The sequence below is a fragment of the Amborella trichopoda genome, chromosome 9 (genome assembly GCF_054954075.1).
Source record: "Amborella trichopoda isolate Santa Cruz 75 chromosome 9, AtrichopodaSantaCruz75HAP2 v2.0, whole genome shotgun sequence".
NCBI classification, from domain to species: Eukaryota; Viridiplantae; Streptophyta; class Magnoliopsida; order Amborellales; family Amborellaceae; genus Amborella; species Amborella trichopoda.
In genome coordinates, this window is record NC_142344.1 from 8,651,515 (window position 1) to 8,723,603 (window position 72,089).

At 36.5% G+C, this 72,089-nt stretch overlaps 4 protein-coding genes and 1 non-coding gene across 20 annotated transcripts; 3 read left to right on the forward strand and 2 right to left on the reverse strand.

Annotated features, from left to right (window-relative positions):
* Window positions 1-4,535: 4,535 nt before the first annotated feature.
* Window positions 4,536-38,035, reverse strand: LOC18424167 (protein MICRORCHIDIA 2). 11 transcript variants are annotated; one of them, XM_088847697.1, is made up of 21 exons: window positions 37,914-38,035; window positions 36,633-36,732; window positions 36,115-36,393; window positions 35,767-35,841; window positions 34,165-34,199; window positions 33,688-33,766; window positions 33,496-33,585; window positions 27,880-27,955; window positions 24,693-24,771; window positions 24,472-24,600; window positions 23,173-23,268; window positions 16,927-17,028; window positions 16,651-16,797; window positions 15,129-15,227; window positions 14,838-14,889; window positions 14,647-14,758; window positions 8,434-8,606; window positions 8,211-8,272; window positions 6,605-6,690; window positions 5,370-5,412; window positions 4,536-4,830 (listed from the first exon to the last, which is right to left on the reverse strand). In XM_088847697.1, exons 2-21 carry the CDS (start codon window positions 36,712-36,714, stop codon window positions 4,735-4,737), a joined length of 1,992 nt encoding a protein of 663 aa, XP_088703823.1. In that variant the 5' UTR covers window positions 36,715-36,732; window positions 37,914-38,035; the 3' UTR covers window positions 4,536-4,734. The 11 variants fall into 11 exon arrangements, 9 of the variants coding, with proteins under 9 accessions (XP_088703823.1, XP_088703821.1, XP_020517250.1 ...); XM_088847695.1 differs by having other exon boundaries at window positions 8,211-8,344; XM_020661591.2 differs by having other exon boundaries at window positions 36,115-36,732.
* Window positions 38,036-42,925: 4,890 nt separating this feature from the next.
* Window positions 42,926-49,245, reverse strand: LOC18424168 (RNA-binding (RRM/RBD/RNP motifs) family protein). 5 transcript variants are annotated; one of them, XM_088847702.1, is made up of 8 exons: window positions 49,165-49,245; window positions 49,047-49,066; window positions 46,830-46,971; window positions 45,924-46,022; window positions 45,726-45,840; window positions 45,197-45,346; window positions 44,440-44,509; window positions 42,926-43,533 (listed from the first exon to the last, which is right to left on the reverse strand). In XM_088847702.1, exons 4-8 carry the CDS (start codon window positions 45,977-45,979, stop codon window positions 43,304-43,306), a joined length of 621 nt encoding a protein of 206 aa, XP_088703828.1. In that variant the 5' UTR covers window positions 45,980-46,022; window positions 46,830-46,971; window positions 49,047-49,066; window positions 49,165-49,245; the 3' UTR covers window positions 42,926-43,303. The 5 variants fall into 5 exon arrangements, with proteins under 5 accessions (XP_088703828.1, XP_006828824.1, XP_088703831.1 ...); XM_006828761.4 differs by lacking the exon at window positions 46,830-46,971; XM_088847705.1 differs by lacking the exon at window positions 46,830-46,971 and having other exon boundaries at window positions 45,197-45,368.
* Window positions 49,246-55,760: 6,515 nt separating this feature from the next.
* LOC18424169 (uncharacterized) lies at window positions 55,761-63,877 on the forward strand. Of its 2 annotated transcripts, XM_006828762.4 has the most exons (5): window positions 55,761-56,190; window positions 60,973-61,224; window positions 61,678-61,821; window positions 61,921-62,595; window positions 63,516-63,877. In XM_006828762.4, the coding sequence occupies exons 1-5, from the start codon at window positions 56,074-56,076 to the stop codon at window positions 63,792-63,794; spliced, it is 1,467 nt and encodes a 488-aa protein (XP_006828825.1). In that variant the 5' UTR covers window positions 55,761-56,073; the 3' UTR covers window positions 63,795-63,877. The 2 variants fall into 2 exon arrangements, with proteins under 2 accessions (XP_006828825.1, XP_088703832.1); XM_088847706.1 differs by lacking the exon at window positions 61,921-62,595.
* A 610-nt stretch (window positions 63,878-64,487) lies between these two features.
* LOC18424170 (putative pentatricopeptide repeat-containing protein At3g11460, mitochondrial) lies at window positions 64,488-65,372 on the forward strand. Its single transcript, XM_011630764.1, has 2 exons — window positions 64,488-64,806; window positions 64,978-65,372. The coding sequence occupies exons 1-2, from the start codon at window positions 64,488-64,490 to the stop codon at window positions 65,370-65,372; spliced, it is 714 nt and encodes a 237-aa protein (XP_011629066.1).
* A 2,062-nt stretch (window positions 65,373-67,434) lies between these two features.
* Window positions 67,435-67,506, forward strand: TRNAD-GUC (transfer RNA aspartic acid (anticodon GUC)). Its single transcript has one exon. It is a non-coding gene; the product is annotated as a tRNA-Asp (tRNA).
* The last annotated feature ends 4,583 nt before the right edge of the window (window positions 67,507-72,089 follow it).

Here is a 72,089-nt window from a genome sequence, read left to right on the forward strand (position 1 = left end):
TTTGGATGGTAATTAATTTTATCACTAATATATTATAATTTGGTTTATTTTGTGGAATATTACTTAGTTATTTCGTAGGTATCTAGTTACACTTTTCAATACGACTAGTTGAAGTCGTGCTTTAAAAAATCAGCATCTATAGATTCTATGAAATTTCTTCTATTATTTTGTGTGTATCCTATGTAGACATATATAGAAGTCTGGGATCCTTGTTTTCTCAACATATAAAAGGGTGCAATCTATATAGGGATGCAACATTATTAGTAGAAGTCAGGTTGAGGTATCATATATTGTTTATTTTTGTTGGACGATATAGATTTGATATATTTTTTTAAGGCAGTGTCAAAAAGTGTCGTATGAGACAATGTTGAATCTAAACCGTTCAAATAAAATAAACGGTGTAGTTAATGCAACCTTACATCTTCTTCAAGTAAGGTTGCATCCTTAAATGAACTTTTCTCCTATACAAAATCCTAATACACAATTAGCGGCTCCAAACTTCAATAAGTTATAATATAATTTTCTATTATACCGAAGTTCATGTGGAGTTTCATTTATGTACTTATAAGTTACTATGTAATAAAGCTTCGGCCCATAATGATGGAGGCAAACTAGTATTTACAATCATCGTGGTAACAATTTCTGCTAAAGATCTCCTTTTTTCCTTGGCAATATTATTTTTTTGAGGGGTATAAGGGGTGTTACTTGAGTTATATCACTATGTTCACCAAAATTTGAAACCCCATTGATAAATATCGTTCACCCCTATCACTTTCTACAATTTTAATTTTTATATCAAGGTGGTTTTCAACTTCAGCTTTATGAACCTGAAGGTTTTCTAAAGCTTCATCTTCATGCCTTAACAAATCGACACAGTTGTAGTGAGAGAAAGATCCCTCTGCTTAAAACATTGTTCAAATCACAGAAAATATTATGTACAAGCCCTAGATATTCTGAATTCCTTTCAATTGTACAAAAAGGTTTTGAATAATTTTGGCTTGTACACACATTTCTTTTGAAATTTCACCCGAGTCTGAATTAATCAAAATTTAACCATAGACTTGTTAAGTAAAATTTAAATATCCTAATCTAGCATGCCTCAAAAAAAGAAACTCATAACATAAACAGAATAGGTCATTTCGTTTATAAGATCAAGTAGAACATCTAATTACCGGAGTAACCCTTCCCAAGAAATATATCATTCTAGGTTAATATGATCTTACCGATTTGATAATCATCTTAAAACTGTGCTCATTGAGAAGGTCGATGGTCACCAAGTTCTTTCTCATATATTGTACATAGTACACATTCTCGGATTGCAGGATTCGTGTAGCAAACTCGAACTAATTGGAAAGAGACTATGATGACGATGATGATGAAACATGCTCAGATAGGATAAAACAATAATCTCCATTTGAACATGGTCATTTAAACATATACAACAGCTTTAAAGTTCACTTACAATAATTTGTAATTCATATACTTCACTAAATGGAGACCTTTGTTAGGTATTGTGTTTCTATTAATTCCCGTATTTGTCTTGCCAAAGTGACTAAAGTGTACATCATTCCATTGTATAAAACCTCAAGGGTTTAAATGCATGAATATCTCAATACAAAACCATAATACATATATTCCAGCCTACAAATATGGTTTATATACATTTGAATAATAATAATCAACCCTAATAGGTCCCTTACAAATCCCTTACTAAAAAATTCAATTAAACTGAATACAATATTCAAATATGCACATTGTATATCTCTACAACATATTGCATGACTTGTACTCGCAATTCCTCATTATATCAAAATTATATGATAATTTCATTTTCATTCTTCATCATCATCATATATCATAATATTTCATACACATCATACACTTGATCATAATAATTCAATAAGATTTCAATTCGCATAAACAATAATAAATAGCATTAAAGCTCATACCGCAAGATTAAAAAACAATCTCAATATTTACACAACATAATCAATTTAACCAATCATGAATCCATTTAATAATTGTAAATACATCAAATTAACATGTAAATATACAAGAGGAAACTATGGTTCGAACCCCTTGTGCCCGGGCTACGAAAGGGGCTTTTGAGAACTTAAATTTGTCCTATTGTCTAAGGCACGGGTGATAATAATAACTCAAAGAGATCAATCAAATGGGAAGCAAATGATCACATTTATTTCACTTAATGGGGGATCAAATCATGAGAGAGACATGTATCAAAATAGCCCTTCAAAGTTTGAGAGAGATACCATACAAAATAAGGAAGTTACGATGAAACTACACTATGTGGTCTATAAGGGACCACACGAACTTTTCAACATTAAAAAGGGAACTCAATAGACTATTTCTTATGCTCAAATATGATGAAATAAACCTTTCATCAGTTGTATATTCTCCGTAAAAATTTCAGAAAACTAAGATCAAGAAATCAAGTTGAAACTACTCAAGATCATGGAGTTAGCAAGTTAGTTTACACATACTATGTGTATGGACTACACTATTGTTTTAGGACTCTTCAAATATCAAGTTTTCATGATAAAAAATAAAGAAAACTACTGTAAATTAAGAATTACAACAAGCTTTGATAATGCAAATGAAGTAAAAATTAAAAATATGAGAAGAAAAATCAATACCTTAATAAAGCAATAGTATGGGCTTGATCACATAAATAATGGACTACTCAATAGAAAAGTTTCAAATGAAAGCTCAAAGAAGAAGATAGTCTCATAAATTGAATACATGAGAATACTTTGAATCATCTTTTGCAACAATCACCTACAATCCAGTTTTAATGTGTTTGAGCGTGCTTGAGTGATTGTCCTTCAATGGGTGGTGGGACATAGGCCGTCTTGAGAATACTAGTAAAGAGGAACACCTTTTAATACCAGCATTTGAAGTTTATATCATTTAATCTTCCAAGTCTTATCAAATTTTGAATCATTTCTTTGATAGAAGTATAGCGAGCCACACTAAGAACACTAGAGTAGTTTTATTCAAGTTTAGATGTATAAAACATAAATAAGAGAGAAAAAAAAGAGTGAATTCAAGTTTTTTTAGAATTGAGTCCCCATAGCCTTGTATAGTGTTTGTGAGGGTTCATCTCAGTGGTGTGACTGTTTGATAGTGGCTCGTTAGAGAAGGAGCATGCCTTCTTCTCACACAGTAACTTCCTTTTGGTGAACAATTATTAATTCGTACACGGGGAGTCATTAACTGCCTTGGCAATTTGATGAATGTTATCTTTGAATTGAACAAATAAAGAAATCGGTCCAATAGAAACCTATTTCCAAGTTTTTGCAGGCTCTTGCCCTTGGCCTTTTATTGGGCCAAATTGATAGAGCTGTCTATAAAAAACGGGTGCATGCTGTCTCAGCACCGTCCAGGCAAAAAAGAGTATAGGGCACAAACTGTGGCCCGGGGCCAATGCCGGCCCGGCCTTTTCCTTTTTGTTTTTTCTTTTATTTTTTTTACATTTTTTTTTGGCCCAGTGCCATCGAAGAACCAATCATTTGAAAAAGGCTCTTGAAAATTCCCAAAAATGAGATTAGCACATTCAGTTTGTTTGGGTTTATGTGATTCAGCCCAAATACACCTTCAAACCTATTTGTGAGCTTATATAACCTATGACTGAAAATCTTCCTCTAGTAGCCTCAAATTTACGGAGCCAATTAGTTCACTTCAAATTTTCAAACATCCATCAACACGCTTATCTGGTCATTTTATCAAGCATTTCGAGCTTCCTCTTCACCATGTTCAAAATGTAATAACAATGGCACACTATCTATTCTCTCTCTTCTTCTTTTACTCCGCCCTCTACCTTCCAAAATTTGTGTGGGATTGGATTGAGGGATACTGCTAACATGAAGGAGCCACATGTTGCGGCCACTAAATCATGGGATCAAAGCCATCTAATAAAAACAAAATGACAATAAAAGCCATCTTAAAAATTCATTCACAAACAATTTATCGATCTTATTTCTGGGCCCTCATGATGATTATGGATGTTATGAGAGAGAGAGAGGTGTTTATATTCGACCTTCAGATCTAAAAGCTTCTCTTTTTTTGACAAGCCTTTGGACATAAAAGTACGAAATCTCTTTGTTGACTTACCAGAGAGTTGAAAGCGTTTAGAAAAAGAAAATATAGATGGATGGCCGTTTGATATGAGCAGTGTGACCTAGACACCCTGTATTAGTGTGACCTAGATACCCTCTATTCTCTGTTGGATCGTGTGATGACATGGGTGGACACACGACACTCCTACTGCACACGTTGGGCATTTACAAACTTGATTAATACGTGAAAAATTGTTTCATGCGGGCTGGACTGCATGACTACATATGCGGTCCAAAAAGTGTAAAGCAACCATCTTAAAGATGGATGTAAGTAGGTGTTCCATCCAAAAACAATAGAAATTAACAATCTAAATGTTTTCTTACTAGAATTGTTATTTGGAGTTTTTAAAATTTACTTATTTTTTCATATTCATGATGTCCATCACATGTCCTTAAAAATTAGCTCCAAAAGTCCATCTCAAAAAATATATATATTAATAGACTTGCATTTCTACATATGCGGGCTTTGGCAGCATAAAAACCGGGTCCTTAATACATCTCTCTCTTTCTCTCTCTCTCTAAAGTGCAATTAGAAGCTATTCACAAATGTGTACTTCAATAGTAAGTGACTGACTATAGCAAAACTACTTGGACGCAGCTACTTTGGATTTTGTTTCCGATGTGATTCTATCTTTGCAGCAAGCTCAGCACATTTCTTCTTTCCTTCCTCGAGCTCATTTCGCAGTTTCTCAATCTGTTCAAGATTTCACAGGAGGGAATCCTAATTCAGATGACTTGGATGTGATGAGTTTTTTTTTTTTCTGAAGTGATGAAAAAAAAAAAAAAAACACAAAAAAAAATTAAAATTAAGAAAGATTTTCTTGTTTTTATATGGTCATCATGTTATGCTATTATATTGTAGTTGCACAGTGAAACGATCTTTTAGCAACTAAGTTACAAAATCTTTGGATAAAACAAATTTTTTGGGATGACTTTCAAAACCTTGGTTTCTCTCAAAAACATTGAAAATTCTTTCGAAACTTCCAATTACAGGGATGGAAAATCTAAGATTAAAAGCCTATAGAAAGAAGAAAATCGTTCATTTTTCCTTAGGTTTTCCTTTAACAAAATTTTAAGTTTATACACAAGCAGATTGCAAGATAAAAATTTGAAAGGAAAGGGAAAAAGCATCACAATACATGAAATTTATTCTTCTCAGAAATTTTTAAATGAAAAAGGTTCTCACAATATTGAGAGAAACAACAAAGCTATTTCATTCAAAATATGATTTACCTTCTTCTTCAGTTCGGCTTCGTTTTGTCTATGGTGCTCACACCTGTAAAATCATTCAATTACTACGCGTCAGTTTCAGATGCAAAGTATGGTTACAAATATCTTGTGTCCAATCTTAATTTCAGAGAAAAGAATCCACTAACCAAGGGGATACTATATTATAATCCAATGGATAGGAAAAACCATGGTTCCCATTTCACTGGCAGGTAACAGAGGGTGGAGACAACTGACTTGTACATGGTCCATAAGACTATAGGATACTTGTTTTTTGACTTCATTCGTGAGTTACAGAGGTTCTTAAATCAAATCCATTATTGATTGATCATTGTCCACTTTGACTTTTAAGTGCAAATTATGCTTAAACACAGTTGAAAGGACCCTGACAGAGGAATCAAGTTTCAACACAAATACAAGGTATCAAGCAAGGCCATTTAAACTAGGCGTGTCAGACACCGAAAAGGACAGAGGTGTCACTTCCAAGAATCGACAAAAATACTAGTGTCTAAAAATAAGAAACATGTAGACATATGTTAAAATGAGACACTTGTCTATCGTAGACACTCTAGTCTGATATTTTTTATTTTGACATACTTATTAGCATACAAAAATTTATTGTCGCTTGCTAATTAGACAAGTAGTGAAAATATGAAAAGAAGCAAAATTCGAAAATATAGTATAATATACTAATATTATTATAAAAATCTACAAATGAAACGTAAGATGTCTTACAACTTAGCCACACGGATCTCATGACTAAGGCATGTGTGTCTAACAACTGAGACGGACATGTCTTATGACTTAGACACCGTATCCTACAACCAAGACATAAGCGTCTTTCACAAAGATGCTACATTGGAAAGAATGATTAATAAAAGAAATTTCTGAAACTGCTCAAAAACATGATCTGTGTTCCATACCATGTCTGGCATATCAAGACGCATGTCCAATACCATGTCTGTGTGTAACATTCAGAAACGTATCGGACACTCTTTTGGTGCTTAAATAGCTTTCGTAAAATTCAGAGGTTGCAATAATAAAAGACACGGTCTCAGTAAGAAATATAAAAGTCATAATGAGCGTAATATAGTGCTATCTACAAGACAGAGATCATTAATTAAATCTAAGAAGGGCAACAATGGCTAGGACAATTACATCTTTAATCCATAAACTAAAACAAATTCAGGAATCTAGTGTTGCAAAAACACATTTTCTTATATCAAAAGATATTACATTACCTATTAAACAACTGTATGTTTTCTTCGCATATCCTTTCAACAAATTTTCTTGTTGAATCAACAGGTACATCTTCGCCAACGGTATTCTGAGAGCAAACAAAACCCAAACCAAACAAAATACCATCAAATGAGGAATTGGTTTTATTTAAGGAAAAAATAGGACACTCATTGCCTTCTCAAGACAAATGAAAAATAATGAAAAAAGGAGATCTTGAAATTAAAAAAAGAAAGAGACACGGCATAAAATAAATTACCATGGTAACATGAGACATGCTAGATGCTGATTTCAGTCAAAGATATAGAATGCTTTATGATACCAAAGCATACCCATAATAAATAAAGATAAAAAAAGACAAAATGACACAGGACCATCACTATACAACCATTTTGCATGAGTAAGGTTTGAACATTGATGAACAACAAATAAACAAAAAGAGTAGGCCAGCACAAGCATCAAACCAAGAACCAAGCCAAGAATAGAGTTGTGAGAAGAGTCATCCCAAGCATTACAAAATGGAATTGGATATGGAGGTAAGCTAGAAATTTGATATCCTGAACTTTTAATAGGTGCAGCATGAAAGTTCCTGAGCAGCAAGAGAATCTCCTAGAAATGTAGTGAAGTTGGATGCCTCACCATTGTCTTCGACCTTAAGAGTATTCCCACTAAGATCTGATACCCGTAAGCATTTTGCATTTCGTGTCTCAATCGTTCAAACACAAGATTTCCACCTCAACTTCATCCAGTTCAAATAATAAGAAAGATTGGTGGAATGAAAGAATCAATCTATAGCCTTTTCAAGAAACATTGTCTCTCTGTTTCCTATATACACACCAGTACTCAGCCTGTACAGTGCACAAGGGGGGGAGGGGAGTCTGTCTTAAATTACTGAAAAAGATGGAATTTAGAAGGTTAAGTTTAGGAAATACATATTAGCCTAAATAGATTTGAAAAGAAAATCTGAAAGAGGTCAAGTTTAGCAGTTTGTTTATATAGATGGAAATTTGAATTAGGTTTTTTTTTTTTTTGGGTAATTCAGTGGGGAAGACGGGCCTCTACCTGTTTTTTCAAGTAGATTAGGAGTTAGCTTTTTGAAGGTGTTAGTGGGGTGGTGTTAGTGGTGGGAATGGAAACCACAATGTGGTGACTAGGATGAGGGGTGCAACCACCACGACCCCAGCCCCTTCCCAAATTTGAATTAGGTTTACGAATAGAGAAATGAGGGAGAAATGCTATTCCTTATTTGTTGAGAGTTTTCCTTTTTTGTTTTGAGAATTGTGATTCCTTTGAAGAAAATCAAAGGTGCTGATTATCTTTGGCTATGCAAGGACAAAAATACTTACCACAATTAATACCATAGCATGCATATGACTCCACAGGCACATGCGTGCACACCCAAACACCACACACACACGTAAACACACATGCACACACACAAATACATACATAAATTATATACAAACATACACGCACACACACACATACATACATGTGTGTCAGTAAAGGCCCCTAAATCTTAACAATGCTCGGTATGAATGTGGCCCTGTCATCATGAACAAATTGGAAGGAAACTAAAATGTTGTGAACAGAAATTGATCAAGTAATCACCTGGGCACCTTCAGACATTCTCGGTTCCGGTTGCTGAACAAGAATTCCAACATTGGGTCTATCTGTAGGTAATTGAGTCCTTTGGTGATGATTTGTATATTTATAGACGTTACTTTCTAAAGGAACACCAAAACCTGGTGCATAAGTTGCAATTAGGTGTTTCACTAACTGTACTGAATCAAAATACCATTTCTTTCCCATATGCATGATGATTTCACCGTACCAAATTGAGCAGGAGACTGTGTTGCTGGGACTGAGTATGTTGTTTGTTGTGAACTCACTGCACTAACAGCTGCAAGCCCGACTATAGTTTGCTTTGGAAAATTATCTAGTTGCTGATTTATTACCAGTGTGTTTTTCCCAAACTGGTAACCAATTAAGTGGCAATGGCTTTTCCTGCATGACAAAGTAGAAACAGTGCCTCATAAAAGGTTTGTTAAGAACTGGCTAACCATTACTGAATATAGGAGTCCATTATAGGCATATGCTTTATGGTGTTGAATCATTTATTCAGAAAATAGAACACAGAATTTAGAAGGGGCCAGAAATTGGCTTGTCATAATCATATCGAACTGTCAAGAGTCATTTTTAAGCTGTTGAGCACCTAATAAGGCATGGTTGTAAAGATTGTTTGAGATTTTTGTTGTATAGGGGGCACGCAACTTCCTGTGTAGCCTACTTTTTGTAATACGATACCTCTTGTAATACCCCTTTACTTTATATAAAATGCAGTCAAACAGTTTCAGAAAAAAAAAAAACTGGCAAGAGTAAGCAAATATTCCGGGTTGAACTGTTAAACATGAGTACACTTGAAGATGAACAGAGGGATGAATAATAAACAGAAGTGTAAGCCAAGGGTGATCAAAACAGCATTTAGGAAGCACCAAGATAACTTAAAATCAGTGAATTTGACACATACTTAGCCAACCAAAATTAATGCTTAGAGAGCTAACCCAGTGGAAGAGGAGCTATATGCATCCCAACATCTTGTATCAAAACACCACACAGTTACAACATTTATATTCAATATCATGAGATATAGAGACGATTCAGCATCAAAGTATATAGATGACTTATAAGATAATGGTGTACTGCTTCTAAAGCATCAATAATCATCTCATGGCTTGAATGCAGGTTGCACATACGTATTTCATTATAGTAGGATACTCTTTATTATTTCAACTTCAGAGCACAGTTGCATCTCTTTCAGAATATCTACAGAGATTATATTTGCTAACATCAAGAATTGAATGACCAACAAGATTATGAGTAGACAGACATAAATAGCCGTCAAGCTTTCCTTCTGTGAGTCTTGTGCGGTCACCCTCCAAAATCTATCTCAAAGATGGATTTTCGATCCAAAATTTTAGGGTTTGCTAATCTCATCCATGATGATAATCATGAATCTTGATTTCTTTTTCTTGTAAATTATGAAGTGTTTTTTTAATTTCTTTTTTCCACTGTCCTTTTTAACTTTTATTGGATGCACCATTTTTGACGTCCATCTTAGAGATGGACGTTTGATGCATAAGGGACCACAAAACAATAGGTGAGTCGGCTGACTCACTAAAACCGTGTCCTAAACATAAATTATTCACTAACATGAAAGGATACATGGGATACCCATAGCTCTATGTCATTTGGAAGTCTTGGTGGGATTCGATACCTAGCAACATCTATGCATCGAATCCCACCAAGGCTCCCAAATGATAAGATGTTATTTAGAATGAGCTGGGGCCACCAATGAGCAAGGGCCCTGGCAGTAGTACCAAGGAGCCCTATGATGAAGTCTCTTCGTCCATTCTCACCAAAAGGGTAGAGGCCCAAAAAATCCCCACTGACTGTACCCTTTTTTGTTTACAAAAAGAAAAAAAAGAAAAAAAAAGGGTGAAGAGAATACTGCAGCTTGAGAAGAGTGTCAGAAAGACATGTCATGACACTCGAGGAAGTCACGTTTGCACTAAGGGAACCATGCGAGATAGACACATGCTTATAAGCTACATGCTCAGAAACTGAATGAACCCTCGACTAACGTGATGTTAATGCCTTCAATTAAGGATTATAGAAAAGGTTGGGAGGTTTGTCCAGTTGACATGCAATGGTATACTCTAAAGAAACCTCGGAAAAATTGTCACAAAACAGGCTGTGACCTGTGTGGTCAGTAAGGCTCAAGGGACAGCCTGAAACACTCAACAAAGCCAGATAGACTAAGAGCTCATTCGGCATGATAACATGTTGGGACGACATGTTATCGCTAGCATTCCCATTATTGGTTGACCTAGCTTCGTTATAGAATATGTAGTCCTTAAGAGGCCACCTCTTGACCCCAAACAATACCCAATAATGTATGACAGGATGATCTTTGATATGGCAGTCATAAACCCTGTGAGCAGGGTTAGTCAATTTGGTGCAGGTAGTTGTATACAAGATTGACAAGTACACATATTCTAATATTGAATTGTTTTATTTTAAATATTGAGTTTGTTCATTTCTCCAAGTAAGTTACATATAATGTCTTCCTTTTTCTGAGACAACTTACATATCATTTATCAGCAAACATATCATTAGGTATTGTTGCTACTTTCTTGGCAACTGAAAATTTACTCATATTTACCTTTATTTCGGTCCTTTTCTTTAGGAAGCTGGCTCATCTGTTATGGCCCAGATCTATTAGTAACCTTTTAACGAGGTAATTTCTTTCCAACTTCATTTCTGCCCCAAATCAAGTAGCAACATTTTAGTTAAGTGACACCTTTCCAAAACTTACATTACATTTAATTTATTCCTTTATTATTTTAAGCATTGATTAGTGTGGGCCCGTTTCATAGGGAAATGATGGTGTACTCCCCTACAAGCACCCCTCGGTGCTTACACCACCATAAAACCATTTTGGATTTATGCACAAGGAAAACTCCAAACCAGTGTTACCGGAATTAGAAAGTCTTCAATCCAGATTCTCTGAGTGGTTTGAAAAGTCATCAAACCAGTTAAGACTGGGTCAAAAACTCTGGGTCAAAAACTAAAATCTCTTCAAAATTTGCATAAGTTCATATTAAAAATCAATCTGGAATATTCAAAATATCATTTTGACATAACCAAACCAGTTTGGGGTCCAGTCAGCAGTCAAATAGGTCAGACTAGCTGGTCTGGTCCAGTTCTGAATTCTATTAAAGCTAAGTACCATCCAAAGCATTGTCTCTAAATAAATATTTGATTTACAATTCCATAAAATGCTCCAAACCTCTGGATTTCATCCCAATGGATGGTCTAGATCGCATTTTCGGGTGATGCGGAGTTGGAGCATTTCTCACAACTTCAAAAATGGTTGTTGAGGTGAGAAAAGCACCAATGGTTATGCTCCAAGGGGAGAAAAATATCACTTCCCTTTCTTATATATAACCCCCTCAGTTATGGCGTGTTTGAATCTTGGAATACGTAGTTCTGGAAACTACATCTTCCAAGGAGGTGGATACCGCAGGCCTAGGTAGGTTATATGGTCACCCATCAATGTTATTTTAAATCTAAGAGGAAACTGCGGGTTCCAAATTTTGCATAGAACTTCCAGTTATCAAACAGGGAAATGCTACAGTGTCTTGAAGAAATGGCTCTGGAAGCCACCGCTTCCAAATATCAAACGTGCCACTAGAGTCTAAGGCTATGGATCATGATTACATGTTAAGTGAGATGATGATCCCATGTCAAGATCGCCCCGAACAAGAAGGATGTGCTCCTTGTAACTACCATTAGGGTGTAAATCCAAGACCAACTATGAGATTGAGGTACTAAGTAACCAAAATGGAACTTTAAAGCGGTTTTACTACTAGGCTACTAGCTAATGGGAAATAGCACACCGACCACTAGAAGAAGCTCACCTTCAGAGCTGTCATTGAAATTGCACATGCCCGTAGTAGGATTTATAGAAACATCTGAATATATACTCCGAGAAAAGGGAATCAGGCAAGAGGGTAGCACATGCCAGTGCTATTCCTTTGAAGGATTGGCTGCACAGGACGATCAAGGTTGGTGGAGCTAAGTTCCAGGGTTTGCTTGTATGTCACACTGTAGGGGCAAGGCCTATTGAAGGGAAATTTTGGCCAATAACTGCATCAAATCTCATTAGTGGGCACTTTAGTGACCTTTCATCCTTAGTTTTACAAAAGGACGAACAAAGAAACTTTTGGTTTCGTATGAAAAACTTTGCATGTTTTATCCTTCTCCCAATAGTAGCTTAGACTCCCCAGTTAAGACCATTCCTCCATCACAGAATGCCACGGTCTTAAGATAAAAATCCTTTCTTTAGATTAAGACACGTAATTTCTCTATTACAATGGCAGAGAACTTCAGCTAAAAATCTTTGGCATAAGGCACACAATCACATATCCTTTTGAAAGCCACAGTCAGCTGGTGGTTTCATTCCATTTATAACGAGGTTTCACATGCTTATATGGAGGGGCATAGGGGAAAATGCATCTCAATATATGGTGTAACATAATATCATCAAAATATTTATAGAACTTGTTAGCATGTAAAATGATTATATCAAACAAGGTACTCAAGAGAGATCACTATCTTTATTGATGTAAGTGGTGAGTATCTTGTGGCCGGTTTTCCAAGCACATGATGGCCGCCCATGTTATGAAGGCACAAATACAAGTGACGGTATCTGACATAAACAAAAAGTATTGGCAATAAAAACTCAAAAATTCTGTAGCAGACACCACTTCAGTACAGTATGGAAATGCCCGCTTGTATGCTTGTATGAGTGTGACCGTATAAATATTCATGCCTGCATGTCTTAATATAACGAAGAAATAGGGTTTAAATAAGAGAGGAAGATAGTTCACAGGAAAAATTTTGGGGCGGGGGAGGCGGGGGGGATTCTTTCTACATCAAAACAGAGTGATTTTAGGGGAAAAAGAAAAGAGAAATATATACAGAAACAAAAAGGAGAGAAATGCTGAGGAAATATGAATTTTGACGGCTGCTCCCTATCTGACTTCCTTAACAGCTGGCATGACTTTTTGACCTTGAGGCCAACACATGTCCCCCGGTCCTCCCTTTGGAGGTCCCCCAGAAGATAGCCAAAGATGGTTGCTTCCTAGGCAACCCCAGAGCCCAGCAGGTTCTGGAGGTCTCTTTCGAGACCATGTGCACTCCTCTCAAACTCGGGTCGCATTGCTTTCACCGATTCCACCTAGGTAGCGGCCATAGCCCTCTTAGAAGACATCAAGAAATTTGATTGAGAATGGGAAGACTCTATAGTAGTCGAGGGACTTCAGGGAGAATAAAAAAACATCAATTCTAGGGCCTCAGGTCTCTACCTGCCCTTGGAGACTTGAGCACATCTTTAAACCCATCTCTTTCCTGTGCAGGCATAATTGTGTCTCCTTTCGACATACTTGGAGCGAGGCCAACTCTAGAGCAGATGCACTTGTGAAAGGAGTGCCTTTTTGGCTTTCCTTTTTCTCTCACTCTTTTTTTGTTATGGTTCTTTCGTGATGTATAGAGTGTTCCTGCCGTATTGTGGGCCAACAACTTAGGTTGTCATTTTTGGTATAGTAATACAATTTGTCAACATTTCAAAAAAAAAAAAAAAGGCATGAATTGGCATATAGATTAAGAATTCTAGAAAGAGGGCGATGATCAAGGGTGCAAAGAGTGTGTTGAGAGAGAGAGATAGAGCACAGGAAAGAATGAGAGGAAAAAATATAGAAGAAAAAATAAAATACAAATCTATAGCACAGAAAAAAGACAGAAAGGAGTGAGAAATAAAAGACTCCAAAAAACACAAGGAGAAGGCTTAGAAAGTAGCATGGAAAGCATGCAACTGAATAGATACACTCCAAACATGATTTTGTACACATACATTTTCTTATTACCCAAATAAGGAAAAAAATTTGAATTTATTTGGAAGAAGATCCTTGGTTAGAATCCCAATTGGTTATCACAGAACTGAGTTTAAAGGTTTTTTTCTCAACCAAGATCAATAACCAAGTGGAACTATAACAATGATAACCTAAAGTTTGACACCTTTTCAGCAGAAGAAAGATTTAACTAAATATTTTCTACAACCAGATACTACTATTTATAGTTATAGTATTCTAATTGATACCATAAACACTGCACAAATCATCAAAAATGTTTTAAGACCATCCAAAAAAGATAAAATAAACTTTTACAAGTATTCCATCAATCCAACCTCATAATAGCATACTCAAAAGCGCAGGAACATGATATAGAAATGTGAAAGACAGTTTAGAGAGAAATTTTGCTCCCATTTACATAGATTACCCACAACAATTTTCAAGCATCACATACATGCCTAGAATATAACCACTTTATTGGCAAAATGAATTGAAGGCTCCCTCGTAACCCAGATAATAAATAAATTTCTAAATGGCAGATCGCAACTAAATAAGTTTTTATTATAACAAACCAATATTCAGATTGCAATTGTTTCAATCTTGACTCCAAGCGCTGAAATACAGCCGTCTTTTCAAAGTCTTGCTTGTCATGAGCTGGCTCTATAAAATTTGCTTCAAGAACCCCTGCCATGAAATTAAGAAGACGTGTAGAGAAAGCAGAGACAGAGAGCCAACATCCATAAATTCCCTATGAAATACATACCTACTACGCCCCTTCCGTTGTTAGAGACATCTTGGTAAACCCTCCAAAATGGCTAAAATCACAAAAGCATAATACGAGTCAAGGCATATCGGTACCTCTTGGAAAGATCCTCTATCAAAAAGAAATGCAAATAAAACTAGGAGAGCAACTTGAAACCAAACGGCACAAGAAAATAGGAAACAGTGTTATTTGCAAACAGGCACCAATAAGAAGCCAAACTGTATAATATTGATAACATGGATATATAAATACTTGAAAACAAATTATGGACTTCTTTGATTTGATTCATACCATGATAAGGCGATTTTTGTGATAGACATTGAATCCATGGACATCGATGCCAACAATTGCAGCTTCTTTTATGAACCCAACTGCTATTAACACCACTGCCTGACTTGCATTACATGCATGTACAAAAAATTATGTGCCAAATTATAAGGGTTATGAAATGAAAACATCATAGGCTTTTCTTGCAGTATCTTCATAGAAATAGAAGCAAGATGTGATAAGAATTAGAGCATTCACACATGAATATAGCAAGAAGATTACCATAAAAATGCCCACAACATTTGATTCCAAAGACTACTAATAACGTATACGGCTTATGCATAAATATTATTACAATAATATAGAAGAGAAGAAAACAACCAAAACTTCATTAGATCTTAGTCCATCAAAAGGTTCAGAAGAGTAAACCAGTAGCATAATTTTGAAACTATAAGTGGTCTAGAAGAGTTTATACAAAATGAGTACAGAATAAACATAGATTCCTTAAGGTTACAACTCAAAAGACTTTTAGAGGTTACAACTTAGAGATTTGGAAGTTTGCCAAGGGTTTTGGAAGTTCCCTAGAAGGGAAGGTTTTGAACTTCATTCCTGTTCCTAAAAATCTTTCAGAAGCTCTAAATGCACAGAGATCAAGGAGAACAAAATAAAGAAGAAACTTAATAAGAAACATGGATAGGGGAAAGTTGGATAAAAAGAGTTTCCAGGTAGGCGGCCAAATCCCCTTTCTCACAGTGCCACAAGAACAAATGGCAAGTGCCAGAGCTTACTAAATAATAGGAAGACCCTTGTGCAATAAAGAAGATAAACATACGCTGAACAAACTAGCTAGGATTACACCGTGCAAAAATAATTCTAGCAGAGACTATGTGTACACTCCAGAAAGTAAGCTTAGACCCATTAGTCTCAAATAAATAAAAAAATGACAAACATAGGTAAATATCTAATCTGCCATCTATATGGTAGAAAACATAAAAAAGCATACCTATTGTGGCAAACCCTGAGCAAGATTACAACACGCCAAAAACGTTTCTGACCAGCCAAAATTATAACGAAGCAAAACACATGGACTGTTGATTTTTTTTTGTTAGGTAAATGGCAACCAGACCATTGGTGTTTAACATTCTTTATTAAGATTATTTAAGCTTCAGAAAATACTAACAAACAAGGTAACTATTAAGATCAGGAAAGATAAAATGCATGTGAACGTTCAGCAGATGTGTAGAAAGCACAGCTCGCACACGTTTCTAATGGAGAGGCAAAAAGTATAGGCAGACTGAGACTGGAAACATGCACACATGCACACAGCATATGTTCAACTGCATGCACGCGCCCAAGCACATTTAATCACAGAAATGCATCTGTACACAGACATATACCAACTGAATAGACAACAATGGAGTAACTGAAAACAGGCAGACAGAAAACAGCATTACAGAAAAACAAATACAAAGTGGCATTGTCAATGTTAAAAGATAATAATATTCAGCCGTTGATTTCAGCAGCAGATGACATGTAACTAGCTCACCTCTTTTGTATCACGCAGACATGGCTTGTAAGTAATCACTTCAGAAAATTTTAATTCATCAGCAAAAATAAGCTGCTGAACAGGTGTTCCCCTTAATATTATCTCAAAATTCGTGAATTTCCTGAGATAAAGAATAGAAGCATATGCCTGCATTGAAATTTGAAACCAGAGATAAATTATATTTACTAGTGATTATAGAGAAAGATGACGTATTGAATCTATTGATATCAAAGAATGATTTAATATTAGATATCAAAGATAAGGTTCAGATCTTACACGCAAGGAATATCGAAGGCGATGTGAAATGTGATTTTCTCTGTGTCGCTGCTGAGAGATACTTAATGTCTCATACTTAGCTTCACCATTTAGTTTTATATCCTAAGCAGGAAAAAAAAATGAAAGATAGATGATAAGCCAAGCATCTCAACACGATCTATATGTTTCCAGGAAGCAAGCCACAATGTGACCTTTTGCTCAGGGTTATCAAAATCATCCCCCATTTCCGAATGATTTTCTGTCAAACAACTTCAGCATAGAGTAACAGGAAGAATGAAAAACATATACTCTCCCCCGACTTTAGCATTTAAGTGTCCTTTGCATCTTTTTCCTTTTGTCTCATATGTACATTAAGAGAAAATCAGACAAGAAATTACGAGAATAACATTAGCCATATCAAATTTCTCCCTCAATGACCATTCACAAAATGCAAACAAATTCATTTTTCTGTTTCAAAAAAAAAAAATCTACATCCCAGCTACACGCAAAGAAAGAACAGCAACAGGTCCACACTCACATGCACGTTACACCCACATGCACACGCATGTGTGTATGAAGCACAAAATTGGAAGTACCCAAAACCCCATGGCTCTCTCTCTCTTGGAAGCACAAGTATTGAATCGCTTCAGCACATTCATTTCAAATTTAGTTACAACATGATATTCCAGTCATGCTGTCAGATACAACACTTACGCTGCCCAAGCAACATTCAAGAAAATATTAAGCTGTTTCAAATCATCTAAAAAGGTGAAAATGCAATTTCAATGGAGACAGTTGTTACAAACTAGTTTTAAAATTGAGATAGACAAGTTTAAGGGTCATCTTCATCGTGATCAAAATCTCTCCTTGTGCATAGCTTAAAGAATCCCCTAATGACATCAAAATAAAGAGTCTTACCTTCTTGATTTACTTCTGAATCTTTCTGGTTCATCGAAGGCACCTTTGTTTTTCTTTTCCAAGTCAAAGTATGATGTTATTGAAGTAAAAAGCAAAGTGCAGGACAACAAGAGCAAATTCCTCTCTAGATACAAGAAACCATACCCTACTATGAAAACCCAACCATTACACTCGGTAGAGACACATGGCTGCCCCAAAATGAAACCAACCACATCTAAAGAAGTCTATGCAAAATCCTATGCTGCATTAATCACCTGTGCACATCTCTAACCTCCAAGATAACCCCATAGTCCTTACTGCACATAAACTGGCTTTTGATGCTCCCCTTGATATATCTACATGACTTTGTTTTGTCCTCTTCCATGGATCTCACTCAAACTCAGCTCCTTCAACAGCGTATCCAACTCTTATACATGAACTGGAGAAGGAAATACCACACTTGGTGGCAGCCTGCAACATGACAGACTTTATCCTACCAAGACATTCAAAATGACCCAATCTACCCTATGAACCTCTGAGAGTTGGTACCCTCTAGGCCACCACAAAACAACGGAAAGTGAAATTTAACTTCGTTGCAGGAACCTTGTATTTAGGTTGGCATCCCCACTCCTGACCCTCAATATCATTCTTATTCCCAAACCTTGTCAATTAGTCTCTTATGACTATCTTGCTTCTAAAAATTGACATTGCTCTGTTTGTGATTCCCTTCAGTCTCCCACTTTGTGTGTATCTAAAACTAATCGTGATGCAGCCCTTCAGTTGGTTAAGAGTCCTGACCTCAACCTACACCTTCCCCTCCCTACCCACAGTCACAGACTACAATGCCCATAGAATAAATAGAAAGGCCTTCTCTCATGCACACAAAGAGAATCTAGATTTTCCATTTCTCCATTGCCTTTTCTACCCTATGTTTTCTCATACTTTCCTAGGCCACAGCCTACCTGACACTATATCTAACTCCCCAGGCTTGTGATAGGTCCTTAAACCCCCATTCCTATAGGTATGCACCAGGTTTCCAAGAATGGATAAAGATTCCCAAAGTGAAATACCAAAGCTTCCAAATGGTACACGCATTTTCCCCTCATCGCAGTAAACCTCAAATGGACCAATCCATAATTACAGTGACTATGACCGCCCACCAACAAACCTGCAGATATACTTCTATAACAACAAATCAAGATCTTTCACTCCATTGAACCAGAATCCAAGGGCATGTGCTGGTCACAAGGACACAGGCAATTTTAACCATCGGCCTCCAGCCATACCATGCTTCCACTCATCCTTACCACAGAATCATCGGCCCTTCCATTTTCCGTCATATTCCTAATCCCATCATATGGAAGCCATTGGCATAGATCTTCATAACACATTAAATCAGAAACCTCTCTACAAAGGAACTCTATCAGCCAAGAATTTAAGGGCGTACAGCTGCCCGTCCCAAACCATCACATCAATGCTAGAGGAATCTGACTTCAATTTAAGCCATCAATCGAGATTCAAACTGAAAAATCCTCCACGAAACCATCAACAAACGTGTGGCTAGCATTTGAAAACCCTTGCTATGGTCACATGTCAAACCATTTAGCAATGTTCCGCATCATAACTTTCAGACCAATATATGATGCTCCATAGGATGAAATCAGTAAACTCACACAACAATCACCAGTACTCTCTCAATTTTTAAACCATCCACATTAACCACTGTCATCACACAAAACTCCATCTCTTGTATCTTAATATCCACCATCTGCAAGCCTAAGCCTACTTACCACTGCTTGATTCTCGTAGAATAATTTCCGCCCCAACAGTTCCCATTAATTATGAATGACCTGTTCCCACTTCGAGCTCAACCTCAGATTGAGAGTACTAACTCCAACTTTATCACCACCTCAAACGTCCAAAAATCCTTCTACCAGCCCTCAGAGTCCTCTCTCTAACCCCAATGGCCATTGTCTTCATCTCCATAGAAAATAATCAGACAACTTGCCGAACTGCAGATTTGCTACTAAGTCTGCAGATTTGCTGCTAAGTCTTTAGCATAATCTGCAGCCTTGTACAGTCAGCCTTGCCCTAAACAAACTTAAAGGTTTCTCAACATGCCCATCTCTACAAAGTTGTCAGAAACAATTGATAATCTATTGCCTACTAGCCTTTACCCATCACCTAATCCCTAGCACTCTTCTGCCACATAATTTGCATCCATGAGCAGCACATGCATGACTTATAATCAATATAAAAATAAATCATTCAGACTCAAGAACTATCAAAGGAATAGTAGACAATAGCCCACTCCTGGTATCGAGCCAGAGCTGGCACCAGAATCCAGTTCTGGTCGGACTTGTGGATCAGGCATACCCCTCTTAGGGAGACGTTCCATAACCTTTACCTCCTGTCCACTAATCGAGACACCACTGTTGCAGAGCTTTTCGACGTGGTTGCGGGTACCAGAGTCTGTAGCCCTAGGATTAAAAGACCGCCGCTGGACCACGAGGAAGCCAACTTCCCTACTCTCTCATCCTTGCTTTATTCATTCTTCCTTCCTAGCCAGGGCCAAGACTTCCTAGTCTGGGCTCCCACACTCTCAGGGACTTTCTCAGTCTCATCTTTTTAACAGGTGATCCGTGCCCAGGCCATATCCCTCTCCCCTTCCATTTCAGCTCAAGCCTAGTCCAACCCATCTCCCCTAAGGTTAAATGGTCCACTTCGATAGCGAGCTCGGAAAGAGCCCTCACGGTGGGCCATTTGCAGCGGAAAGGCCTACAACTTCCAAACTACTGTATCATGTGTCTTAATGACGAGGAATCGATTCCTCACCTCTTTGTCCACTGCTCTCAGGCCCTCTAGGCCTACATCTTGAGCCCCTTTATATGGCAGTGGGTTACCCTTCCATCCATTCCTCATATCTTTCAGCACATTTTCTCCCCCTTGCCCAAACTTGGGCTACTCCTCTGGAGAACAGCGGTGTCTGCCCTTATTTGGATCATCAGATAGAGATAAATTGGAGGATCTTCCAAGCGAAGAACAAGACACTCGACTCCCTCATCGATCTTCTTAGATCCTCCATTATTTGCTGACCCAAGAATAGCAAGTTCTTTAGGCATGCTTCTTACTCAGATTTCTACTAAAGCTAGCAGACCCTCATCAATTGGCGCCATACAAGAGTTCCTCGCTCTTCCCTTTGGCAACCTCCCAGCCAAGATCAAATCAAACCTAACTTCGATGGCTGCTCCGACCAGCAGGTGTTGGAGGCCTCTTTAGAGATTCCAAGGCCGCACACTGCACTCTTACTCCAGTTATATAGATGTCGCGGACTCTACTACAGCTAAAACCACCGCCCTTCTCGAAGGCCTTAGATACTTCAAACCCTCGTGGCAATCTTTCCTTATCATCAAAGGGGACAACAAGGATGTTTTAGCGTGGGCTTCCAGGACCGCACCCTGCCCTTGGAGACTACATCACCTCTTTGATGAGAGATCTCCATCTTTGCGAAGCCTCACAAGTCTCTTGGAGACATATACCGCGGGAAGCTAACTCCATCGCATATGCTCCTGCAAAAGCCAGAGCCACCCAATCCACAATTTTTCCCTCTGGAGCTTGACTTTCGTCCTAGCTCGTTTTCTTCTCTTTTCCTTTTGTTTACTAAGTTGTACATGAGAAGCATTTTTTGTTAGCCCATTTATAGAGGCGCACATTTTTTGGACCCATGAGGTTTTTGTACGGGGCCCTGGTTGTTTTGGGGACTCCCTCTCATACTCCTTTGTACTCTTTTCTCTTACTCAATAAAAAAGTTAACATGTTCAAAACAAATAAAATAAAAAATACCAACAGTAAGACATGATATCATGTTATATTATCATAATAGTCCAGAAGTGTATGAAGGAACATCAATCATACACTAAGTACTTGTTGAGCATGAGAAGGTCACTACCATGACAAAACCAGTTGACATCTAGAAGGGGGTTGCTGTTCTAATTGGGGAGCTTAGAAGTGGTATTCAAACCAGGATCGCATACGGCATTTGACCCCAACCACACGCCCTGCCCCCAATCCCAGAAGGGGGTTACTAATAAGTGATTTGCACATGAATGAAAAAGGCATTCTAGCCCCTACAATTGACGTGCCATGAGGCTTACTAGGAGGAGCCTCATATAGTTTCATGAAAGACAACATTTACCTAAACAAGGACACTATTTCCACATCCCTTGAAATAATTTGCCAAAACAAATACGCAACATTCTTTTTAAGAAGCACACTATGACTGGTACAGTCCACATGAACGTAGCCAAAGCAATAAAATGATTGTACACATTGACCAATCAGAATTCAGAAGTTTGCATAGAGTCTTCAAATGAAGATATGCCACAGATGGCAATGAATCTAAGGTAAATGGAATCCAAAGCCCCATAACTGTGTCTGAAACAAGTCAACGTGGTTACAGGCATCGTACTCCTTCAACACGGCTTGATTCTTCATGATAAAGATTACCAGAACAAAGGATTCTTGAGAGATAGAGATACCACGACTCCGGCAGGTCTTCTTCAAATAAGTTGTCAATTCTTCTTCCAAAAGAATCCAATAATTTTAATATTTATAGAATAAACGTTAACAGAAGGTTACTTTAAAGATTTCTACTTAAACTTGGGGAGGGTTTGTGTGTGTGTCTGTGTGTGTATAGCTGTGTTGTCATATCCTAGTTTTTAAGGCTTAAAGAGTTAGACACCTCATATGCATATCTGACCCCAACCCTGTTCCAGTGCCCAAGAAACATAGCAAAAATATATGACATGCACTGGAAAGAACTAGAACTACTCCATGTAAAACAATAGAAATAAATTAAAAAGCACGGAAGCCCATTTCTTCCATAGTCTAGGGCACTTACGCACATGCATGTGAGACTCAAACCAAGCAGGGATCTAGTTTCGTAAAGACAAACCAAGGGGTGAATATACACTAGTGCCTTCATGATGCATTACTATCCATACCACATGTACAATGAAATGAATGTACAAGGGTTTAGCTTAGCAAAAAGATGTTGCTTAATGGAAGTCATTATCAATTTGCTACTAAAATTGAAAGTTCATGTCAACATATCCTATCAAACAATGCACTATTTATCTTTTAAGCAGGTCAGCAGTGAGATTCGAACCTTGGATGTTATGTGGTGGCCAACTTGCTGTCCTAACCACCACCAAATGTTCAAATCCCACCAGACTAGGTGCATGACATGATGCACAATATTTAATTGTATAGATTCTTAAATAGCTAAACTACATATCTCTTAGAAAACAGATGTCAGATGAATATGAGTAGATTATAAACAAAATAAGCACATCTGCATTTAAATAATACCTCATCGTCAGTGAAATCGAGTTCCGATAGGCCATCGTCATTAAGCCATAGGTTATATATTATTATTTTTGTTCCATGAGGGCCAATATCCTCAAACTGCAGTAAATCAAAAGAAAAGTAACCATCATCCTGCATCATCTATAACAACATACTTGCCATAAGACATGATTAAAAAAGTAAGATTACAAAAGGGACTTCCGAGCACCTTCATTTCAAGGTTAGGAATTTTTGTACGCTATCTCATATTTTTATTCTCGTTAATTCAAATAAATGAAAAAAATAATAACAATTGTGAATTTTACTGATGATACCCTAATTCCAATACAGGGCTATTTATGATAAGTATATTGCATCAAGTTTCAAACCTTGAATTTATTTAAGCACCAGAAGTTTGTAACTGTATTTCTCATAACAAGTGTTCATGATCAGAATTTGTCTTGTGCTAAACAAGATAGGTCCTGAAATTTTTGCACAGATACATGGATGCTGATGCTTCTGCAATAATACATAACCCTAGAAAAAGTGTATTTGATGACTTTATATAAGTAATATATCTTGTTATTATTCTGGTGCGTGTATCATTTAAGATTTTTAGATTATCATATTAATGAGATGACAAATCAAACAAGTCAATACCTGGATTTTAAAAATGATGATGCATATGTCATTTTTGATAAAGTCCAGATAAAAAGCATTCATGAAATCGATGCTTGCTGTTAAATTTCATGGCAGTGTAAAATATGCATGTTTAAGTTTTCATGCACACACTTATTACTCTGCATGAATGCTCTTTTCTGCAATATGCATCCGAGTGAGATGCCGAACCAATAGTTCGTTTCAGTAATTTTGGAATTTCCACAAAGAAATTCCTAAAGTATATTTCCACAAAGAAATTCCTAAAGTATATTTCCACAAAGAATTTCCTAAAGTACATAACTTTCAGAAACTCCAAATCAAATTGAACTATGAGTGTTTCTCATATCCATATGTGTTTTTGGAGCTCAAAGAAGACTTTATCACATGTGAAAGTACTTGATGCAAATACGATTTGAATATTGGTTGCATGCTTTTACAAAATTTGAATTTTGGCATATGAAGGTTATTTTCAGATGTGTAGTTTCTTTATTATGCTTGGAAACTGTCTTCCAGGACCACTATATTCCTTGAGGCGTATCAGAGTGAGGTGCCAGGATAAAGAACAATAGATCATATGGTCCTTAATTGAGGTTTAAAGAGTTTATGGATGGAAATTTAGAATTTATGTAATGTTTCAGTTCATATAAAATATGTAACAATTACCTGTCGCATAAGCTCCTCTTCAGACAAATAGGGTGACCATTCAAGAATGGCATTCATATTGTCAGTCCAATCATCTTGGGAACGACGAATTAAGGGCTTCACATCATCCCCACATAATTCAAAGTCAATCTGCAATCATCCCAAGTGTCAAGTGGAAATACCGGAGATAAAGAACACAACTTAGTCAAAAATGGAAAGAGTCAAGTTAGACGGCAAATCACCATTGGAACAATTACATCATCCAGCCCCGTTTTCCTTAAGAAAGTATATGAAAGAAGGCCAACACTTTGAGTCGCACAGCTAGTAAGAGATGTAACACACTGTTAGGTAGGATATGGGAAAGAAAAGGAGATAATAGAACCCCAAGGCCAGATTAGGTAGGATATGGGAAAGAAAAGGAGATAATAGAACCCCAAGGCCATAAGACGACAAATGGTAAGGACAGTTTATTGTGGTTTTCATAAGAACCACAAAAGACTCCTGTTTTAAGCAGTTGACATAAGGTCTAGACATTTTGAAACCAGACATCCATACCTCCACATGATTGTATCAAGGGCCAATTGACAATAATGCCCCTCTGACAAATCCCACCAGCTTTTTTAAAAAAAGGCATGTTAGTGGAATACAAGTATTAGAAACCCCCTTAATCTGAGGGTACATTTAAAAAAACATATAAGCAGGTGAAAAGTTAGTCTTTCAGTTCCCTTTGAGTCGCAGGCTTACAAAACAGTTAAAAAAGGCAAACTATGGGTGACTTAATCACCCCCATTTCACCTGCTCTTTTAGAAATTTACAAAGTGAGATACATGTATCTCCATCCATTAATTTCCTTGCTTGATACTAGCTTTTCTTTGTGACTCTAGTGAGAGATATACCCTTTCATCATACCGAGGGAGGGGTAAATGGGGACACAGACACATTAGCTAATGGTGAGGTTGGTACAAAGTCTTTGTTGCCAGAAAGGGATAGCGGTATTTGGGATGTGAACTTGTTTGAGCCCGATGTTGCACACTTTTTACCTTATGCTTCACTTTAATATATTTTTCGTCAACTATCAAAATGACCAGCATTCCACACATGCGTTCTAGAAAAGTAGAAAATAAACAATGAAGAGAAATATTGGTATTTTAGATATCCATATTTTATGATCTTATTTTTTAAAATTAAACTGGGTTAGATATGGGCGATTCAATTTCACTTGCTTTTTTTATTGTTGCTAGCTGTCACCAAGTAAAATACAGGCGTTTCTAACATCCATATTTTGCTAACATACTGTTTCCTAAAAGTACATGTTAATAGCAAAGGGGCTATATGGTCGCTTGCCCCTCTAATGCAATCAGATGGAACTATGGACATCTGCTTCCAAATTTTCAGAAACCTAACATCCCACCTCTTATATATGCATATTTAGTGGTTTTTCTTATTAAAAAAATTACATATGAGCTTAACGAAGGCAATAATGTAGATTCTAGAATCACAGCGTGGTAGAATGGAGGACTTGATCCCCAAACTGAAATTTCATAATGGATCTTAATTAAGCATCACTGTTCAAAACCCAAACATGTAACTCAGAACCAAAAATTTTCGGGGCCGTGTATCCTAGTTGATGGAAACACACATCTATCTCCCATGATGCATAGTCAACTTCTCATGGTGAAATCCAGATCTAAGTATGAGATTGCATATGGTTCGTGAGAGACAACTATATAAGTGGCATCGCACCTTCTGGAAAGTGCACGCATAAATAAATATAGCAATATGCACATGAGTGTGAAGTTCAAAAGGCACTCAAAGTCGAAAACTGATTTTCACACAATAAAATTTCATACCATAACAACAAAATAAATGGCTATATGATATGGCACTCAAATTGTGAAAAAAATCCCCAATCATCTCTAATGCCCTCAATTATAACCAACCTAACCACCACAAGAAACCCACAAAAACAGGGTTCCCCTTGGTAACACTAGTTGAATTTCAAATTTCAGATCCCAGCAAAGACCCTAACATAACTGCCATAAGCATGATGTCTCATATGATAGTCATCAAACCCAACAAAGAAGTCCCCCTCAAATTGCAGGCTAGGACAGATCACCTGTGTGAATCCGAACATTGACCAACAAAGGATCTCTTTCGTCCCAACTAGACATCTCAGCAATCAAAATGACTAGAAAATCTCTGTGAGGTGTGGTTAGTATGCACACAAATAATCGGGGGCAATATGCAGTTAAGTTATGCCTCAAGAGATAATCCAGTCATTTTGACCTCGTACATATTATTCTATTGAGGCCGAAGGTAAATCTCATTTTAGCCACTCTACATGCAGATCCAGAGAAAAACACTAGCTAATAAACCCTAATCCAACTTTTAAAAGATCAAAGGGTTCCTTCAAAGTCAATTTCCTACAAAAACTTAGATATAGAATCCAAACCACAAGCCAAAGCAGTTAGATGCGCTGGTTTATAATCCAAAGCATCACATAGACAATGATACATCCAAAGAAGAAAGCGTTGCCAAAGATTTTTCCAAAATTTTTAAGGTTTTGAGTTTTAATGCCAAAGAACAGAGTGCATGTCCAATGAATACCCAATCAAACCTCTGGCAATATTTTTACAGTTCTACAAAATACTTTTGCTCAGCACTTCAAATGTACATGAAACTACATAGATTTCAAGCACCTCTAGAAGATTGGCCAACATCTAAACCTTAAGACGACAGAGGAAGTATCAGTGAAGCACCACATATTTTTCATTTTAAGAATAATTTTTCTAATTTTGTAAAATAAAAAACGTATCAATTAATATTGCATAAACAAGTCTAAATCTTGTGTACAAAAAGAACCGGCATTCTAAATCTTTGCAATGCCTCATATTATTTTTAGGTTCTGGACCTCAAATTCTTTGTCAGATCAAAAGGGCCTTGCAACATGATAAAAATCAGACTGGTGAATCCATACAGAAAAGATGGCAAAAAAATTTATCCATTGCAAGTAAGATCTATCAAGCTTATTCGGAAGAACTTCTCTTCATGATATTTTAATACAAAAACATTTTAACTATGGAGAGATCCAGGTGATTAACAGCATGAAGAGCAACTTGTCCCATTAAAGTGAGGATAATATGTACATTCAAGAAGAAATGTTTATCACAAATGCATTGTAAGGTGCCACAAAACAATATTTAAGAAAATAATGAAAGCAAGAGTTCACAACACAAAACAATTTTTTTCTTTCTATTTTTTATGATAAATATGATAAAGGTTGCCTGAGAATACAAATAACCACTTAAAGAAAACTAGCTAAAATGTTAGAGAGGGTAGAATCCATTATGGGGAGCTTCAGGGAAATAATATACCAGGGACCTGATTGTGTAAGTTTTTGCTATATATTTACTTAAAACATCAAGATACCTTCCCTGCTTTGAGCCACTGAAAACGATCACATCAGCACCTAATCGCATCGTACTTGTCTTGAAACCATTTCCATCTGCATGATAAACACATTTATGATCCCCAAAATACAGAAAGCAAAACCCAAACAGACTTGATCAAGAGAACTCACAAGAAAGTACATATTAAAGGAATAGGCTTCAGCTTTATTGGTTAGTTGTTGACAACTAGAACACCATGTTCAAGTTTGATTCCTCCAGCTGACCTACCCAAAAAAGAAAAAAGAAGTGCACCATTGAAGGAAATTATTTTTATATCTGCTCGAGGTTTTGCTGAGTTATTCCAGAGAGGTAAGAACTAAGAATATAAAAGGATAAACAATTCTTCTATATGGATTTCAAAGATAACGAGGTGTGAAAGTTAAGGATTCAAAAATCAGAAATACAACTAAAATGCAAGGCTATGGCTTCAGAACCCAAGTTGCAGTTGTTTTACACCAAATTGTCATGTCTGACAGATCATTCCTCAACACATTATTATTGTACTAGGATGTTTTTGATTTTTTGACATAACATTATGAAAGGCTTTTGCACTACATAGAAGATGATTTTCATCTGATGTAGGTGGCCAAGGTCTCACTTCAATAAAGAAGAGCAACTACTCTTGTACCACTTGCTGGCCAGAGCAGTTTACAACACGGGTACACATGACTTTTGGTATATTTTAGGGTCCAAGCCCTACAAATTCCGTACAAGCTACTATAAGTCCACAAGCAACGAACAAGGTGAACTTTATAGTCAAAAGATAACAACTTCAGCTTTACAGGGATTCTTCTATTTGGGTGCTGTACAACAGTCAGAAAGGCAATGCTACTGATATTAGCAAGGGTTCTATCAACTTATACAAGGGGAGCTACAACGGCAAGGATGTCTATTTGATGCATGGGGACTTGATTACATTCCATTTAGGTTAGGAACAGGTGTAATCGGACCTGCTTCCTACATACATAGAGTTTTGGGTACCATATTCACTTCGTTTGGGCTTCTCTTGAATTCAATTCAAACCCTGACACCGTGGTTCATAGCCACATTCTCTAATCCTCTGAGCTACAGGGCCCACCCCACCTCCATTGGACCTGCTCCATGTTAGGCCAGACTTAATATCCATTGCTCTCACAAGTTTCCTATATCCCAATGGATCAATAGTATGCTCAATAAGCCCTCGTAAGTCTTAAATGGAATAAGCCCTTTTAAGTCCCTAGAACGCCTGCATTAGCGCACAGAACTTGTAGGTCCCTCTTGTGAAGTAATAGCCAGGTGGGATCTTCAACCACACTTCTTTTCACCAAGTAAGATGTAGGAGAGAGCTTTTTGACATCTAATCAGTAAATTGGACCAACAAAGCACACCATCTTGGAAAGAAGAAGGGTTGGTTTTTCCAGGGAGAGAAACTCTCAAAAGAGTTATTTCCACATTTTGAGAATGGTATCACTAATCTAACCTTTGTTTTTTTGAGAATTTGTATGTGACTAGCACTAGCTTAAACCTATCAACTATTCCATAATTTCTTTTGATATCAAATGGCTATTGATTGATAATTTTTGGCACTGAAAGGAGATCCCTAGATTTGATAAAATATAGGTGGAAGATTACTCAATGAACTAAACTGTAGTCTATTGGTTTATCACCATCGATTGAAGAAGAGGATGGTGGCTGTCTGGTGGATGGTCATGAAGAAAGAGTGGGACCAACCAGAACAAGATGTGACATCTATGGTGTCTCTCTCACTGGTGGATGGTCATGAAGAAAGAGTGGGACCAACCAGAACAAGATGTGACACCTATGCTCTCTCTCTCTCTCTCTCTCTCTCTCTCTCTCTCTCTCTCTCTCTCTCTCTCTCTCACACACACACACACACACACACACACACACACCCACACACATCACTTCAATGGGCAGTGATGCCCCATTGCCTTGCAATCAATAGCCTAATGGATTATATTGTGTTTCTGCTATAAATTTACATGACATTAGAGATTCCTTTTATTTGATGCTAATCATTTACTGGTCTACCCTTTGGAGGCCAAGAATGCCAACCTATGGTGTTAGAAAGATTTTTTTGGAAGTTCAAAGAAGAACTACGGGTCGATATAAACAACATGAACAATGAAGAAATCAGACTGTATCAAACATGGAGATGTTCATATATAAGGATTCCGACACCTGTGGAAAATATTCGAGGTACAATTTCAGAGAAATGCACAAAAATTGAGCAATGCAATCGGATAGAAATTGAATTTGAGACCGCATTCATTGGAAATGCGCCATTGCAATGTATCACACCAATCTTCAAGAAACGAGAAGGCGAAATTAAATTCGATTCAATACTAAATATGAAAAAAAGAATTTCCAAAAGAAACAATGGAACATCTCTTCACTATTTGCATGAGAGGGGCAGAGGGCCATGCGCCAAGCTCATCGTGTAGTTTGTCATAACCATAAAAAGATTGTTAGCACTTGTGATTTAAACATTGTCAATAACACAAGTCAAATAGTCGGACAAAAGCATTTTGAAGAGTAATAAGCAGAGCCATTTCCTCAGACTTTAGGGTCTAAACCAGTCAAACCTCAAATTTTGAAAACAAGAGGGAGTGCCTTCGGTCAATATGCAAAATTCTGATGATTTTAGCTCTATTTGGGTGAACATATGCCCACAAGCAGTTTAGCTCTGAACAGTTTTTCGAAATTGAAGAATTTCAAGCTCTTTACATTAATACATATGACTGCTCATTTGAGATTGAAAAACCAACCTAACAACAGCATTAATCATCCAATTTAAAGACAGAAAATAAATAAACTAATCATCCAATCCTTTCCCAGTAAACTAAAGACAGAAAAAAAAGTAAGGAAACCAGAAATTTTAGGACTCCTACTCTGAGAGCAGCAAGCAGAAATTTAGCAAGGCTTTTAATGGGAATAATGAGTCATCAGTTTCATGTAAGACACTCGAGGCCTTCCCACTCTTCTAAGAGAAGAGTATCCCATTCAGACCAAGTCAATGCCAATGTGGAAGCATAGGAAGTCCTAAGTGATTGCTTTCCTAGGATTTAAGAAAAGACTTTGTTGATGCCTGCTGTTACAAGTTCCAATGAAGTTGTGATATTAGACTAGATGCATACATTACGGCAAATTTGAATTCATCATCATCATCTATCCCAACTATGTGGGGTCGGCTACGAATTTGAATTCATACAAATGTTACATGGATTGTTACGAAATATTATCTATCTCTCATAGGAAACCCAAGGCCTTGGTAGTCAGGGTGGCTAAGCCACCGGTTCTATTCTTACCAACTATATCCACTAACATGTCCCAAAAAAAAAAAACCTCTTATTTAATTCTGCAAAATGGGAATGATGCTATGCCATTGTTAGGTTTGGTGACAGCCAAAATCACCACTCCTATGTTTTCCTAGAAAACTAGGGGTATTATAGTCTTTAGGTTAAAGACAAGGGGTTTTCTGAGGAGAGAAGCATGGCCTCAAAGAGATAGACAGTTTTCCTGTGAGTTTCAGGTTTCTCCAGTTTCAACTTCTGGACAGAGAATGCTTCATGGCACTCTTAAGAATATTTTTCCAGTTGCAATGCAACACTGAAAAGAAAGAGATTGATTAGTGATGGTGTCCAGTCAGAAGAGTAGATTTAAATAGTAAAACCGGAAAGGGTTTTGCCAATGTATAGAGAGGGAGAGAGGTATATCTCTTGTACAAAATGTAATCTTCATTGATAATGGATTTCGACTTACCGATGAAATGGAAGTCACCCCCTTGAGGATAAACCTCATAACTCGTGATATTGTGGTATGCTTTTACATTTGCTTCATTTATCGCACTCGATTTGCGGTTGTATTCACTTATTTTGCATCTAGCCGACTATGGATGGGATCCTGATTTCTGGTATTCCTAGTTCTGCAAAATTGAAAGGTTCCAGAAGACCCTACATGTCATGAACTCATTGACATGTGTACTCATGTCTAATAGAATAGCCACGTTAGACACAAAATATCAACACAAAACAAACATGTTGAATCCCAAAATGTGGGGTACTCATATATTATATAAATAAACTGTATTACAAATTGAATGTATGTGCCAGAATCCTAGACATGCATGCCAACATTTCAAATACAAGTGTCCATATTCTAGAAGCCTGCAACCAAATTCTGAATGCACGTGTGCAGATCCCAGAGACCCATCCAAAATCAGATATGTAAACCATAATTCCAAACATGTCCACATATCGACACAACGAAGGACCCACTTTCAGAGTCTCAATTTGTATTTCTGGTGTATCGACACGTGTGTCCTTGTCATTGTGTTGTAGTTATATGTAAAAGACCCCCGGACACATGTCCAAGTTACAACAAGAAACAAATGCCATACCAAGCACGGAGGACTCATTTTCTGAGTGTCTAGGCATGCGCCCATGTGCTGACAGTGTGAGGGATATGTACTTAAGTTCTGAGCATGCATCCACATATTGTCACTGTGAAGTAGCTAACTATACAATGTTTACACTTTTTAAGTGTCTGATGCATTTCTAGTGTTTCAGCACGTGTTATTGCCATTCTGGTCTCCCCAAGTGAAAGAAATACCAGAGGCATATATCCAAGTCGCATAACAAACAAGAATAATACAAATGTGAGATACTAGACCGAGGTTTGGGTGGCCTTTGTAGTTGTATTTCTAGAAGAGTGGCATAACTCATAGATTCAAACATATCCTCAAAAAAAAAAAAATATCGTCGATTCAAACAAAATCAATCATCATCATCATTTTAGCCTTTTTCCCAATTAATTGGGGTCGGCTACATGAATGCAGGTTCTCCAGTCCATTCAAACAAAATCAATAATAACCAAAATAGTTCTGCATCCGCGTTCTCAATTTTCATCAAATACTCATTTCTCAATTTTCATCAAATACTCATACCTAACAACAATATTATCCAAGTAAGATAGCAGAAGACACGTTCATTGCATCTATGCAAGGTATTCTGGCATCAAGGAGAACATATCTAGTACGAAGACAACAAATTCATTCCGTAATATCGAATCACTATGGATTGGCATATCATTTTAGATCAGTTCTGAGGTCCCCATGCATAACGAGAAAGGATGAAAATGGGGCAATGTATAGTACCAGAATTTTAGGTTGATGAAATCCATATATTATTCTCTAGTTAATTAAAAAAGGCAAAAGTTTATATAGAGCCGAAGCTCTAAACAATCAAATTTGAGCCTACCTTCAAATAGTATCGAGAAATGTAGTTTCAATATTGGAAATCTTTGTGATGATATTTTCATATTTATTTATAAAGTTTAAAGCTTCAAAATTAGTGTAGATCGACATATCTATGAAAACTTAAAAATCTTGAAAATTGATGGTCAAAAAATGCTTTACAAAATACACTATTTTCAAAGCTTGCAATCTATTTTTTTCTCATGTCCATGCATCTTGATGTTGAGATGACCAATTTTAAGATATTTGGGCATCAAACCAAACCCATTAAAAAAATATATAGGAAGAATTAAATATAAAAGTAGATTTACCAAATAAATCAAATGAGACTGGAAAACATACATTGCCCAATTGTTGTATTGTTCTTCTTTGAGGAGTAACCTAAACTCATACAATGTCTCATACGCTCAGGATCCATACCACCTCCATCATCTGAAAAGGAAAATAGTGCTGTCAGCTTTCTACCAAAAGTTAACAAATGCAATGTAGCAAAATTGCAACAAAATAAATATCTAGTTATCAAAATAAAAATACCTTGGAATAGCAACACTGGACTCCCGTCCCGAGCATTGTATACACTATCGACTTTGACAAATGTTGCACCATTAGGAATCTGATAGTTCATGAACAAAAACGGGGAAAATGTGGAAAGTATGAACGAAGATAAAAGTAGAGAGACAATGAGGAGGACTAGATAGCAATATAATATAACTACGTAATTTAGGAAAATTAATACAAGGAATAACCTTACATCAATTAGCAACACCACCAAAGCCATATTTACCCAAAAAAAAAAAAGCTATACAAAACAAAGTTTAACACAAAAAGTAGAAATAAAAACATAAAATTCTCAACATGGCATGCTATGATACCAAATTCATTTGATCATTGAGATGCCACCCAGATAACCCAACTATTACAAATAGCTGCAATAAGCAGCTTACAACAAGTAACTCCATGAAGAGATACATGGACAAGTTTATCAATGTCCAAAAGAAAAGGACTATTTACCTCATCAACCGCATTATCAAGAAGCTCAGCTATAGCTGCAAAAGGAAAAGGTGACTAACATAGTCAGTATACCACAACAAATTACCACAAAAAAAGTAGGGAGAAAAAGACAAAAAGAGCGATGCATCAAAATGATAATAATTCAACTACGCCAAATCTAGGCAGACAGATCATCCTCCTTTCCAGACAAATAGAAGAAACAGAACTTCAAATTCCATATTTCGAAAGTAAATGTCAATTAATCTTCCAGACAACACATGAAACCTCTATTGTTCTTCCTAGCAAAATCGAAACCCAAAAAACCCCATTTGACTCTTCAAAACAAAATTTTAAAATCTTAAAAAAATATATTGAACTATTTTGTTTTTGGACAAGATCAGGGTTTATAGGAGTAGAGCCGATAAAGTACTTAAGATTGATGGCCAAGAAATATCAAAAAGACCATTTTCGATATCTTGGGTCAATAATCCAAGAAAATGGTGAGCTTGAAGAAAATGTTGCACATAGAATTAGAGATGGGTGAGTGAAGTTGGAGACGTGCAACTGGAGTTTTATGTGATCGCCGGGTACCGGTGAAGGGCATGCTCTATAGGAATGTTATGAGACCAACTTTACTTTATAGGGCGGAATGTTGGGTGGTCAATAAACAACATATTCATAGAATGAGTATAGCCGAGATGAGGATGTTAAGATGGATGAATGAAGAGATAGAATTCGAAATGAATACATTTGAGATAATTTAGGTGTGGCACCAATAGCCGATAAGATAAGAGAGAGTAGATTTAGATTGGCTGGCCATGTATACGCAGACCCAGTACAACACTTGTTAGGAAGTGCAAGTTAGTTCAAGTGGAAGGCTCAAAAAGGGCAAAAGGTAGGCCCAAAGGACATGGTTGAAAGTATTGAAAAAAAGATATGGAGACTTATGGCCTCATAGAGGGTATGGCCCTTAATAGAACATAATGGCGTAATAGGATTCGTGTAGCCGACCCCAATTAATTGGGAAAAGGCTTTTGATGATGATGATTCAGGGTTTATAGGAGTATTGAGAGAAAGGGCAGGGATAGCCCCAAATTCAACACCTACATAGGGAGGAAAATGACAAAAAATAGACCTTACCAGAGGGCATATTCTCCCCCGTGAAGGGTTTTCCCAAGGCAGGCACCTCAGCAGAGGCCACATGTACCCTCTTAGGCGGCACCACCACTCCTCCTAGGCCCCTGCCTCACCTTGGGGCACCCAAGGATGGTGCTTTTTGATACACCGGTTTCTACATATATAGGATTATCTCATGCTTATCCGTAAACGCATGTATTTTTCAATACATCTATTCTGAACATAGATCAGCATTGAAAGTCAAACTCTAGCAAACACATTACAGCATAAAACCAGGTTACGTTAAAAGAATATCAGCAGATAAATGAAGATGAGACATACACATGAACAACAAAACAAGTTAATGAAAATGACCAGAGAAACAAGCTACAATCATATCAGCGTGGCTAAGACAGCACACTTATATAAGTCTTTGTTTCTATAAATGATTCATGCAAATGGGTAATAATCACATCCTTATAATGACTTCAACAGAGACAAGAACACCTCCAAAAGCCCACTTATGAGAGGTGGCATTAGAATGCAGAAATTTTGGGTGAACACGAACATGATCCATTTGACCTGCATGAAGAAAACTATTAAAGAATCAGCACACCATAATAGGGAACACAAGATGCTCCGTACCCAGGAATATTGAAGCCTAATTGAAAACATAAGGCAAGAACAATAATTTTTCACCTTTCTCCAAAAGGAAATAAATAAATTCACGACTGTTAATTTCATCCACAGAATACAATGAAAGGATCAAATCTATATCAAAGGAATAGTCTACAATGAAATTCAAAATCGAACTTGAATACTAAAAGAAATAAGCACTTGATAAGTGTTTTACACCTTGCCCTGAAGATCTTCTGCTCACAAAATTATCATAGTCTCCCGCTTTCCAAAAAGTGTAGAACTTATTAGCCTGACGAGGCATGTCATTGTACTCACGACTTGTAGATGGAGCCTGAGGTGAAGTCTGAACATTATCAGACCACCACAAACCAATTCTCACAGTGGATGATTCCCCAGTGGATTCCAAAGATGGCATCTGATTCACGTTGATCCCATCTTCAAAACTGCTAACAGGATTTTCTTGGCGATTGTCTCTACTAACTGATGAAACAAAGGCTGTAGATGGAGCAATAATATGAGGTTTAATATCGACTGAGTTGGTAAGCTCGGAAAATGGACCCTTAAACCTTGTAGGTATGTTTTGTACATCAAGCACTAAACTCTTATGACTTGCTTCATGATGTTTTGTGCTTGAAGGGGAATTAAATGAATAAATTTGTCCTTCCATTTCTACCCCTGTGCCTGCTGAACTAGAAGGAGCTTCTTTTTTCACAGGCAAAGGATTGATTACATACAAAGGTCTACGATGAGAGACTTCAGCTTCCTCATCACTACTAAGTTCAATAATGTCAAGTGCATCAGAGTCAGAACTCTCATTCATCTTGTATGTATGAGCTGGAAAACAGAGAACAGAAACATTTCTCAGAATTACACTGCTTGACCAAAAAGAAAATAGTTCCAGACAAAATCATTAGAAAATTAGATTACAAGGGTCCCTATGAAAAAACATATTCTTCCCATGCCACGATAAAAGTATGAAGCAAATATAAAGGAAACCCAACTCCATCTAAAAAACAAATTTGAGCTCAGCAGATGCAAATGGAATAGCCCCACGTTCCTTTTCAGAAGATAAGTTCGGATGCAACCAAGAAGAAGAAGTATAAATCTATATTTACAAAAGAAAAACGACACATAGGAAGAAGAAGAAGATCTAAAGCTTAAAAAGATACTGCATGCAACAGACTCGCACTAAAACATCACTCCATAATGACTAAAGTTATCAAGAACAGAAAACAGGTTTTGAGAAATTTGCAAATATGTACGTAGGAAAACCTTTTAGTCTCGCAATATCAGAACAGGATTTTGTGCAAAAATATGCAGCAACCAACAAAAAGGCTATATGTTCATACCTTATTTTTTGGGCCCACAGCCACAGGAAAAGGAACTTAAATGAATAGGAAAAGACCTTAAAATCTTCTATATAAATTTCTCTGTGCCCCCAAACAACAAACCCAGAAAATTTCACCTTAATACATTCATGAAAATGATTACATCTTGTTCACTAAAACCCAAGAAAAGCGTGCGCATTATCTTGAAATTACTTTACCAGAAATCGAAAGGACAGAAGAAAAAAAAACCAGCTTGCATTTATTTGGGAATTAAGCAAACAAAAATTCAGATGAAAAGGCGACATAATCTGAGCATCATTGCGTTCAACTTATAACATTTTCCAGTTGGTTGGTTATTCCATTTTGTGAAGCCCGAAACTCCAACCCAACCCAATATAGGGGAGAGAGAGAGATTTTAGAAAGAAGTGCATTTCAAAGGTTTTGCATTTTTCCCTTTACCAATGGACCATTCTATGTCTGGGAAACAGGAATGTAATTTGCCATTTGCATGCTGCAGAATGGCAGCAGTTTACTCCCAACATAATTTGATTTCCAATTCACGAAACAACCAATGAGCTACTTCATATCGCAAAAACAAACATAAAATGAGAGAGAGAGAGAGAGAGAGAGAGAGAGAAAGAGAGCCCTTGAAGGTTAATGGAGAATCAGATGAGCATGCAAAAATACCTCGAAGCTTGAAGGGTACCAGGCTAAAGGTGCGTATATCTTTGTAGAGAGAGAGAGAAAGAAGAAGGAGAGAGCGAGAGAGATATGCGTTTTAAAATGGTTCTTTGCACGCGCAGAGCAGCAGTGCTATAGTTAGCAGATGGAGTTAAATGTATTCGAAGCGCCAGTTCACAATGAACAGGTAAAAAGGAAAAACCATATTGATTATAGTTTGTACAAGGCTGAGGTCGTAAACAATCAAAGTAAGGTGCACCTAAATAAAGCCGAAATATGTTGCTTCAATTTAGAAAATCTTTGTGGCTTAAAATTTTCTTTTTATATTTAATTACAAATTTTAAAGCTTTAAAAATACTGTAAATTGAGTATATCCATGAACAGTTGAAAATTGACTGTGTAGATTATATATTACAAATACATCATATTTCAAAACTTAAATTTTATTTTTTTTCATGTTCATACATCTTGAATCGAGATGATCGAATTGAGAGTTTTTTAGCATTCAAACAATCTTTCTAGTGAATTTTTGAAGTCCCATATATGAACTATTTCCATTACTAAAAGCTAAAAGATATTATACCTAATCCATCCATTCCTGTGCATACTCATTTAAGAGCAAGCATCTCCTTGCCAATTGGACAGGTGCTTACTGAAACTAAGATAAAGGATTGGTCTCGAAACATTCAACCTTTATGGGAGGAGGAATATCAAGGGCCTCCCCGGAAGGGCATGTTCAAGATCTGATGTCAAATAAGCTAGTGGATGTCATTGTTTAGTAATATGATTGGGCTCAGTTCTAGTGAGTCTAGACATGCTGGTTATCCCAGTGAATCTAGACGTGTTGATGGTTCAATTGATCCGCCTGGTTCTCCCATATGGCAATTCGTTTGAAATGCCGGTTTTTTCAGATAGCAATTCATGTGTTGGTGGTTCAATTGATCCGCTTGAGCAGTTGATTCTCTCATATAGCAATTAGTTTGAAATGCCAGTTTTATCACATAGCAATTCTAAAACCGGCTACACTTTTTTTAAAGAAATTCATTTTTAAAGTTTTTATTTATGGGTTATATCAAGGTGTCCACTCTATAAAGTATTTTATAACTGTACTCAACAAATTATATATCGGTGCGATTTGTATAAAGCCTAGGCTCTAAATAATCAAATTATAGCCTACCTTCAAATAGTATCGAGAAATATGGTTTCAACCCTGAAAATCTTTGTGATAGCCTTAGAATATATTTTCATCTTTATTTATAAAATTCAAAGCTTCAAAAATAGTGTAGATCGATGTATCTATGAAAACTTGAAAATTTTTAAAATTGATGGTCCAAAAATGCATTACAAAATACATTATTTTCAAAACTTGAAATCCTTTTTTTTTTTCATGTCCATGCATCTTGATGTTAAGATGACCAATTTGAGGATATTTGGGAATCAAAACAATCTCTTCTAATAAATTTTTTTAGGTAGGCTCTAATTTAATTGTTTAGAGCCTCGGCTCTATATAAACTTTTTCCATTATATATTATGAGGTATTTTATAATTGTACTCAACAAATTATATATCGTTGTTTTGAAATACAATATTTTTTTAGTAAAGGTATGTTTTATCCTTGGTTTATAATTGTACCCAATAAATTATATATTATAAGGTTTTTTATAATGGGGTGTGGTTTCTATAGGGTGGCAACTTTAAACAATCCAATTAAAGTGCACCTCCAAATTTTATCATAACATATAATTTTAGTGTAAAACATTCTTAGGATTATCTCAAAATCTATTTTCATATCTAATTATAAAATTTGAAACTCCAAAAATAGCTAAAATCAAGTAGATCTATGAATATATGAAAATCTTGAAAATGGATGATATAGATAATGTGTTGCAAGATGCACTATTTCAGGGACTCAATTTTTTTATTTTTTATTTCATGTTCATACATCTCAATGTCAAGCTCAATTATAGGTTTTCAACATTAAAACAACCTTTTCCGATAGATTTTTTAGGTGCATCTTTAATTCTACATTTTAAGGCTGCAATCCTACATAAACTTTTTCATATTATAATTGTTATATATTTTTGATTTGTAATACAATATTTTATTCAATAGAATATTTTATAATTATGCTCAACAAATTATATACCCTTGATTTATATTATATTATTTTTTAGTAAATATATTTTTGGTATTTGGTTATATCATACCCGTCATGATGACCAAAAATCCAAAAATATCCCTTACCAATGCATAAATGTCCAAAATTACAGTTATAGAATAATGAGGGACCACTCCCATGAGGATGAGCATTGACCGAACCTTTCCCTTGCCTTGTATTTTATAGTCCTTGGCCTCCCAAAATCCAAGGTGAATTCCTTATGTGGGACAAAACTCCATGCAGGCTTTTAAATAAACTTTAGTTTTTGTATATGTAGAGTGAATGAACCATATAATTTGGCATTATCTTTTCCTTCTACAGTGAGATCGGATTTTCGGGCAACCCCAACAAGAAGAAAAGGCGTGAGAAATATGTGAAAATGATAAACAAGAGGCATATGTATGAGCCTTTGGTTTGTGTAAGGGAAATTATGCATAAAAATACCATCAGAAAAATGGCAAGCCCTGTGCTTTATACGAAGGTTGAAAAATATGGGGAGGGTTTTTGTGAACAACTCGGTCAATTTCTACATACTTGAAGAAATGCGTTTACCTCAGAAAATCACCCTTTCTCTCGTCGCATCATAAACAATATCAAATGCATGAAAACAGAGATCACAACCTGAACACCAACATTTCCTCTCTCATCATCTCTAGATAGACAAAGAGTAAAGCCCCATGAAATGATGTGCAGAAACATAACCAGAATGTGATCAATAGACATTCAAACAGGAAACAGCTTATCAAGATTCACTTAATTTTGCAAGACATCAAAAATTTATAATGAGTTATCTCCATTTTTTTCCTGAAGACCAAAATAACATCAGGTACAATGTTTTTTAGTGATTTTTTTTTTTAATTATTTTTAAGGTCAGATCTGGCTGATTCTCCAATCCGGATCGTCGATACACTAATGCAACCTAGTTTTCAGGATGGACGATCTAGGTTGCCGGTCTGTTTTTAAAAACCTTAGTATTTGTTATGGATTTTATCCTTTTTTATGCAGCTACTTATCCATTTCAATATCCTCATCTCAATTACACTCATCATATAGATATGTTGTTTCTTGAATGCCCAACATTCAGTCTTATAAAAAGCATGGTTAATCTTATAGTCATCCTATAAAACTTACCCTTCAGTTTCATTAGTATGCAACAATCGCATAAAACTATGGATGCACATCTCCACTTTGGCCACCTAGTTCTAATCCTATATGAGACATCTTCCTCAATTTCTCCATTCTCTTGGATTATGAACCCAAGATATATTAAATAATATATTTTAGGTATTTATTTGCCATCTCTCTCAAGTCGCAACTACTCCCTTGTATCTACTCGTATTACTAAATTTGCATTCTATATATTTTGTTCTAATCCGGCTAATTTTAAAACTTTTAGATTTTAGAACATCTATCAAATTTTATAACTTTGTGTTGACACTGCTTTTAGTCTCATCAATCAAAATTATATCATCCACGAACAACATACAACACACTACCTCGTAGTTTCCTAGCAACTCGCCCATAACCAAAATAAAGAGATATGAGCTCAACACTAACCCCTGATGCAGGGCCTACCATCACCGAAAACTCACAAATCATTCCACTAATTATCCTCCAATAGTTGAAACTCCCTCACACCTATCTCTTACCACATTAATATATCCTCTAGAAACTCATTTCTTTTCAAACACCCACTAAATTAAATCTCCAGGTACCTTATCGTATGCTCTCTCTAAATCAATAAATTTAAATTATGAACATTCCTTGTCTAAATCAATAAATTTGAATTATAATTTTAAATTTTAAATTTTAACTTTTAATATAGATGGATCACTTTTAGTTCAAATATTGAGAAGTAACATGAATGTGACACTTATTTTAATTGGATATGTTGTTTCATTATATAGATCGGATTTGTTCTCAATAAGTTTTACGAAACATGAAACTTGAGAATATATTACGAAATTGATGAAGGATCCCATTATCTTTGGATGTGAAAACATTGATCTTTTAGACAAGAAAAAAGTTCACATAAAGTGTTAACATTACATGCACAAATGGTTCTCATCTACACCAACTTGTTTATTTGGATAGTATAGATTTGATTACCACATTAAAAGACATGGGACATTGTCATTATACATGTGCATAACATTGCAACTTTACCTCTACAAAGTTACAAACATATATATAAGCCGCACCCTTCTCTCAGTGTTATTGATATACTTTTACTTTCCATAAGCAACTATACAATACCACATATTCAACATTTCTAAAAAGTATAAATTGAAGAAAAAAGCCCGAGCTTAATAAGTTAGCACTTGATAATTTACAATGCTATTTCCTATGTTCAATTCCTACGGGGGCAAGGCCCTCTCCCCATTGATTCAACCAAAAAAAAAAAGAACAAATTGGGCTCGAAGTTTGTATATACCATGCTCCAAAACGTCCAATGAAAAAGCAATTTTCAGATCTAAAATTTCAGTATTCAAATCACCGAATGAGAATATACTTTTTCAGCACTGAAACTATATCTAGGGCAATAGAGTACATAAATACACCTTAATTCTAGCGTTTAAAGTTGATGCTTTTCGTAAACCACAACCCGTGCCCCACCCCCACGCCTCAAAAACAACCCATGCTACACACACACAGGCCCTGAGAAATTGACCGTAGAGGGAGGAGCCCATTCCAAGGAACGCCATTTTTCTCTTTGGCCAGGTCATTCAAGATCAACCAAATGCAAGACGCAAGTTTGGCTTCGAGGATCATCGGTTTGAGCTACATATATAGGTCCAATTGACGGCATCGACATCCCTGGCATAAGAAATTGACCGAGAAAAAACAAATTCCTGCCACAGATCGAACGCATTTGCCATCACTGTTCCAGAAAATATTCTTGAAAGACATTGAGTTGTGTTTACCCTGGCTTTTCCTCTTTCCCTTGTTCAATTACACAATAGAAAAATATCGGAAATGACAACATACAAAACTTCCACGGAAAGGCTCTTACTGAAACGTTATACTTCCCTCGTCTTCCCAAACTCCTAAACTGAAGTTTAAAGCTCATACATCATAACCCAGCCTACAAACACTCAAAGTGATATACAAGCACAAAGGGGAGAGAAACAAGGGCAATAAGATCAATCCAAGGCACTAGTACATGCACAAATATACTCCGTGACAAATTAACAGTAATAAAAACCCAATCCAGAAACTCGGCCCCATCTTAAAAATGTCACCTAGCATAGGCACTAGGACGTCGACCATGGCCACGGTCTGGACTATCATAAGGCGGGGAGTAAGGCAGAGATCTAGAACGTTCCCTTCGAGAGCGGCCACCTCCATAAGGAGACCTGCGTGGAGAATAATCACGACCGCCACGATAGGGTGATCGCCTTGGAGAACGTCGATACCCACCATAGTCTTCACGGCCATATCCACCACGATACCTACCGCGCTCACGTCCTGAAAGATGAACAGATATTAGGACATAACATGTTCCTACGCACACATATACAAATGCATACATACATATTATACAAACAACATTACACATATATGCAGAGGTATATATTAACACATACCTAGAATTCATGATAAGTTTTGACAAAGTTTTATGTTGACTGCCTACCTAACACAACCCACCTTTTTACCCAAGGCTTGGACAGGGTTAAGGGAAAGCTTAAAGCCCTCACCCTTCTTAGACTAAACACATACCCAGGTAGTGGACACAAATGAGTGCTCATATTCATGTATGTATACATATGGAAGCTTATATATGCACGCACAAATGATATACATGCATATATGCATCAAATATTTCTTTTATTTTTATTTTTTTTGGGAAAATGTGTGTAGAGATGTGAATTTGCATGTCTCCTATACGTATGTGCATGTATTCACATAGGCATGTCTATGTATGTGCACGCATATACGACATGTATACGTATAACAGTATACCAGTACATATCTACGTTACAAGGACACATAACACGTGGTGTCCAACACAGATACGTGCATCAGACAATTGGCCTATCAGACATAACACACCTACACACCATTCACGAGGAGTGTACTTTTTAAGTGTCATTAGAGACTTCCATAAAAAACAAATAAGCAAAAAAAGAAGTGTGCATGCCCTGTAAGCATCATATATTTGTGTCACAATCGAACCATATTGACTCACATGTATCGGCATATACACATGGTTATAGTTACTGTAGTACTGCACTATGTGTATACAGTATACCTGTTTTTACATGGCAAGTGTACATGAATATGTATATGCACAAAACATATTCGCATGCAAGGGGTAAAATAATTTGCGAAAAAGGAAAGGCTTTTATTGTTAAAATATACACAAAGACTCACCAGAGTCTCTATTGCTTTTCACTCCAAGGTAGTTCCCAGGTGTTGGGGTCCGAGGGCGCCGCCTCCTAGACTGAAAGGCAAAACAAAGACCTCAGCTGGCAAATCCTTTTACATGCCTTCTCCTTACCACCTCAGTTGTTGAGCAATATGCATTAGTAGCAAAGCAGAGGTAGCATATTATCCCATAAAAATTGAAATTAGAAACTATGATTAGATAATGACGATCAAGACAGGTAAAAGACGAACCAATAGGAAGATGAGTAATAAGTCAAAACATATATACTTTTTAAGATAGAACATGTGATCAAACAAGATGGAGTCCATGATCTGAGGCAAAAGGAATACGAAACACATTCAGGGATTTATTTGTATGCTAGCACCATCAGATGAATGCCAGGTTTTCTGAGATACCATATATATGCCCCACTAGAGTTGTTGGGAATTGTCCGTTGATTAGTCGATAGAGTTGAAGGTGAATGCTGAGGTTGTTTAGTTGGGGCAATATTTGATATGTTAAGTTGATGAGAGATGCATGGGAAAAAGCCATTAGGCTGTTGGCCATTCATCAAGCTGTTTGTGACTTAAGTTGAGATGCATGACTGATCTCATCATCCTGATGGCTGAACCCAATTTCTTCTGAATATAGCAAAAATCTCAAGGTTAAAAAGGCAAGGATAACAGAACCATAATCCTGCCAGCCCAACCCTACCTTTCAAAATTCTTTCCCATAATCAAAATTAGGAGGAAGAACCATTACCTTTTCCACCGTGATGTATCGCCCCTCTAATATCGACTGGTTCAGATACTTGATGCATCGGTCTGCATCCTCAAGAGTATCCATGGTCACAAAAGCAAAGCCTCGAGAGATGCGTGTACGAGGCTCCACAACTAGGCGGCAGCTGGCGACCTATCAAGAACCGAAAATCACACTAACACAATGGGTAAGAAAGAAGGCAGAAGTACACTATAAACCCATGGACTATGGGAAAAACAATACCATGGAGTCATCAAAGCCCATTAAAATGGACTGCAATGGAGAGAGAGAAATGGAACTGTGTGTTCATGTCTTGTTTTGGTAAAAACCACACTTCCTTTCACCATCAAATATCAATAGAGGCGATGACCCAATGGACTATGGGAGAATCCATAATCCATTGGATGATGGTACTCTTTACCCAAACATTAAGTGCTCATCGTGAAACATAGTCCAAGAGCTTGTTATAAAACTCAGCAAACAAAAAAAACCGTGAGAGAAAGAGAGAGTAAAATCCAAGTGTACAACTAACCTTTCCCTCCCGGGAGAAGTGCTCCTCAACGTCCCTTTCTGTAACCCTAGTAGATAGTCCAGTAACATAAAGAGTGTTGCCAGGGTTTACAGCATCATTCTTACTACCCTTGTGCCTAGGGCCATAAAAGATAACAATAATCAATTATTATTCAGTAGTAAGTACACATATAAATAGTCCCTTCTTCCAAACTTCTACCTGTCAAGACTTCCTGATCTGGTTATCGATCTCGATCTTGACCTGGATCTGGACATGGACCTAGAACGTGCTCTCACAGGTGAAGGGGACCGCGAGTACCTAAGTTGCAGTTACAAATTCAAATGACATCTATGCACCCAAATACTGTTCCCAGAAACTTTCTTCTCAGACTAAGTATAGTATTTCCTTTTGATTGTTACACATATTTACACAGTAAACTAGGCCAACATTCAATAGGGAAAATACAGCAAAAAAATCACAACAAATGGCAGCAATAAAAAAATGTCTATGCCGAAAACTATCATCTCATACAGCAGTACAGCACCACACATTCTGGACTGCCAATTTCCAGCAATCTATGAATAGAAATTACTGCTGAAGGGAAGAATCGTCTGTGAACAAAAAACCGGAGGCAACAAATAATAATCAATAGACAGAAAGTTTGAGACAAGGTTTCCGGGAGTCGACAGGTAGCTCACCCATCAAATAAAAAGATAGGCATATTGGAATACCAATGATAGGATTGCTCACTACCGATATGTATATACAAGGCTAGCAATCAAGAAGTTTAGAGATTTTTCTTTATTCAACTGAGCTTTTGGAATGGATTGGAATTCTAGGTGCAATGATAAACATGATAATGCACCAGAAGAATGCATTCATCATCCTATAACGAGTGTGAAGATGCTGTGATGGCATTGATCATTACGCATTTGAATAGAACAAAGTAAATATTCAGTAAAATGATTCTAAGGATGCCACCTGATGGTCACAATCAAGCCTAGAGAGAGAAGATTATTCACAATTTATGCAGGTAGATAAAAAGGTACATGGCATGCTTAAAAGACTAAAGCATAGAAACTAACAAACAACCGCAAACCCGACCACACACAGCATGAAATGGACCTTGAAATAGTATCAGTTCCAATCACAACCGCTATGGAGAGTGCTTGCTATCTTGTTCATATAGGCCAGATGCGCAAATAGGTGCACTGTTCACATCCAAGACAACCTCTAGGACTCAAAGGAGGGACGTAAAATAGTCCAACTGAAATTAAAGGAGAGTTTAATGTGAATCATAAAAGGAGAAACAAAACACAGAGAATATTGACCAAACTAAGTCTGAGACAGGAGAAAAATGGGGCAAATATTAGCAATCTGTACAACTATTATATTAAGCATAAAGAGATACCCTTTCTCAGAAGGGGGAGGGCAAATATCATCCAATTAACAATAAAGTGTTCTGCTTATATGTCAAAATGGTAATGTATACATATAAATGTCCACAGATTAATAATAGCTATCAGGGGGCATGAAGTTTCCAGAATCTAACTGCCCCTGGATACCGTTGTTCTAGGCAATCCATCCACCACCCACTCCAATGGGTATGCATACAGATTCAATAACACAAAATCTGGCAATGTATAACTTGCACGAACAAGAAAAGGCAATGGATACAAGATCTTGCAAAAGACATCTGATTCTAATAGTATACAAGAAGCTCCTTTTCACCATCTGATGGCATCTAATCAGTCTCCTTCTATGATATGTTTGGACCCTAAAACCCTTTTGTCAGGAATATTATGCCTTCCATCATTGCACTTCAGGCCAGACAACATCTGCATTTATAATGAAGCAGCCTGAGCTTCAAAAGAAGACCATCGATGCCTCAACCAGGTTCCCCCCCCCCAGCACCATCCAAATTCATCTTGAAGTTATTTCTAGGAAGTCAACAGCGCTTTCCTAAGTTCAAGGTTCCAGTCTTTGAATACTCAAAGGACATCAATGCCTCCTCAACCAGGTTCCCTCCAGCAGCACCACCCAAATTCATCTTGAAAGGATTTCTACGAAGTGAACAACATTTTCCTATGTTCAAGGTTCAGGTCCTTGAATACTCAAAGACCAGTTTCCGGTAAGTGCAACTATCACTGGGCCACCCCACAAATAAATTACCCAAAAAGAAGAGTAGGCTGCCGAAGAAGGTAACACGTTTGTAATATGCGTCAGATGTAAATGCAATGGAATGATAGTCAACTGACATTGAAATGTGAGGCTGATTCAAGGGCAGCGAAAAAACAAATTTCTACGAAGTCGATACCATAGATGGCATCAAAAGTAACAACATTATCAGAGATACGCAGGCCAGAGATGCAACATCCGTAATATGCCCAACAATAATTGTTCATTTGTTGTGAAATGCAGGTCAATTGAAAAGTGAACAAATTGGAGGAGTTCACTGAGATCATAACCAAATTCTAGGAATGAAAGCATAGGCTATTCCAGTGCACCAACAATATTACATTAGACAATCCAGAAACATGACACTATGTGCTGAACGAACTTCAAAGTGATTTTTATGGGAATGTCAATGGATTTTTACACGTAAAGGGGTAGCATGAACATGGAGATCCATCTATCCTCTGTATCAAATTGAGATACATGAAAATAAACAAATTCAGAAAGGAATTAATCTACATAATACGTCTACTTCTTTACAGAGATACCAGGAGAATCATTGCGTATGGGGAATCTACATATAACGACCGAAAAAGAAGCATATGGATTGCAACATATAATGTCTACTTCTTAACGTAGCACAAACTTGTATTCCTTATGGTTATTTTCTCTTTGGATCAATGAATGGATGTTCATGATCTTGTGATACAAAAGTTGTGGCAATAAAGCAATAAACCAGTGCTTGGAAGAATAATCATCAAAATCACTATGCATAAAATACACAACATCAGACAAAGAGACATGAGTACCCCAAAACAAATATTTACAAAACATTTCATCTCAATTCGGTATATGTAACATGTCAAAAGACTTAGTCCCAACCCCAAGATAGCTCCCAAATAATATGTTTGTTTACTCTCTAAAAAATACATGTCAACAATCTGATACCAGAAACAAATAAATTTAAAGAAAGACTATGATTTTCATCTTTCAGGTTTCAGATAATGAAAAGATGAAACAACACAATCTGTGGAAAATTTATAACAACAAAATATTGGTCATTCCAATTAATTAATTTGTGGGTCACTTTCTAAGAGAAAAACCAAACCCTATGATCAAACTTAATATAGAAGTATCAAGAAGTAAGTTCGCAAACATAACTCATACCTTCTACGAGGAGAGTCCGCCTGCAAATAAATTTATGTAGAAATAGTGAAAAAGTGCTTTAAAATTAAGGAACTAAAATGGAGATCAACAAATAGAGAGATTTTCACAAGAACCATACCATTTTTTCACAAATAAATGAGAAAGAAGAGGGTTTAGAAAACTAGGGTTTGGGGTCTGATCGCGCTCGCATAAATACGACGGACGACAGGGTTAGTGGGTTTGGATTAAATAGGCAGAGAAATTGAATACGCCGCACGTGCTACTCGCTTGAAGGGAGACAAAAGTAATATATTTTATAATCCCGCAGGAGCAAAATGCATAGTTGCTACCTCGGGCAGAACCCTAGCTGAGGTATTTTTGGACCCTGAAATTTGAGACATGTTGCGTGACCCTGACACTACCCCAAAAACAAAATAAATAAATATATTCGTAAGATAAATTTAAAAATCCACTAAACCTACATTTAAAACAATCACATTCTAAAATTGCATGTGCCCTTGCATGGCCATATCCGGTGTTTTAAAGCACGCAATTTCTTACCCGAATCGTTGATCCATATAGAAATCAGTCGCAACCAAACTAGTTATGGGATGGTGTTGGTCATGGCCTAATTCACAACAAAACTCCCCTTTTATATATATTTTTTCATTTTTAAAAAACTTATCTCATATTTTATTAGGTAGAAATGAGTCACCATAAACTATATTGACATAATGAAAAACATATATGAAGGAGATATAACTAGTGTGCGGACAACTAGTAAAGAGACGAGTGAGTTCCTAGTGACAATAGGCTTATATCAGGGATCAACCCCATATCTCTTTGTTTTGGTTACAAAATACTTAACCATGCACTTACAAGATGAGCTAATATAATGTATATTGTTCTCGGATGACATAGTTTTGATCAATTAGACTAGAAGCAATGTCAATGCAAAGTTTGAATATTTCATATATGCTCTAGAATTTAAAGGTTTTAAAATTAGTCAAACTAAGAAAAAATATATAGAATACAAATTTAGTAATAATATGAGTAGAAACAGTGAAGTCGTTAAGATTGATGGTCAATAAATACCAAAAGAGATTGTTTATGATATCTAGAAGAGTTAAGAGATTGAGAAAGATGACGCGCATAGAATTAGAGATGGGTGTGTGAAATGGATATGTGCATTCGGAGTTTCATGTGACCGTTACATACCACTGAGACTGAAGTGGATGTTTTATAGGACGGTTGTAAGACCAGTCATGCTTTATGGGACGGAATGTTAGGCGATCAATAAACAACACATCCATATAATACGTGTAGCTATGTTGAAATGGATGAGTGACAAGACAATAAAAGATAGAATTTGAAATGAAAATATATGAGGGATTTATATGTTACTTTAATAAGCAATAAGATGGGGGAAAGTAGATTGGTCATATGCAGCATAAACCTAAAACAATTCCGGTTAAGAGGTGTGATTGGGTTTAAGTGAGGCTTTAAAAGTGCAAGGGGCAGGCCCAAAAGCGCATGGATAGAATTAGTGAGAAAATACATGGTGACTTTTGCTCTTACTGAGTGTGTGGCCTTTGATAGAGAAGCATGGAGTAACAAGACTCATGTAGCTAACCCTAAATAAATCAGATGAGGTTTGGACGACATTGATGATGATCGTCTAATGTTTTGTTAAGTATTCTCTAAAACCCCACCCCAAAAACCTATATTTTAATATATATTTTTATTTCAACCGTGTTTTTTAAAAAATTGATTATTTTTCAGATTGATCCTAACCGATACAGGTCACTGATCCAACGACCAAATACATATTTGTGGGTGAACGATATGCCTCTGATATGAGTTTGCAAACATTGACCATATCAAAGTGTTTAAACACTTAGAAATCTCTTTTCTTCTTTATGTATTTGAAAAAATACTTATCTAGTTCTTCTAAAATAGATCCCCATATTTTTATCAAGAAAATCATCCTAAATATCTAATTTTCCCAATGGAAAAAGTTTACAAATTTACTCATAATCATGTGTATATTATGAATTTGTTATAGGGTGTGGTTTGTATAGAGCCGACGCTCAAAACAATCAAATTAGAGCCCACCTTCAAATAGTACCGAGAAATATGGTTTCATAATTGGAAATTTTTTACTATCCTTGAAATATATTTCAATCTTTAATTATAAAATTTAAAGCTCTAAAAATAGTGTAGATCGAGCAAATCTATGAAAACTTGAATAATTTAAAAATTGACGGTGATATTTGAGCATCAAAACAACATTTTCTAATGAAAATTTTGAGGTAGGCTCTAATTTTATTGTTTAGAGCCTAAGCTCTATATTTACTTTTTCCTTTTGTCATATTATAATCTATGAATCTTCGAATTTCTTATCTTCCAAGCAAATACAACGGCCAATACTAAAATGCAACGATCAACTCTCACTATTTGTTATATATTGCAAGTGTTTGCGTCAATTTTTATTTTCTGTTTCATGGCCGATTTGTATGTTAGATGAAAAGATATCTTCTTTTTGCGTTTTTTGTAGTTCACTAGATAATGATGTTCAACTATGTGTTTTTTTGGGTAGATAAGTGGAGGAATAACAGCCTTACCCGTTTTTTTTAGAAATAATTAGAGGTTTTCCAATGCGTTAGTGGGAATGGAAACTTATATCGATAATTGAGGCTCAAGTGGTGCTACTATCACGACCTCAACCCCATTCCCATGCTCAACTATGTGTTTACACATAAAGATATCAATGAATCCTATTAAATGGGAATAAAATGTAGTATTCAAAATGCCACTATTGTCACCTAAAAAATTGTATTAACAATACAAGAACGTGCACGGGAATATCAAACAAGCTTTATTTTTTATTTTTGGTAGTTTAATTGAGATACCATTATTTACCTATGATAGGAATGGAACTCAACATGATACATTGTGGTGGCTCACTATGCTGACCACCTAGCCTTTAGTCCATTCATAAATCCAATCATTGTTCCTCTTAACGGTAGGTCTGGAGCGTATGATGTTGTTATCTCGTGGCATCAATGCCCCTATCCTATTCCCAAACAAATTTAAACCATTTATTGGTTTGTGCATGTCATCATTTCAGAGGGGCCATCCATGCTAATCTTCTCTTAAATGCTCCAAAATTTTAAATGTAAATTTATTAAATATAACATCTTAGAAGCAGTAGAAATATGGTTAGTAATAAGCAAGGTTCAAATCCCATCACAATTACTTTCTTTTGTCTCTCATTATCATGCACTATTAACTATATTTTCGATATTGGTGACTACCATTAATCAAAAATTTCGACACTAATATTGTGCAAATACCTATTTAGAAATATTTTATTTTGTAAGTGAGAAAAATACTACATAAATATGTTAGAATCTAAGAAATAGAGGTTCATGAAGTGTTCAATCGAAACCTTAGAGGGGATTTCTATGTAAATGTGCACCATGTATCAGCTAAGGGGTATATATGTATATGTATGTGCGCGGGTTTGTAGAGGAATAAGTTTTGGCGTGTTCCTGATCAAATGTGTGCATTTCAAAAAATCCATCATAAATCTACAATTTGGAGTTAAAACTTCAGAAGTTATCATAAATATACTTATATTTTAAGAAAATTGTAAAAAAAATCCTAAATTTTACAAAACCTCGGCTACACCTTTTTTTTATCAAAATTTGGCTTTTTTTGGATGAAATTACCCTTTACAGTAGTCAATTTACCGTAAAGAACATTACGGTAATTTAAATATCGTAATGTATAGAAAGGTGTTTACGGTATTTTATATACCATAATATAAGAAATACATTTTACGGTAATTTCACTAACGTATTGTATTAACTGGAAATTACGGTGCACGAAGTACCGTAATGTCTTTCGGAAATTATACGGTAATCATATTACCGTAAATATTTCCCGCTTTTTTTTTTTTTTTTGGAATTTTTTCATAAAACCTTATTTTGACGATTTGTTTAGCAGTTTTATATATAAAACTAACAACCTTATATAACTTGAAAACAACTTAAAAACGTAGAATAAATCCAAACAAACACACATACCTGTGACAAGGGAGAGAGTTCTATAACGACAGAAGGAAAATCGTAATATTCGAAGGGTTCACAGACCGTAATGACATAATGGGGTTGCGGGTTAGGGTTTATAGGTGCCAAACAATTACGACAATTCGATTGCCGTAATAGTATTTGAAGTCAATACGGTATTAAGAATACCATAAAATAAATATAAGGTATTACGGTACTCTATTTATCGTAATACAAATTCAAAATATTACATTGTATTTTGTACCGTAATACAAATTCAAAATATTACGGTGTATTTTGTACCGTAATACTAATGCAATGTATAACGAGATTTACATTACCGTAAAGATATAATGTAGTACGGTAGTCTTTCTACCATAAAAGGTACTTCCAAGCAAAAAAAAAAGCCAAAATGGGGAAAAAGGGTGTGGGCGAGGTTTTGAAAAGTTAGGGATTTTTTTCCACTTTTACTAAAATTTGGGTATATTAGCGATAATTTCCCTTAAAACTTCATATGTCAACAATCTCAATTTAAAACAAATAATGGAATTTAAAATTTCAAAAAAAATATTTTGAAAGCACTAAAATAAGCTGTAAAAAAACTCCATAAATAAAGTTTAAAATATTTATTTTTTATTTTTATGTTTTGTTTGACTCATAAATATGTTGGTAGTTATTATCGACCTAGTATTTTTTGCTAATCTACCCAAATGCAAAAAAGATCACCTCCTGCACATATTATGTAAACACTCACAAATTATTGCATCTGCTCATAAATACGTCATCACGGTATCAATAACATTAAAGGCTGATGGTTCTTACATGAAAACCAATCTATAAGGGCAAGCTCTCTATGTTTCCCCTACATCATAAAATATGCATATATATCTCCTTATCCAACCATGCATTCTGAATGGACGGTTAAGATGATCCCAATCACAATGTCATGTCTTTACACCATTTTATTTATAAAATATTTTGATACCAAAATTTGGGCGTCCACTCCTCTCTTAAGCTCCCACTTATAAAAAATATAAAAGCAATATTCCCAATAAAATAAAAGGACCAATTTTGGTCATTATAGTTTATTAAATTATTTTTTTTAGATGCGTCCCATTGAGAAGATGGCACGTATCAAATTTGATATTCATAAAATTTGTAGAAAAAAAAAAGCTAAAAACAAACGGTGAGTGGCAACTTGATCTAAATTGGACGGTTGGATGAGTGGAAATATATATCTTCTATATTGTAGGGGAAGTACAGAAACCTTTCCTAATCTATAAACACGGTACTGAACACTTTCTAGGTGGGGGGGGGGGGGGGAAGCCATTAGTCACATGTTGCATATCGGATTGGCCAGCTCAATTGATTTTAAAAGATTCATCGTCCTATTCAATTTGTGATTAATGTGTATCTTGCTCATCCAAAAGGAAGAACATTCCAGAAGACACACAAAGTTATGCATAGGATTTCCCAAGGAAAATGCAAAGTTCAAAATCCACAAAAGCGAGATCTTCCAACTTTATACTTTGATAATGGATGATTTGATGATATATAAGATTTTCAAGTCCTTTTATTCCCTTTTGTTACTTATCTTTGGGAGTGGAACATGGTATTGACCATTCTTTATTGTTTGACATGAACATGGGAAGTTGGGTTCAAAATTCAAATAAGAAGTTTTAGACTGTGATACACCCTAAAGCCATTGGATTTCACATCTAATGATCAAAGTCGGCTGTTGCCTCCTTGTATCAAAGATAAATTATAGTGAAAAGATTTGGTGCTCTCACAAGAAGATACTATCTTTTTGCTCCCTTAAGTAAAATCCAAGCTAATAATGTTTTTAGGACCTTAAGTTTGATAATGTAACCTCTTGATCCTAGTGGCCAACTTCAAAAAAGAAACAAAGTAGAACAAAGAGAATCCAAATCACACACTCCCTGTGCTTGAAAAAGACAATGTCCCAAGATTAACTTAAATTGCCCAATTTTTATAGGCGAAACATACGTCTTGAAGAAATCAAAACCTATTTTTGAAAATCATCCTGCGATGCTTCTTAAATGGATTCCAAAAGTTAAAATAAAAATTCCATGCTACTCTTTTGGCCCAAGGAGTTAATACACAGTATGCTCTCGCGAGAACATGCTATGCGCAATAATCAATATATGGTCTTTTCATAGATAATCCCTTAAATCTCGATAGGTACCGTGTTATACTATAAAAGTAAATTTCTAAAATTTGCGACTTTCCTGTTAAGTTTAATCGGTGACTTGAAAATCTATATTTAACTTTAATTATAAAATTTAAAGTTTTTAAAAATGATGTAAATTGAGCAGAACTACGAACACTTGGTACAAGATGAGTTATCTTTAAAAGTTAATTTTTTTTTTTGGCTTCTTTAAACCGTCTAAATAACTTGTTACAAGATGAATTATTTTTAAAACAATTTTTTTTTTTTTTTTCTTTATGCCTTTGCAATATAAGGTTGCAACCTTAACCAAACTTTACAAATTTTAATAAGATGCCAGCCCCAATTTAACATCAAATTCCAACTATTTATCGCCTTGCCTCCCTTTTTTCTATATACGAGTACAAGGTGTACCGCTTTCTTTGGTCTACAATATGAATATGAATATAAGGTAGCAACCTTATTATGAATTATGGAAATGAGCGAACCTTCTCTCGCTCTCTCTCCGAACTGGGACCGAGCCACGAAGCCGTCCATGTGTTCTTATCTGCCCCCTTGATTTATCTCCATTAATTTCTTCACTTAGTAGGATCTTCTTTTACAGGATTTAGGTTTCTCTACTTGTTTCCTCGTTTTTCTTGAGCTTTCTGGTCTCGGAAATGGTTTTTTGTATTTACAGGGAAAGGAAGGCCAAGCCTGAGCAGTAGGCATGGGTTTTGAAGGATTGTTCGATTGAGAAAGTAAAGTGGGTTTCGTTTTAAAAGTGCAGAGATCGTGAGAGAGAGAGATGGATCCAACTGCTAAGACACCCAAGGTTATTAATCGTGGTATTGATGAGATATGGCAAAGGCAATTCGGCATGGTTAGACCACGCGCCTTTGCGCAGAGGATCGCCGGTTTCGAGGTATTGATGTTTTTTTAGTCACTTCTTTCATTGTTTTTTACTATAATTTTGATTTTTCAGAGGCACCCAAAAATGGTCCGAAGAGACCATTGATCGATTTTCTGTTTTTTTTTTTCTATTTATTTGTTATCTATATTGGGTTGGATTTCATTGTGATGCTTTGTGGGGTGTCTATGATCAATTAACAAGGGCTTCATGTTTATCTTTTAGTTTTATTTGCAAAGGATTTTATTTGTTTAATTTTTTTTTGGCTTGATTCTTCGAATCGGGGCTATTAATATAAATATTTTTGTTTTATTGTGCGAATTGGGACTATTTTGTTTAACTGTTCTTGCTTGATTATATGAATTGAGGCTATTAGTTTAGTTCTTTTTGTTTTATTCTTTGAATTGCAGCTGGCTGTGTTCATTTCATCTTTTGGTCTTGTTCATTTCATCTGTTGGTGTTGCTGGTTTTTGTTACTGATATAAGATTGAGATGATGTAAATGGTTATTTTGTTAAATTTTATTTATTTGATAATGTCCTAAAACTACTATTACTCAAGCAAATTCCACTACAACAGTCATAGTTAGAGGGAAGTCACAGAAAAAAGAAACACAAACATCTGAGGCGACTGGTATCCACAAGTGACAACTATGTTCTTGGCCATGGCTTTACTGAATTTTAGAGAGGGGTTGGAAGCCCTTTTCAGAGGGGAAATTAATTGGTGTTGATTAGTCTACGTGTACTCTAGGATCAAACCCGTGTCTTTGTTATTACTGAATCTTTTCTGTGTAATGGTTAGGGCATTGTTTGTCCAATTGAAATTTAAATGTATGATGCCATAGCCTTAAACCTGTGATACTTTTGGATGCTAGAGCATGGTACAGAATAGAACCAAACTATATAATTCAAAACCAGTGTTCGCAAAATCGAACTGGTATAGTTAACCGGACATGGGCCGGAAGTGGTTTAACCGGCCTAACTGGTTAACCGGCCAATACAACCGTTCTAACCGGGCAAGTCCCGGGCTGTCAAAAAAATGTTGAAAAAATTAAAAAAATACAAAAAAATCTACTAAAATATGAAAAGCATATAAAGAATGATTAAAACAAACACATTCAAATGAAGTTGAAAATTAATGAAAAGAATGGATTTTAAAGGTGTCTAGGGGTATTTTTAAATTTTTTTGAAAAATGAAAAAAATATAAAAGTGAATATTAATGACCGAAACAATTTCTAAGCTTTATCATAATGTAAAAAATATTAAAAAATGTATGACAAATCAAATTCCTTATTTTTAAGATTTTTTATATATTTTTTTGAATTTTTTTTTAAATACCGGTTGATCATCAAAACCGCCCTAAACCGGTCGGTCCCGATTCATGAAAAGGCCGCTTTCTTGTGCTTAATGAGCAATGTTGTTTTGAATGCCCCATCGAATGAGATGCATCTCTTTGTTCATATCACTATTTTGTACTTCTTTGCCCACGGAGGAGAATATGGTCCAGTGTTTTAAAATGCGGGATGCGGCCCTGATGTGGTGGGTGGCCGATGCGGCGATGCGGCCCGTATGCGGGTGCATCGTGATGATGCGGTCAATAAATGTAAAAAAATTCTAAAAAATCTAAAAAAATAAATTAATGCATAGAAAAATATATGAAGGTGATATATGTGATAATAGGTATTTTAGTTTAATGATTAACTTGAAAACTATTAGCTGTCGGAGATTCTGTATCCAGTTATCCACCCATATAAGTATTTCCATAGAGCAAGCATATCACACAATTTCTATCTTTGGGATTTTTTAGTGGGATGCGGCTACGATGCGGGATGCGGCTACGATGCGGCCTGATGCGGCGCATATGCGGCTGCATTTGCCAAAAGCGCATATGCATCTATTTCTGATGCGGATGCGAGCGCATCCCGCATGATGCGGCTGCATTTTAAAACACTGATATGGTCTAATAAGGATGAGGAACTTTCCCTTAACCCGTCCCAAGCCAGGGTAAAAGAGGTGCGTTGCGTTACGTAGGCAGCTAGCGTAAAACTTTGATATATTTTATCATAAGTCCTGAACCTATAGAGGAACATGATTCATGTAGCCAACCCCAAATAATTGAGATAAAGCTTGGATGATGATGATGATGATGATGAGGATGCAGGTGGAGGAGAATGGTGTAGTTGGGGACATTGCTTGCTCCATAGGAGTACATTTAGTGGTTATGGTGAATGTGTCCCTAGAAAATTGGAGCATATTTTGGTGAAATTACGGAGAATAAGTGGAGGAGCATTTGAATGGGACCATATCTTCTTGTATCGTACTGGTTCTGCTGACGCAATTTCCAACAGAAACACAGTAAATTGGGCAGACCATATCCCTTTCATCTAAGATCCATTTGAGGCGAGACTTGAACCATTGTGTTTGTCTTTGTGTCCTCTCATTTCTTCAGATTTCATGTTCAAAAGATTTGTCATTAAGAAGCGGTTGCATCCACAATCTACTGGTATTATATTGGTTCTGCTGACGTAATTTCCAACAGAAACTTAATAACTTTGACAAACGAGATCTCTCTCATCTGTGATCCATTTAAAGTGAGACTTGGGCCGTTGTGTTCGTCTATGAGTCATTTTTCATCCCTTCAAATTTGAAGAAATATAAAGACATGTCGAAACTGTGTTGCATAAGCTTAACTTACTCTCGATAAGAGATAATAAAATCCCTGATTTTGCTCACATGATGACTCTGTTGAATCTGGGATATGTGAATTCAAATTAAGGATAAGCATTGATTGAGAGATGTGAGTATCATCAGTAGACACCTGTATGAGTATTTGAAATGGATAATTATCACTTTGAAAATTGGATTAAGAAGATGAAGATGTACGATCAAAGCATATGTGAGGATCGTACTTTTCGTGCTTATCACTTTGTAATTATGAGGATGCAGATCAGTAGATGGATAAAGACTGAAGATTTCGTGGTTGTGAGTTGACAAATCTATATAAACCTCATTCCTTGATGAAGAGGGGATTCGATTCCTTTGAATTGAGAGGATTGAATCAGCGTGATAGTTTGAGAGAGATAGAGAGTGACTGTATTGCCAAAACCAATCACTTCTACGACTGTTTCTTGAGCCATATTTGATATAGAGAGAGATATTATAGTTTTTCAAATCCACTTGAAGTCTGATCTCGAAGAAAAACATGTCATACCACAGTACCCCTGCGTTTAAGTTCAAGTATACGGGCACATATGCCCATGGTATTGTTTCTATTTATGTATGACTGCATATCTTATTTTCTAGAATCAAAAGTATAGGTTTCAAGGCCTAGATCAAGGGTATTCAGCATAAGTCAGGCTGATGTAAATTGTAACAAAGGATTCAAGCTCTAGAACTTGTCCATTCCTAGCTTGGATTCTTGTGTTTCCTTAAAACCTTGTTTTTAATTGATTAAATCTGGTAACGCACTTTTCGGAGCATCCAATGACAAGCTGAAACATAAGCAAAGCCATTGAGATGACTAAACATGATAAAGTTGAAGTTGAAGTTGAACTACACATTTGCGTCCCATTTGAGTGGATTACCGATATATTTATGTTGCATGATTGACCAGTCACCTGGGGACTCTTTAACTGGGTTAGTTTTAAAAGATTTTGGATCTCGAAAATGACTTGGGGCATGTTGCTTTCATGATCATATAATTTTAATATTACTTTTAAAATGTTGATTGCAATAAATGTATATATGCTATCATCAAATGATTTTTTAACTTTTTTTTTTACATGATAAAAAATATAGAATTGCAGGAGTACCTTTGTGTCCCTCCTAGTCTAGTGTTCTCTACATAACTTGATTATTCTACTCTGCGTCATTTGTGTAGGCAATGCATGGCTTTCTTGAAATGTCTTTATTCCTTGTTTTTCTATGTCCAATTTTTGTTTTTGTTAGTTATTTGTCCAAAGATTAAGTGCCATACTGTTTGGCTTATTGGGGAACTAATCTGATAGGGTGTTACTGGCTAGAAATGGTTGCGTATCTATCTCTACTCTGCTGTGGGTTTCTGAATGAAACTAATGGTATGAATGGATTAGCCCAAAATTTGGTTATATTTCCTTCTAGTGAATGCACATTCTCTTTTTGTGGACTTTATATCTCTCCCTCTCCCTACCCTTTCCCTCCCCTCCACTCTCTCTCTCTCTGACTCTCTCTCTCTCTCTCTCACACACACACACACACACACTCGCACGCACACACACACTCTCTGTCTTTCACACACAGACACACACACAGACAGAAGATACAAAATAAAGGGCCCTGAATATTGTTGTTATTGATACAGACAATGTTCGATAAAGAAAGGTTTTGGTAGTGGTGGTTTTTTAGCTGCTATTATGTGTGGTTCTAGAATAAAAAATATACAAAAAGAATTCTACCTTGTAACTGAATACAGCCCCCCCCACAAAATAGGAAGTCACTTACATTTCGGACATATGTTCCTACAGCATCTAAATGAGTGGGTAGGTTTTGAAATTAAGTACTTCCATAGAGACATTTCAACAAAAAAGATCAAGTAGAAGTATCTAATCCCCCCCCCCTTTCCTTCTTTTTTCTTTTGGGGTTGTGGGGGGAGGGGGGAAGAAGAAGTTCCTAAGTTTAAACCTTCAGACATGCATTTTGTATCTATGGTGTGTAGATGCTCCTAAAAACCATTGACATGCATGTCCAAGTTACATAAGATATTGTTTATTTTTGGATTCTTAGATCTACTGACCATCAAGCATATGGTTTTATTGCTCAGGAACTTGTGCTGAGGCTTGACCAGTATGCCAAGCTGGAGATGCACCAAGGCTGCGTAAACACAGTTCATTTCAATTCATCTGGTGACCTTCTTGTGTCAGGATCGGATGACAGATTAGTTATTCTGTGGGACTGGGACTCTCAGTGTGTCAAGCTCTCCTTCCACTCAGGGCACACAAACAATGTCTTTCAAGCAAGGATCATGCCCTTCTCTGATGATCGGAGCATTGTCACTTGTGCGGCAGATGGGCAGGTTTGTGACGTCAATTCCATTTGAATCTCTCTTTATTATATTCCACCATTTTGTTTTTTGAACTGTGCTTTTCAACTTCATTTACAACCCCTACATGTAAAAGATTTCAGACTGGTTCAATTTTGACTGGGGCCAGTTTTGATCTGAAAGTTCTTAAAAGGAATGCATTCTATATCATAAAGTGCATGAACATTGGAAATTGCGTTGCCAGCTTTATGTATAAAATTCAGAAACTTATTTTTTTTTAAAAGGAATTGTTATTTCCGGTTCAGGAGTATGATGGCTGTTATATGGATATCATCTTTTGCAGTTATTTCAGTTTTGGGCAAGGGTTGAGCACAAGTTTTGGCCAAAATTTGCAAAAAATTATATGTCTCATTTAACCTAGTGTGTTATTTGGGCTCTGAATCTGGAAGCCTTATCTAAGGTTCTATGTTATATCATTTACACCAGGTGAGGTATGCTAAGATCTTAGAAGGAGGTCAAGTTGATACCGTGAAGCTTGCCAGACATGGTGGGCGTGCTTATAAGCTGGCCATTGAACGTGGAAGCCCTCACATATTCTATAGTTGTGGAGAAGATGGGCTGGTTCAGCACGTAAGTAATGCTCTCAATTATTGTTTTCATCTTTCTGGGTTTTCTTGGTAATTCTTATCTTTTCAATTCTATTCTATGACCCTAATTAAACCCTTGCAGTTTGACTTGAGAACGCGCATGCCCACGAAGCTCTTCACTTGCACCTCCTTTCATGACTCTCATATTGTCTACCTAAATGCAATCACCATAGACCCACAGAACCCTAATCTCTTTGCCATCGGTGGTTCAGATGAATATGCTCGACTCTATGATATCAGAAAGTGTAAATGGGATGGATCTTCTGATAATGGCCACTCCACTGACTCCTTCTGTCCACCTCATCTCATTGGAAAGGGCCATGTCAATATAACCGGACTGGCCTTCTCAAATCAGAGTGAGCTGCTTGTTTCATACAACAATGAGCTTATCTATCTCTTCCCAAAAGAACTAGGGTTAGGGCCTGAACCAGGCTCTGCATCTTCATCATCAATGGACAAGAAGAACGGACCACAGGTCTATAAGGGCCATCATAATACTGATACAGTAAAGGGTGTGAACTTCTTTGGACCCAATTGTGAGTATGTGGTGAGTGGGTCAGATTGTGGTCGTATTTTTATATGGAAGAAGAAGAGTGGAAAGCTTGTACGATTGATGCATGGGGATAAGCATGTCGTGAATTGCATAGAGCCACACCCTCATGCTACTGTGCTAGCGAGCAGTGGCCTTGAGAACAATGTAAAGATATGGACGCCAAGGGCAACTGCACCCTTCTCTCTACCTGAGAATCTCGAAGAGGTCTGTAGTCCCAAGAGCCATCAAACCACATTTTTTCTGCTAGCCACTCCATGGTTTCTTAGCAAAATCCATCAAACCACATTTTTCTGCTAGCCACTCCATGGTTTCTTAGCAAAATCCATCAAACCACATTTTTTCTGCTAGCCACTCCATGGTTTCTTAGCAACATCTTTTGAATGCCTGGAGAAGTAAATACTGAATATATGGATTCAATAAAAAAAGACAAAACTGATATATGGATCAAATTACGCTGTTATGCATTTGTAGCGGAATACCTGTAAAGTCGTGTGCCCTTTGGTCCAAAGGAATGGAATCCGGTATGGGTGATCGAAGTTGAGAGTTTGTACATTATACTTCCTCTCTTATGAAAAATGAACAGCATTTTATTTAATTATATCGTATAAAAAGGAAAGAGAAGAAAACCAATGCATGGTAAGATTTAGGGTGATTCTAATTCTTCTTATCTTTTCTTTTTCTTTTGATATGAATGGTGATTCAAATCTACGTCCATGATCTTTCCCTTTTCCAGTTCTTCCATCAAGGTGTCTTTTAAGTGGATTTGTCTAATTGGAATAAGAATTCTCTCTTTGGTAAACTTTTACAGATATAAGAAACAAAAATCAATATGAAATGCTATAATACATGTGGTAACTAGCATTTCTGTGGATAGTTTCCTTTTGTCTCCTAATGGGACAGTTTTATGCAGCTCTCATTTCCCAGATCAGGATTTGATGCACCTCATGTTTCTGAAATTAGAGTTGTGGGCAATTGATACTTGCATCCTATACTAATGTTGTAAAAATTATTGGTTAAATATAAATGAATTTGACCATGTTAAAGTTCACAAAATACTCCATACTTCTCCTTTGATGATAGATGATTTGTGTGACATTGGTTGGTGTTGGTGTTTTGGATTTCAGCTATTGAATGGCAGGGAATCGCTCGCTCACTTTGCCACCCTTCGCGAAATTATAATGCATATATTCCCATCATCAGAGAGGGGCACGTCAAGATCACGAAGGAGAGCAAGAGGAGGAGAAGGAGACGGAGAAGGAGAAGACGATGAAGAGGAAGAAGCGGTCGGTGAAGCTGAACTTGAGCAATACATTATAGGCTTTGCAGATAGAGATGCTTCAGACGATGACAACGGCGGCAACGATGATGGTGACGAGCACCCTGGTGACTGTAGAGTTTCCTGATTACATTTGCATTTTGTTATTGAGCAGTATGAGACCCTATATGTACCCAAGACAATTTCAAATAAACACCCATCATTTGTAAATAAGCTTCCCTCTTTCTCATATTTCTGACTCAGCGTATGTATTTTTCTCTCCCTCATTTCTGTATAAGCAACCCACCCCCCACCCACCAACAAAAAAGACGACCCCTCTCTCGCTCTCACACACACACACACTGAATAGGTCCATCTCTTTCCCTTCCATCTCTCTCTCTCCTGGCCTTTGGGTTTTCAATTCGGCTCCTGATTAAACATGGGTTTGTTAGAGTAAGAGCTTTCTGCTATTTTCTTGACAGGCGAAATGGATCCTCCTTCCTTGACTCTTATGAATACTCTCAGTTGTTGCAGAGTTGCAGAGACATAGAAAGCCTCAAAGCGGTCCATGCCCAAGTTGTTACAGCTGGTTATCAGAACAACATGTATCTCGCAGCCAAATTGATCGAAATATACAGAGTTTTCAGTGGCTTCATGGAAGACGGGCAAGGTTTTCAATAATACGACAGAGAGAGATTCTCAGTTATATAACGTATTGATACGAGGCTATACAACCCATGGTTCATATATGGAAGACATTAGAGCCTAAGATGAGATGCAAATGCAAGGGTTGAAGTCAAACCATTTCAGTTTCCCATTTGTGCTCAAGGCCTGCTCAGCCATGGGAGATTTGGAGAAAGGCAAGGAAATTCACAGAGATGCCATGATGGCTGGCATGGATGATCATACATATGTATGCAATTGGCTTAGAGCCATGTATGCAAGGTGTGGGGGCCTAACAGATGCTCGTCAAGTCTTTGATGAAATGCCTGAAAGAGATGTTATTAGTTGGAACTCCATGATTGCAGGGTATAGCCAAAATGACCGCCCGAAAGAGGCATTGGAGCTCTTTCATGGCATGTTACTTGGATTTAGAGTGGGGCTTGATGGGGTAACCTTAGTGGCCATTCTCCCTTCTTTGAGCCAATTATCAGCCTTAGGTCATGGAAGGTGGGCTCATTGCTAGGCAATAAAGAATGGCTTCGTGGTTGATGTGGTCTTAGGCACTGCACTGGTAAACATGTCTGCCAAATGTGGTAGATAAAGTGTCGCTCGATTAGTGTTTGATCACATGCCTCAAAGAAATGTATTTTCTTGGAATGCATTAATAGGAGTTTACGGTGTGTATGGGCTTGTGTCCGATGCATTAGAGACACTCTCTCTCATGCTTAAGGCCAACATAAGCCCCAACGCTATTACTTTTGTTTATGTGTTGTTGGCCTGTGCGCATGTAGGCCTGGTCGACGTGGCTCGACAGTGGTTTCAGGCCATGCGTGATGACCACTCGCTCGAGCCATCGGGGGAGCACTATGCGTGCATGGTCGATGCATTGGGGCGTGCTGGCTTGCTTGATGAGGCGATGACTCTCATCAATAGCATGCCCTTTGAGCCGGGGGCCGATGTTTGGGGCTCATTGCTTGGTGCTTGTCGTATACACAAAGACGTAAGCCTCGCAGAGAGAGCGGCAGAGCGTGTTTTCATGCTTGACCCATTGAATGAAGGCTGATATGTTCTCGTAGCAAATATGAGCAGCTTCAGGGATGTGGGATGAGGTGGCTAGAGTGAGGACTTTGATGAAAGAGAGAGGAGTTAGGAAGCTTCTAGGGTCCAGCTCGATCGAAGTGGGACATAGGGTCCATACAGTTGGAGCCGGAGATGAGTCCCACCCTTTCTCTAACAAAATTTACGAGAAGTTGACATGGTTAGAGGGGGAGCTTAGGGGCATGGGTTATGAGCCAGACGTGAACTCAGTATTGCATGATGTGGGTGAGGAGAAGGGGGAGATGGTGGCTAGGCATACCTTTGGCCTTTTCTACACGAGCCTTGGCTCGACGATAAGGGTCACCAAGAACCTTAGGGCGTGTGTTGATTGTCATAGTGTGACAAAGATGATATCCAAGCTAGTGGGGCGCGAGATTGTGGTTAGAGATGCGAACCGCTTCCATCACTTCAAAGGTGGGGCGTGCTCGTGTGGCGATTATTGGTGAGGGTTATGTATTGCGGGGTCCTGGTTTGTGTTAAATGTTGGGCATGACTGGAGACAGGCTCCCGTTATAGATGATCGGGTAGGCCTGTTGCAATATATAGGACATGGGCGTTAGCTTGTTGGAATGGACGAGGAATTTCGGTTGCTAGAATGGATGGTGTGGGTGTGACGTGAGACGTGGCTCGTTGCATTGTAGGGCCCAAATTCGAAGCGTGGCATTGCCTTGGGGAAAATCCGAACTGTTGATTTGGAGACTTAGACTGGCCTTCTGAATTCTGATAAGAATTTGTTACGAGAGGGATGCAAGAGCAGAGGGCCAAATAAATTTACCTTTCCAAAATAAATTAAAGAAGGAATCCATAGAAAAGGAAAATGATAGCATGAAAAAAATGAAAAATAAAATGAAATTCTATAATTGATGGGATGATCAGGACCACCATGATGATGTTATTACAATATTCATGTGGATCATCATGCTGTTCTTTATTTGTTTAAAGTAATGAGATATGAAACATTTATTAACCACATGAAAGAAAGGTTGGAGTAAAGGCGAAGCTAATGTTTTATGGAGATTGACTATATATTTTTCATGAGATATTATGGGATATTCTTAAAACTATAGTTGTTGAAATCCGCTATTGCTATTGGGAGGCTAATGCCAAAGCAAAAGGAGTTCACCAATTTTTGTTGGTGATTACTTCCTTCCGATGACTTTGTATCTTTTAATTCGTTTTCTTTTAATAGAAATTCTTTAGGCATGTTAAAAAAAAAAAAAAAAAAAAAAAAAAAACAAGAAACCACATGAAAGAGCTGGCATGATAAAATCCTTGATTACGAAAAGCATCCAAACTTCAACAGTAAAAAAGCTTTTGCCTCAAGTCGTTTGTTTGGCTACTAGACGTGCTTCAGTCAGTTTCTATGATGTATAGAGTGTGAGAAAAAGGTGTATAGGTTTAGAACTGACATTTTCTTAGATTTTTCAAAACCGGAAAAACATACATGCATTTTGAGACAGCATACAAACAGGCTTGAATATTTCGATCCCCATTCTTCGCAGATTCAGGGGCTGTGGAAACTAGCAAACAAAAGGGATGCCTTCTCAGTCCCCCACTCAAGGCATTTTCATTAAAGAATATAGGACCCAGCCATTTCTAGAAGGGCTACATACAAGTAAGTGTTTTTTTGTGTTAAAGCAAGAAGGAAGAGAAGAAGAGTTGGGTTGGATACACATGAGGAGGGGTGACGTGAAAGTGAAGAGCAAGCAAGCAAGCAAGGAAGGGGGTGGGTGGGTGGGTGTTCATCCCTAACTATCATTACTCATATTATGTCTAGAAAGAGACTTGATTGTTACAACTTCTTAAACAAACATGGGAGCAGCTCCTGCCAGTCCAAGCCTTTCTAGAACAAACATGGGACTCGTACCAAATGGCATTCATGGGTTTCTAGAATCAATTTTGTCGTAGTCTTCGGTTTTTAAGGCCATAGTAAATGATGTTTCATGAACTTGGTTTTTCCACTTCTCGTGGGCCTACTTTCTTATTTTATTGCTTTATAAAATTTGGTTCTCGTAAGCAATAACGAAGTCGTTGTAGTATAGTGGTGAGTATTCCCGCCTGTCACGCGGGTGACCCGGGTTCGATCCCCGGCAGCGGCGATTTTTATATTTTTACACGCTCTTACTAAGACATTTTGAAAAGAGTTAATTTTTTTGTGGACCTCCTACCCGAAAATGTTTAATTTTTACACGCTCTTACCTTAACATTTTGAAAAGAGTCAATTTTTTTTGTGGACCTCCCACCCGAAAATTTGATCTTTGAAGTTTTCAATAATTATTATGAGAAAATATCTCTATATCTTTTATTTTTGGGTTTTATTTCTTGATAAACTCAAAGTTTGAGAATCTATCTTCTAGCCATCCGGCCACCTTAAACTTATTTTTTAACTTAAACAAATGTGAGAAAGACATGCTATTTTTAAACTCAATCCATTATCTATCTTCACTTATATTCTCCAAACTTCTCTCTTTCTTTTTCTTCTTGCATCTCTCTCTCCTCATGTATTTCTTCGAACACCACTCTCTCTCCTCCCGATAACCTTACCTCCATAAAGCCTTTCTCTCTCTAGAAGTTTGGGAGGACGATTTTTAAAAAAGGAATGTGTTTTTGGATTTGTTTGACCTAAAAAAACTAATTTAAATTACCTCAAAGGGTTAGAAGAAATAAAAAATATAATTTTATGTTCCAAGATATCTTTTAAAACATTGGGTTTATTGTGAAATGAAATTTAAAAATAGGAAGTATGGAGATATTTTTCTAATTATTATTATCATTTTTGAGGTAAACCCGTGAAGATTAAGACCCTTACTATTTGGAAAAGAGTCAATTTTTTAAAAGAGTAGGTGAAAATGGAGGCCGTGACCTTTAATTGGAGCTCAGGTGGACCTCCTTCCCAAAAATTTGGACTTCGCTAAAAAGATTTTAAAAATGATTAGATTGGACATGGGCTCTTGTATTTTGATATTGGAAAAGTATTCCATGAGACTATTTATCTTTGGTACAAGGTGGCCACAATTGATGTTGACCATTGAATGTGAACTTAGATGGCTGCATTTATTTCATTGACCAAGCTCAAATTTGAAAAGAAACTTTCTCAAACTTTGGGACATACCAAACTATTAAACTTTACATCAAATGGTTGTTGTAATTGTGACTTCTTTGTATCAAAGGTAAATGGTCTCTACGCAGTCTCCAATGATTGTTTTTTTTGGTAGACCAATGGAAATTACAAGTACGAGCTCCTTCCAAAATCTATATTGGACCTAATTTTAAAATTCATCGTATAATCTCGACTACTACAATCATGAATTTGAAAAAAGATAGAAGCTTTGAATACATATGGTTTTACTCTTTATTTTTAGAACATTTTAAGACCTCATTTAGATTTAACTTATTTCCATGATGTAAATTTTAAACTCTTTTCTTTCTAGATAATTTTGATTTTCTTTCTAGATTCATGATGGTCATGATTCAGATTATCATCCTGTGACCACACTTGAATAAAAATGCATTACCTCCTGATCCTTTTCCATCCATGTCCTAACTGATTACCTCACCATAACCTATCATGCTCCCAAACAGAGCATTAACCAAGTAAACAATCCATTGTCATGTTGTGTACATGGGGTCCGGCTCTTGCCTGCTGCAATATCCTATTGCCCGGCCCCTTTTACATTGGGAGATCCCGATCTCTTTATACAAATTTATTTGCTTGATTGGTTAAGTAGCGAGTTTTATAAGTGAAAAATCCACTTGTGCCCGAGTTTTTACCTTCATATAAACTTCCTTGCCAAATTTGTATTCGTGTTTTTCAGAAATGGCCATCTAACTGGCATGTCGGTGGTTTTGCAGTGACCAAGTCAGCCACTGAACCGGAGTGCGTCCACGGTTTAGTATCCATCGTCTCTTTGCAGTGACTAAGTCAGCCACTGAACTGGAGTGCGTCCACGGTTTAGTATCCAATGTCTCTTTGCAAGATGGATGGTGGATGTGCTGCATGTTTAAGAGACATTACATGTACACAATTTCCCCATACAATAGGTGGGAACTTGGGATACATCTTTCCTGCAACTATGCATATCATGTCCATGGATGTGCCTAAATGTTATACATATATACCCGTGCACAAGCATGTGTGGACATGGTAGAGGTCAGACAAGAGCCCACATGTAATTTTCGGCCATGTAACATATTAGGCATAAATCAATCATATAGTCTTTTTATTGATTCTAATTTCTTGTGTTTCCTGTAATACAACAAATAGACAAAATATGAATCCCAATATATATACATGTATTTTGCGTATGATGTTTAAACCAGACTACAATTTATTGAAAACTAGCCAACTAATAGAAATGGTAGATGAATATATTCATATACCTGTCATTCCCATATAAAACATGATGAATGTTCCTGATGAAGCCCCAACAAATTAGGATCCTGAGGACCTCTTGCGTATTTCCCATCTGAATGGATACAATTCATATTCATTGAAACCCCATATGGTCACCATGTTAATCATAAAGTTACATATACAAAACTTAACTCAATAACAAATAAACAATGAGGACATGCTATTATTAAACAGAAAAGATGGTTACTTTTAGACTATAACCTAGTGTTATGGAGCACTTCAACTCAACTTATAGGTTCTAATACAAGTACTACTCTATCAAAAGAACATGATGATACAAACGAATGAATATCAAGACACCAATAACTCATAACGTATTTGCATATAGAATCAATGAAACAATGCTAAGTCCCATATGAAACATGATGAATGTTCCAAATGAAGCTGCAGCAAATTAGGGTCCTGAGGATCTCCTGGGTATTCCCCATCTGGATGGACACAATTTATATTCATTGAAACCCCATATGGTCACCATGTTAATCATAAAGTTACATATACAAAACTTAATTGAATAACAAATAAACAATAACGACATGCTATTATTAAACAGACCATAACCTAGTGTTATGGAGCTCTTCAACTCAACTTATAGGTTCTAATACAAGTACTACTCTATCAAAAAAACATGATGATACAAATGAATATCAAAACACTAATAACTCATAATGTATTTGTATATAGAATCAATGAAACAATGCTAAGTCCCTGATTAAACCTCCATATAGGTGATCACAAATTTCCATATCGAATGAGCTCTCATATAAATCTAGTCACGAATTATTCTATCCAAAATATTGAAACTTGTATGTATAAAGTTATTTATTTCCTATGTACTCCTAAAACCACAAGCATTTGCAAAATGTTCAAGGTAAATTTGTACTTGAATCATAAATCACATACAAAGTTTCATTTTTAAGCTAATCAATCTGTTAACAAGATAAATCAACCATTTCCTAAGCTATCACTAAATCTATCACAAATATGTGCTTAAAACTATCAAAGTTAATACACCATACAATATAATGTAAAATCTGCATAGCAATCAAAACAAAGCAACACATCAAATTTCGAGTTCTAAAAACAAAGTATTCAAAACAAAGCATTCAATCACAGTTATGTGAATTTCCTCACAGTCACTAAAAAAAAATTCATCAACTCAATACAACCTCTTGTAAAAATTTCGAGTTCTAAAAAGACCCCCAAATTTGTAGTTATCAAAAACCCCAATTTTTTAAATTCTTATACAATTTTTTTTTTTTTTAAAAAAACTTAACTCAATAACTTATGTCTAAATTTCAAGTTCTAAAAATAACCCCAAATTTACAGTTCTTAAAAACCCCAAAAATTTACACTTCTTAAAAACTCCAAATATCACTCAAACAAATTGCCATAATTATGGAACTGTGAAATCTATCAAATAAACCCTAATCGACATCTTCTAGTCAAGTATGAAACCTTAAATCATAATTTTATATAATGTAAACTTCTAAAATCAAACAACAAATCATTTTATACATACCTTCACTACATATTTGAAATCCGTCAAATGCAGTTATAATCCGTCAAAAACCTTGTAACCAAATCTAAGTAATAGGTTTTCTTGTGGGTGTGTGTGTGTGTGTGTGTGAGAGAGAGAGAGAGAGAGAGAGAGAGAGAGAGAATTTCACAGGGTAGAGAAGGTAGAACGAAATTGCACAGAGTAGAGAAGGTGGAGCGCCAGAAATTGAAACCTGAAGTTTAAACGAGCCCCGCCTATTTTCAATTGTTTAAGAACCACAATTGGTTTATTTTTCAATTTTTGAACAACCGAATAACCAGGGTGGAAGGTGCAACGCCAAACTGTTGAACGAGAAGTTTAAACGAGCCCGCTACTTTTGGTTGTTCAAGAACCAGAATGGGCTTCTTTGTTGTTTTTGAACAACCGAACATCCTGCGAATTCGGTTGTGAAAAAACCGAAAAAGGGTAAAACAAATTTTTTTTTAAATTTTTTCATTATGAAGTGAAAAAATCTAATATTCCAATAATAACAGAAAGTATTTGGTATTTTGGTAATAACGGAAACTATAACAGATATATACATAATTTTTCCTTCTTTTTAATATATATTTTAGGTGCGCCCCATTGAGGATAACATGTACCAAATTTCATATTTATACAATTTGTAGAAAAAATTAAATCACTTGATCAATGAGGCGTCGGATCTAGAACAAATAGTCAATGGTTCACTTGATCTAAGTTGAATGGATGGATGGAGAGGGCAGTATATA

Coding starts and splice junctions, on each gene's coding strand:
- LOC18424169 (XM_006828762.4), top strand. CDS start 56,074: ATGGATCCAACTGCTAAGACACCCAAGGTTATTAATCGTGGTATTGAT. Junction 56,191..60,972: donor AGAGGATCGCCGGTTTCGAG/GTATTGATGTTT, acceptor TTTATTGCTCAG/GAACTTGTGCTGAGGCTTGA. Junction 61,822..61,920: donor AAGATGGGCTGGTTCAGCAC/GTAAGTAATGCT, acceptor AAACCCTTGCAG/TTTGACTTGAGAACGCGCAT.
- LOC18424168 (XM_006828761.4), bottom strand. Junction 45,841..45,923: donor AGATCAGGAAGTCTTGACAG/GTAGAAGTTTGG, acceptor TTATGGCCCTAG/GCACAAGGGTAGTAAGAATG. Junction 43,534..44,439: donor GAAAAGCAATAGAGACTCTG/GTGAGTCTTTGT, acceptor TTCATCTTTCAG/GACGTGAGCGCGGTAGGTAT.
- LOC18424167 (XM_011630615.3), bottom strand. CDS start 36,718: ATGAATGAGAGTTCTGACTCTGATGCACTTGACATTATTGAACTTAGT. Junction 17,029..23,172: donor TCGATTTCACTGACGATGAG/GTATTATTTAAA, acceptor TTTCCTGCTTAG/GATATAAAACTAAATGGTGA. Junction 14,759..14,837: donor CAACGGAAGGGGCGTAGTAG/GTATGTATTTCA, acceptor ATTTCATGGCAG/GGGTTCTTGAAGCAAATTTT.
- LOC18424170 (XM_011630764.1), top strand. CDS start 64,488: ATGGGAGATTTGGAGAAAGGCAAGGAAATTCACAGAGATGCCATGATG. Junction 64,807..64,977: donor GAGCCAATTATCAGCCTTAG/GTCATGGAAGGT, acceptor ATGCATTAATAG/GAGTTTACGGTGTGTATGGG.